This window comes from Nerophis lumbriciformis, linkage group LG09 (genome assembly GCF_033978685.3).
Source record: "Nerophis lumbriciformis linkage group LG09, RoL_Nlum_v2.1, whole genome shotgun sequence".
NCBI lineage: Eukaryota > Metazoa > Chordata > Actinopteri > Syngnathiformes > Syngnathidae > Nerophis > Nerophis lumbriciformis.
Window position 1 is genome coordinate 11,853,277 of NC_084556.2, and position 72,089 is coordinate 11,925,365.

Genomic DNA, 72,089 nt, shown 5'->3' on the forward strand with positions numbered 1-72,089 from the left:
TGGCTCAAAAAAGGTTGAAAAACACTGTTATAGAGGAATGTAATTAAACATAGAACCGGCATCCAATGTTATTTGAATTTTTTATTTATTTATTTTGAATCGAGAATCGATTCTGAATGGAATTGTTCACCCCAAGAATAGAATCTTATTGTGTAACTAATATTCTCTAACTACACTTTCACCTATAGTTACCTGCAAATAATGGGAACATATCCTATATTTTGTGTCCCTTTCTCAGACAACAGCTATAAATGGGACTGTGTTGTTGAAAAGTATGAGGGGCCGTTAAGGACATTATTCAAAATTACCTCTTACATACACTACTAAAATGTTTTTCTCTCACACATACTACTGAAACACTCATACACACTACTGAAGCGCTCTAATACACAGTACTGAAATGTTTTTTCTCTCACACACACTACTGAAACACTCTTACACACTACTGAAACACTCTTATACACAGTACTGAAATGTTTTTCTCTCACACACACTACTGAAAAACTCATACACACTACTGAAATGTTTTTCTCTCACACTACTGAAACACTCTCATACACACTACTGAAATGTTTTTCTCTCACACACACTACTGAAACACTCTCGTACACAACTACTGAAACACTCTCATACACACTACTGAAATGTTTTTCTCTCACGCACACTACTGAAACACTCTCGTACACACTACTGAAATGTTTTCCTCTCAAACACACTACTGAAACACTCTCATACACACTACTGAAATGTTTTCCTCTCACACATACTACTGAAACAATTTCATACACACTACTGAAATGTTTTCCTCTCACACACACTCCTGAAACACTCTCATACACACTACTGAAATGTTTTCCTCTCACACACACTACTGAAACACTCTCATACACACTACTGAAATGTTTTCCTCTCACACATACTATTGAAACAATCTCATACACACTACTGAAATGTTTTCCTCTCAAACACACTACTGAAACACGAACTGTGTGGTGCCCAAAGAGTCACAGCCCTACTATATATGTGCTATGTAGTGCTGTCAAACAGTGAATTGTCTCTGATGAGATTCATCACATTTTTTGATTTAGATTAATCACAGGGTATTAACCACGTGCATAATTTAAATTCAATTTAAAAAAGGCCCCAGTATTTTGACACAAATGCAATTTCCTTGTCAGAATGTCATACAGGAAAGTTTTTTATTTATTTATGTTTTACTTTAATGTGTGATGTATTTACTTGCACAACAAAAAGTTCTGTCAGGATTTATTTAAAATTTAAATTTGCCACCAGTTGGAGTTTGAGTCAAGGTGAGGGAGCACTGCGTGATTAATCTGCGTATACATGATTGACACGATCATTTTTTGGGATTAATTGCACCAGTGGATGCGTTAAATTTGACAGCTCTAATTATGTGTTTTGTATGCTTTACTTTTTAAAATCTATTTTCACCTAATGTCATGTTTTTTTTTTGTTATTTTGCGGCTTTTTCCTTGTTTTTATTTCATGTATTCGTATTATAGCCCGAAACTAACTCATTCATCTGTTTAGTTATAATGTATCTATTATCTATTATGTGACTTTGACTTAATCCTTTATTTTATTTGATATAACTAGATTCGGGTTTTTTTGTTTTACATTTTCATTTATTTTTGACTGTGTTTTTTTTTAACTTAATTTCCTTTTTTTATTTTTTATTTGTATTTCATTGTGGCTATAACATTTACCTGCTTCTTGATTATTTTCTTATATAAAACTATATGTTATTTTTATTATTTGAATGGCTTATATTTTTACTCTACTTTTTCATAATGTTTCTATTTAATCTCCGTTGTATGAGATGATTACATTTTTGTTCATTATTAGATTTGTATTAGTAAAGTTTTGGTTATCGCGTCTTTGTTTTTCTTGTTTCCGACTGCCTAAAATGACCTCATGATTTTGGGATATACTGTGGCGCCACCTGATGCGTTGGCTTTTACTTGACAGCTTATTGATGTGTTTCATGTGATTGGACATTTTACAAACAAATTAGGTGATGACAAAAATATTTTTGAACCATGTTTGCTTTTTTACACATGCACCAATCAGAAGCTCTGAATCTTTAACACTGTGTTCTTCTTCCTGGTCTTGGCTTCTTAATGTTGTAACTATACACACACACACTCACACACAAGGTGTTAAAAACATTTTCCTGTATCTAAATGATGATGTTCTTCTCTTGTATGCAGGCTGCTGCTTCTGCAAGATGATTGTGGTCCAGTAGCCTCAGGGCTGACTTGAGGGCCCGAGGGCCCCTGGGAGCAGACGGCGGGGCTGGTGGAAAGGGGGGTGCAACTGCCAGGGGGCGTCCTCCGGGGGTCTCTGTGTTTCATGTGTGTCTTCAAAGGGGAAGAAAGGAGTGCGAGTGAGTTCATCAACGCTGCCATTGTTGCTTCTACACGAGTCTGCCATCTTTTAAACAAGGACTCGCTTCTCTCTTTGTTTCTCATTTGTCCCTTTAGGCCACGTAATGAAGGACCATTTCATGAAGGACACGACTGAGCTCATCCTTTCCAAGCAAGTACACGTATGAGAATATAGTATGTTGGCACTGTCCAATGAAAAAGCTATATAAATAAAAGCAAATACAAAAATATTCCTAATCTACATTTTCAATGAAAACTAAAATTGATGTACATTTTTTGGCCCCCTTTTTATAAACATGAATTTATGGAAGTACTTGTTGAAAAGAATGTATCTCCAAAAACCACCCAAATATTTTTTTTATGGATAAAAGCAAATGTAAAAAAAACAAAATATTTCCATACTAAAAGTAAATATAAAGGTAAATTTTTCGCCCCTTTCCAAAGGAACCTGTTGCATTTACAATTTAAAGGAATAAGCTTGCATCTCCAAAAACTAGCGCAAATTATTTCTATGCATATGTGAATAATATTCCCAAGCTACACTTTCCATGAAACATAAGGTGTATTTTTCACCCATTTTTAAGAGAATGAACTGCAATGTATGGGGTTATAATGTAGAAAAGCATTCATATCTAAAAAACCACCAGAACTCATTTTTATTGATGGCAGCAAATGTCAAAAATAATCCGAATTTACACTTTTCAAAGAAAGTACAGTACATTTTCCATCCATTTCTAAAGAAATAAACTACAATTGAAGGTAATGTATTGTCAAAAACTTGTGACTCCAAAAGTGTTTAATGAATGAAAACAAATGCCCAAAATATTCTCCATCTACATTTTCATAAAATCTCAAAATACAATTTTTCGGCCCCTTTTTAAACACAGGAATTTATTTAAAAAAATACTTATTGAAAAGCATGTATCTCCAAAAACTACCCAAAACGATTTAATGGATTAAAGCAAATGTAAAAAATATATTTATAAACTACATTTCCAAATGAGTGTTGGAATAAGGTACATTTTCTGACCCTTTCCATCTGACTTTACTGTGATTTATGAGGGAAAAAATGTTGAAAAGCACGTACTGTATCTCTAAAAACTTCATGGATCAAACCAAATGTGAATAGTACACATTTTCTAAAGAAAGTAAGGTATAGTTTACACCCCTTTCCGGGGGAAATTAACTGCAATTTATGGGGAAATATGCTTGAAAAGCATGTTTCTACAAAAAAATGGGGAGAGGGAAGTCTGGGCTTCTCTGCTTAGGCTGCTGCCCCCGCGACCCGACCTCGGATAAGCGGGAGAAAACGGATGGATGGATGGAGGAATGTATTGTTGAAAAGCATGTATCTCTAAAACTGATGCCAATATATTCCCAATCTATATTTTCTATGGAATCTATGAATTACATACATTTTTGCTCACTTTTTGAAAACATGAAAATTATGAAAATTCGTATGTCCACAAACTACCCAAAATGTTTTTTAAGAATAAAAGCAAAAGTAAAAAGTACAATTTCTAAGCTGCAATTCCAAATAAGAGTAGATGAAAGTTACATTTTATTGTTGAAAAGCATGTGCCTCCAAAAACTACCAGAAACAATTGTTGGTGTTAATGGATAAAAGTAAATGTTGAAATTATTACCAAATGTGACAGATCGTCACATTCACTTCTTGGTATGTTTCCTTAGTATGTGCTTATTTCCTGTCAGCGCTCTTATTTTAGTTCCACTTCCTGCATGTGTCCCTGAGCGCTCGTTTCTCTCACCTGTCCCTGATTGGCAGCCTGGCTCACCTGGTTGCAGTTGCCAATCAGGCTGCTATTTGTGCGTGCCTCACCCTCCAGTCAGGGCTCGATGATTGTTTCCTCTTTTCCTGCTTCCTGTGTCAATGTTCCCTGCTTTTCCTTTTTGACATTAAAGCCATGTTTACCTGCGCCACGCCTGCCATCTCTGCGTCTTGGGGTTCAAGACCAACAGAACCTGACGGAATCATCGAGCCAAATACGAACCCCGCAGAGGAGAAGTGAAGTGAAGTGAATTATATTTATATAGCGCTTTTCTCTAGTGACTCAAAGCGCTTTACATAGTGAAACCCAATATCTAAGTTACATTTAAACCAGTGTGGGTGGCACTGGGAGCAGGTGGGTAAAGTGTCTTGCCCAAGGACACAACGGCCGTGACTAGGATGGCAGAAGGGGGGATCGAACCTGCAACCCTCAAGTTGCTGGCACGGCTGCTCAACCAACCGAGCTATACCGCCCGCTTGGTCTCCATAATGGACAAGCTCTGTGGCTTGAGTGCTGCACGGACTGGTTCCTCGGCTCCCTCCATGTCCATGTCGTCTATTCCAGGGGGGCGGCCAGAGTCGGTAAGACCCGAGATCCCCCAGGTCCCTCCCCGCTCCTTCAGCCTTTCTTGGGATGTCTGGAATCCGTCCCTTTAGGGGGGGTCTAAGGTCAGCTGTGCGACAGGGGAAGCACAGCTCTCACCTCTTCCAGTGAGGCCATCGCAGACGGCCGCTGTGGACACGCCGACAGCCCAGCCGCCTGCTGCTCCAGCTCTGGAAACACCATCCTTGTCTCCGGCGGGCCTTCCCACGGCGCCGCAATCTTCATCTCCGGCGGGCCGTCCCATATCGCCGCAATCTTCGTCTCCGGCGAGCCGTCCCACGGGCCCATCGTCTGTGTTTGTCCTAAAGTCGCCTCTGCGACCTCCAGCTTACCTGACATCAGACGCCCACACGCTTCCTCCTCATCGGCCAAGAGTGCGGCCGCTCCGTGGTCGCCCACCTCGCCAGATTCACCGGCGTTCAACGCGTCACCGCCACCTGCGTCTCCCTCGCCGGCTGCGGACGTTCAAGGCTTGGCGACTCGCCGCCAACTCCGCCCTCCTGTGACTTTGGAACCTTGTTTTTTTTGGGGGGGGGGGGATGTCTGGAATCCGTCCCTCTTACGTGCCTAAATTTTACAATTACGATGTGTTTTTTGTTTCAGTTGAAATGATATGGCATCAACACAAATGTCAACAATATTCCCAACTTTCCACGGAAGGTGATCATTACGCCACGTGAGTTGTGGGGGTGGCAGAGCTGAGGGTTCCTGGTTTCGAATCCAGCTCGTGCCATCCTCGCCAATGCCATTGTGTCCTTGGGCGAGACACCTCGCTCCTGGCGCCGCCCACACTGAACTGTAGAAAACGGGTTTCTCGATGTAAAAGCGCTTTTGAGTTACTGAAGAAAAAGCGCTATATAAATATAATTCACTTCACTTTAAGTCTTTGCATGACATCCACCCTCCTCCTCCTCACCCGCGGTGTCCTGTGGGTGCTCCCCACTTGTCGCGCCGCCTCACTGTCAGCCTGCTGGCAGAGACTCACCTTGACGTGACGCTCCGTGAAGAAACGAGTTGGGACAGTCGGGATGACACAATGTCAAACTTTTTATCACTCACTCTTCCTACTTCCTTTTCCTCCTTCGTTTCTTCCTTCTTGCTAGCCTTTTCCCACCCCCCCTCTTGGAGTCGATATTTAATGTTGTGCTGACTTCCGGTCTTTTTAAGTGCTGTTAGCAGGAAAGAAAGAAAAAAATATATATCACACCGCGGTGAATTTTTTTCTGGCTGGCTAATCTTATTCCTCAAGGCACTCTGATAATGGAGAGGACTTTGAATAATGAATGCGGAGTATCACACTGTTCTTCAGGCCCGCCTGCTGACTATATCTTGTCCCCTTGTCATCAAGAAAATGCGGTTTATTAGCGACCAGGGTGCTCCAAGTAGCACCATAAGCGTAGTAGGCCTAAGTATTCATTTTTAAAAAATGAGGCAGAGATTTTATTTAGCAAGTAGATTCAATATTTCTGGCCATTCTGTAACATTACACACATTTTGAACAGTACCACTATAAAACACTGTACTTTAATCAAGTGATTCTGGTGGTACCCGGACCAGAGTTGCACCGACAACATCCCTATTCTGGTCACAGCCACTAGGGGGAAAATTAAAAACATGTATGTCCATATTTTCATCTCAAAGTAGTTGCGACGTACAGACCAACTACGTAAGGGGCGGCGGGGCTCTTACGGTTCCAGGTTCGAATCCAGTCAGGACACTTGACCCACTTTTCCCCTTATGGGTTGCGGTTGCGCTATGGGTGTGTGAATGAGTGCGTGAACAGGGGGATGTGGCGTTCAATGTGAGGAGGATTGGTTATTGTGCCGCATAAGTACCGATCGTTTGCCATTTAAGTAGGTAAAAATGCCACAAAAAAAATTAGAGTAAAAATGAAGACAGTTTTTTTTTTTTTTCAATTTAGTGGCATCCATCCATCCATCCATCCATTTTCTACCGCTTGTCTCTTTCGGGGTAAACATAATTACTTTAATGTATTTCTCAAACTTTTTTAATGTATGCTGAGTAAATAAAGTTAAAGTTAAAGTACCACTGATAGTCACACACACTAGGTGTGGTGAAATTTGTCCTCTGCATTTGACCCATCCCCTTGTTCACCCCCTGGGAAGTGAGGGGAGCAGTGGGCAGCAGCGGTGCCGCGCCAGGGAATCATTTTTGGTGATTTAACCCCCAATTACAACCCTTGATGCTGAGTGCCAAGCAGGGAGGTAATGGGTCCCATTTTTATAGTCTTTGGTATGACTCGGCCGGGGTTTGAACTCACAACCTACCGATCTCAGGGCGGACACTCTAACCACTGAGTAGTGATATGACAACTCACGTAATACTTTTTATGCTACTATAATTGTTTCGATTAATCAACAATTGATAAACAACTAATTAAATTTTAATCTCAACCTTTAAAAAATCCTGAATTTAAAACTATGACAGCTATTTTTTTTAAATATTTTTTTATTAAAATAGTATTGTATTCATTTATTTATTTAGTTGTATTTGCTGTGGCGATACAATACACATAATTGCACCAGCATTTACAAACCCCGTTTCCATATGAGTTGGGAAATTGTGTTAGATGTAAATATAAACGGAATACAATGATTTGCAAATCCTTTTCAACCCATATTCAGTTGAATATGCTACAAAGACAACATATTTGATGTTCAAACTGATAAACATATTTTTTTGTTGCAAATAATCATTAACTTTAGAATTTGATGCCAGCAACACGTGACAAAGAAGTTGGGAAAGGTGGCAATAAATACTGATAAAGTTGAGGAATGCTCATCAAACACTTATTTGGAACATCCCACAGGTGTGCAGGCAAATTGGGAACAGGTGGGTGCCATGATTGGGTATAAAAGTAGATTCCATGAAATGCTCAGTCATTCGCAAACAAGGATGGGGCGAGGGTCACCACTTTGTCAACAAATGCATGAGCAAATTGTTGAACAGTTTAAGAAAAACCTTTTTCAACCAGCTATTGCAAGGAATTTAGGGATTTCACCATCTACGCTCCGTAATATCATCAAAGGTTTCCGAGAATCTGGAGAAATCACTGCACGAAAGCAGCTAAGCCCGTGACCTTCGATCCTTTAGGCTGTACTGCATCAACAAGCGACATCAGTATGTAAAGGATATCACCACATGGGCTCAGGAACACTTCAGAAACCCACTGTCAGTAACTACAGTTGGTCACTACATCTGTAAGTGCAAGTTAAAACTCTCCTATGCAAGGCGAAAACCGTTTATCAACAACACCCAGAAACGCCGTCGACTTCGCTGGGCCTGAGCTCATCTAAGATGGACTGAGACAAAGTGGAAAAGTGTTCTGTGGTCAGACGAGTCCACATTTCAAATTGTTTTTGGAAACTGTGGACGTCGTGTCCTCCGGACCAAAGAGGAAAAGAACCATCCGGATTGTTATACCGTAGGTGCAAAGTTGAAAAGCCAGCATCTGTGATGGTATGGGGGTGTATTAGTGCCCAAGGCAAGGGTAACTTACACATCTGTGAAGGCACCATTAATGCTGAAAGGTACATACAGGTTTTGGAGCAACATATGTTGCCATCCAAGCAACGTTACTATGGACGCCCCTGTTTATTTAGGCAAGACAATGCCAAGCCACGTGTTACATCAACGTGGCTTCATAGTAAAAGAGTGCGGGTACTAGACTGGCCTGCCTGTAGTCCAGATCTGTCTCCCATTGAAAATGTGTGGCGCATTATGAAGCCTAAAATACCACAACGGAGACCCCCGGACTGTTGAACAACTTAAGCTGTATATCAAGCAAGAATGGGAAAGAATTCCACCTGAGAAGCTTAAAAAATGTGTCACCTCAGTTCCCAAACGTTTACTGAGTGTTGTTAAAAGGAAAAGCCATGTAACACAGTGGTGAACATGCCCTTTCCCAACTGTATATATTGTATATATATATATATACATATACTGTGTTTATATTTACATCCAACACAATTTCCCAACTCATATGGAAACGGGGTTTGTACTTCAAATAACTCATTTAAATAAGCAACATAAACTGAATCAATCTATTTCAGCCATTTTAAGTATAAAATAAAACTGGCAATTAATTTAACTATTTTTAGACAAAACACATGTTGTTTTTATTGTTAAAAGTGCCAACTGTTGCCATTAGGATTACCCTATTTAGTGCCTTCATGGGGACACAATATTAGGAATACTAAATATCCATAATGTGGTGTTGTGTGAGTTCTATGTAATGATGATGTTTGTATGCATTGTGTTCTTTAGTGTACAACAAACCAATGGCGTGTGTTTCCTCTGTGGTTGTCCCTTCCAGCTGACGTGATGGACTCCTCTAGAGAAACACGCAAGACAGATGGACATCATCTCCATGAAGACGACATTCATTATCCCAGCCTGTAAGTCTGTGCGCGTGCGTTGTGATGCTGATAGAAGCTGACTAATAGAGAAGAGTCTTGTACATTCTCATTTGCCGCTACTGGCTATTGATAAATTATTGATTTTGGGCTGCATTCCCTTACCCTCCGCACCGCAACGACAACCTTGTCTGTGTTTTCGTATAAGAGGCTTCTTCTGGAGCAATATCCCCATTCTGTCACTAACAGACCTTTAAATGTGTTTGCACCCCTCCCAAAAGTCTTTTTTGAACTCCAATGTGAGATTGCTGCATGAGAATGTCAATTATTTAGAGTTGGCCACATGACGCTTTTCAGCTCCACTTACCAGCAAGACACAAAGCCCTGCTTCTCATATCAACATCTATTATGAATTAACACCACCCAGCAGACCCTGTTTAACCTGCTCCTTACATGTACACTTCATTAGGAACGCCTGATAATCACATCCTGTATGTTCATCAGTATTGAGGTGTGTTCCTAATATGTATTTTAGACAGCTGTATGGCCCCGTGCACAACCAGAATCAGAACAATGCTGGGAAATTGATTGCACGTGTACCTAAAGAAGTGTCCCATATATCCAACCTCTGTCTGTTTAGCATAATTTCCAGACCGATTGTGTATTAATATTAATACATTACTAAATATTGGACTGGACACAGTCCACAGTGATGGTCCCGCGAGAAAAGAACAATATTTAGGTTTTATTTTGTTAAGTAATTTTAAAAATGATGTATATTCAAAGTCAATGTAAAACAAAACAAAATTTAAAAAAATATATACAAATTCAATACAATATTTATTATTTTCTTGCTTTATATTATATGTTTAAGATATATTTGTAAACTAAAATAAAGTTAAAAAAAAAAAAAACTAAAACCTAAATTGCTCTATAAATCTTAAAGGGTAAATAATGAGAATAATACACCTATGATTAAAATAAATTAATAAAATGATATCTGTATATACTGTATGTTGTCTTTAAAATGCGGCACATTTTTTGGGGGGAAGAAGCATTTTATTTTTCCTTATAACGTAACGGTCGAAAAATCATAACACACACACACATATATATATATATATATATATATATATATATATATATATATATATATATATATATATATATATATATATATATATATATATACATATATATGTATATATTGTACATATACATATACGTGTGTGTGTATGTCTATATATATATATACGTGTGTGTGTGTATGTCTATATATATATATATATATATATATATATACCTGTATGTATATATATATATATATATATATGTATATATGTATGTATGTGTGTATATATATATGTATAATATATACATATGAGTATATATGTATGTGTGCATATATACAGTATATATATATATATATATATATGTGTGTGTATGTAAATATGTATATATATGTTAGGTCAGGAAAAAACACAAGAGGCTAGATCATCCTTACAAGCCTGTTTCGCAGGTTTCCCTGCTCGTCAGGGGATTTTATAAACAAATAAATATATAAATAAAATCCCCTGACGAGCAGGGAAACCTGCGAAACAGGCTTGTAAGGATGATATAGCCTCTTGTGTTTTTTCCTGACCTAACGTATATTCCGCTCTACCCCGGTATTGAGCGCTGTATAACGGATAAACCAAGAAAACCTCGACTATATATGTATGTGTGTATATATATATATATATATATATATATATATATATATATATATATATATATATATATATATATATATATATATATATATATATATATATATATATATATATATATATATTTGAGTTAGAGGTGAATACCATATTTTTCTCTACAATATTTTTAATAAAAGTACATAAATTGCATGATAAATTGTCCAAAATACAATCATTGAAAATAATATTGAAATAATATCATTGAGAAAACCTATTAGCTGCAGAAATACATTTGCTCTATAAATCCCTTGCTTCTACTTCATTTTTGCGCCAATGTATAATAAACATTACATTGTCATTACTGAATAACAATAATTGTAAAAGGATCCATTCATCATCCATAATTAAAAGTCCACCAAATAAAGAGGCTTTATGTATTAAAAAAACAAAAAAAACACTCATGGTGCATATTTAATTTAATCCCTGTATTTTGGGGGTGGGAGGACAGTTTATGTATAAAATATTCAATTAACAAAGCATGGATAAAATGATACTGAATAAAAGGATTGATGAATATTAACTCTTTCGAAAATAAACAGGTATTTATTAATTACATTTTAACAATTCAACATTTTTAAAAACGGTGAGGAAATATGATGTTCTCTCTAGCCACAACATTGCATACAACTACACAACCCAATAAGATACCGTATGCAAATATTTAAAATAAATGTAGCATGGATTAAATAATGATATAAACATTTTTAAATTGATCCCAATTTAGCCTTTTTTTTTTTTTTATTATTAAAAAAAGGTGTCAGACTGTGCAGGTGTTCCTAATAAAGTGACAAGTCAGTATAAATATAATATTAATAAAGGATAGCAGCATTTTTTCCTTCAACATGAACACAACTTTGTGAAATATGTGTGTGAGGAAAACAATCCACACAGTTGGAATTGTATCATTTCAACAACTAAGAATAATAATAATGAGCCTTTTAAAGCCACCATCAGTAACATTTGCACTTAGGAAAAACAACGTGTTTTTGTGTTGAAATGGTCCGTCCATCAAATGACGTAAAGTGACGTAATATCCCTGAACGTGACATCGAGTGTCGTTACAGCACAAGCGTGAGTCCCAACAATTCCTGATTAATGCTTTTAAAAAAAGTGCACTCAAACGAAAAAAAGAGAAGAGATGCTCCCAAAAAGCTGAGCGGTGACAAAGAAGAGCTGCCTCACAAATGTTTCGCCGGCGATGCGTTCAATGTCAGTGCACCGCCGAGTACTTCATGCGCTTCTGTTTCTGCCTCTGGTTGCAGAACCACACTCGGACCACGTTTTTTTTCAAGTCCAGTTTCTCCGCGATGGCGGCGATCTTCTCCGAGGAGGGCCTGGGCTGGATGGCGAAGTAGGCCTCCAGGGAGCGCTTCTCCGGCGCGGCGATAGAAGTGCGCCGCCGCCTCCTGGCGTCGTCCCCCGGGCCGCCGCCGAGGAGGTCGTGCTTGGCGCTCCTGTCCCGGTGCGCCGCCTCCGCCTCCTCCAGCCAGGCGTGGAGCACCGGCTTCAGCGCGATCATGTTGTTGTGCGACAGCGTCAGGGACTCGAACCGGCAAATGGTGCTCTGGCTCAGCGAGCCCACGCCGGGGATCTTGAGGTCGGCCAGGGCCGAGCCCACGTCCGCTTGCGTCACGCCGAGCTTGATGCGCCTCTGCTTGAAGCGCTCGGCGAAGGCTTCCAGCTCGCGCGGGTCCGACTCCACGTCGGCGTGAGCGGGCATGGCCGGGTGAGGGTGACCCATGGCGGCCATGGCCTGGTGGAGCTGCCCCATGGTCTGCAGGTGGTGGTGCGCCATGCCGGGCTCCGGGGCGCCCATCCCGCTCACCGCCAGGCTGCTGGACAGGTGCTCCAGGAGGTCCCCGGCCTCCAGCTGGTGGTGGTGGTGATGATGATGATGATGGTTCTGGGGCGTGAGGATGGCGGGCATGTGCAAGGAGACGGAGGAAGGAGATGAGCTGGAGGTGCTCATGGTATGGAAGGTGCAGGCGTCTCTCCTGATGCTGTCAGCCGCCGCCTGCAGAGCTTCTGCCCGCGCCAGCAGGCTCTCCTCCACGCCGCCCCCCAATATATTGGCCTGCAGCTGCAAGCCGGCATGCTGGGATTCAGTGGGGAATTGTGTCAGGAAAGAGGAGGAGGAGGCAGGTCATAAAAATTCATATGGAGGGAGGAGGAGGAGGAGGAACAGAAGAAAGTCACATTTCCACACAAAACCTACCTGGGATGGAGTCTGCACACACGCCCTGCGCATGCTCTCGTGCACGGCGGGGTGGCTCAAGTGCTGCTTGCCGTCCATGGTCATCATCATCATCTTCTTCTTCTTCTTCCCGCGTTAACTTTGATGGAGGAAGAAGAAGTCCGCACTGACAGCACGCAAGGACTGCACTCCTACACCTTCCTCCTCCTCCTCCTCCTCCTCAGCAGCTCCTCTTACAACAGGTGGACCTGCCTGCCCTGCACATGCGCAACAATCTTCCACCACTCTGCCAGTCATGCCTTCCTCACGTGTGTATGATTCTATCATAGAAGCATTGAGATACTGTATGGCTTATTAAACATAAATGTTTAACGCTAATAATTAGGGTGCAGAAAAAAATTAATTCACATCCGAATCGCAATTTTTATTCATCCTGATTCTACATCAATTTGTTTTCAAAAACTGACCGGTGCAATGGATGTCCAGTGGATACTTAGACTTAGACTTCCTTTTTATTGTCATTCAAATTTGAACTTTACAGCACAGATAAGAACAAAATTTCGTTACATAAGCTCATGGTAGTGCAGGATAAAAAAGCAATAAGGTGCATATATAAATAAATAAATATATATAAATAATATATATATATATATATATATATATATATATATATATATATAGTCGAACCTCGGATTCAGGAGGAACAGTGTGGTTTTCGTCCTGGTCGTGGAACTGTGGACCAGCTCTATACTCTCGGCAGGGTCCTTGAGGGTGCATGGGAGTTTGCCCAACCAGTCTACATGTGTTTTGTGGACTTGGAGAAGGCATTCGACCGTGTCCCTCGGGAAGTCCTGTGGGGAGTGCTCAGAGAGTACGGGGTATCGGACTGTCTGATTGTGGCAGTCCGCTCCCTGTATGATCAGTGCCAGAGCTTGGTCCGCATTGCCGGCAGTAAGTCGGACACGTTTCCAGTGAGGGTTGGACTCCGCCAAGGCTGCCCTTTGTCACCGATTCTGTTCATAACTTTTATGGACAGAATTTCTAGGCGCAGTTAAGGCGTTGAGGGGATCTGGTTTGGTGGCTGCAGGATTAGGTCTCTGCTTTTTGCAGATGATGTGGTCCTGATGGCTTCATCTGGCCAGGATCTTCAGCTCTCACTGGATCGGTTCGCAGCTGAGTGTGAAGCGACTGGGATGAGAATCAGCACCTCCGAGTCTGAGTCCATGGTTCTCGCCCGGAAAAGGGTGGAGTGCCATCTCCGGGTTGGGGAGGAGATCTTGCCCCAAGTGGAGGAGTTCAAGTACCTCGGAGTCTTGTTCACGAGTGAGGGAAGAGTGGATCGTGAGATCGACAGGCGGATCGGTGCGGCGTCTTCAGTAATGCGGATGCTGTATCGATCCGTTGTGGTGAAGAAGGAGCTGAGCCGGAAGGCAAAGCTCTCAATTTACCGGTCGATCTACGTTCCCATCCTCACCTATGGTCATGAGCTTTGGGTTATGACCGAAAGGACAAGATCACGGGTACAAGCGGCCGAAATGAGTTTCCTCCGCCGGGTGGCGGGGCTCTCCCTTAGAGATAGGGTGAGAAGCTCTGCCATCCGGGAGGAGCTCAAAGTAAAGCCGCTGCTCCTCCACATCGAGAGGAGCCAGATGAGGTGGTTCGGGCATCTGGTCAGGATGCCACCTGAACGCCTCCCTAGGGAGGTGTTTAGGGCACGTCCCACCGGTAGGAGGCCGCGGGGAAGACCCAGGACACGTTGGGAAGACTATGTCTCCCGGCTGGCCTGGGAACGCCTCGGGGTCCCACAGGAAGAGCTGGACGAAGTGGCTGGGGAGAGGGAAGTCTGGGCTTCCCTGCTTAAGCTGCTGCCCCCGCGACCCGACCTCGGATAAGCGGAGGAAGATGGATGGATGGATGGATGGATGGATATATATATATATATATATATATAAAATAAATAAATATATATAAATAAATAAATAGATTACTGTACAGATAAATATATTGCACTTTTCCACATGCGTTCACGGTTAATAATGTGAGAGTTAACTTAAAGTTAAAGTACCAATGATTGTCACACACACACTAGGTGTGGCGAAATTATTCTCTCCATTTGACCCATCACCCTTGATCACCCCCTGGGAGGTGAGGGGAGCAGTGGCCAGCAGAGGTGGCCGCACCCGGGAATAATTTTTGGTTATTCAACCCCCAATTCCAACCCTTGATGCTGAGTGCCAAGCAGGGAGGTAATGGGTCCCATTTTTACAGTCTTTGGTATGACTCGGCCGGGGTTTGAACTCACAACCTACCGATCTCAGGGCGGTCCAGTCCATAGTGGGGTCAGGAGGGGACCCTGCGTAAAGAGTGGTCCATCCTGGGTCCCGACTTTGAACAGCCAGCGCCTCATCTGTAGTCATCTGATAACCTCTCCACGCAGGAGAGGGGGGCAGAGCAGAAAAGAGAGACGGCAGATCAACTGGTCTAAAAAAGGGGGGTCTATTTAAAGGCTAGAGTATACAAATTAGTTTTAAGATGGGCCTAAATGCTTCTACTGAGGTAGCATCTCTAATTGCTACCGGGAGGGCATTCCATAGTACTGGAGCTCAAATAGAAAACGCTCTATAGCCCGCAGACTTTTTTTGGGCTCTGGAACTCACTATCAATCAATCAATCAATCAATGTTTATTTATGATTTTCTTGCTTTATACCATATGTTTAAGATATATTTTTAAACTAAAATAAAGTTGAAAAAAAAACAACTAAAACCTAAATTGCTCTATAAATCGTAAAGGGTAAATAATGACAATAATACACCTATGATTAAAATAAATTATTAAAATGATATCTGTATATACTGTATGTTGTCTTTAAAGTGCGGCACATTTTTTGGGGGGAAGAAGCATTTTATTTTTCCTTACAACATAACGGTCGAAAAATCATAATGCACACACATATACACACATACATATATATGTATGTATTGTACATATACGTGTGTGTGTGTGTGTGTGTGTGTGTGTGTGTGTGTGTGTGTGTGTGTCTATATATATATCTATATAAATATATATGTATAATATATACATATGAGTATATGTATGTGTGTATATATACAGTATATATGTGTATGTGTGTGTGTGTGTGTGTGTGTGTGTGTGTGTGTGTGTGTGTGTAAATATGTATATATATGTTAGGTCAGGAAAAAACACTATCATCCTTACAAGCCTGTTTCGCAGGTTTTATTTATATATTTATTTATTTATAAAATCCCCTGACGAGCAGGGAAACCTGCGAAACAGTCTTGTAGGGATGATATAGACTCTTGTGTTTTTTCCTGACCGAACTATATTATTTATATAGCCCTAAATCACAAGTGTCTCAAAGGGCTGCACAAGCCACAACGACATCCGCGGTACAGAGTCCACATAAGGGCAAGGAAAAACTCACAACCCCAATGAGACGTCGATGTGAATGACTATGAGAAACCTTGGAGAGGACCGCATATGTGGGTGACCCCCCCCCTCCCTCCACTAATAAGCCGGAGTTCTTTGAATGCAGATTTCCGGCCGGGACATATTGTACAATACAATCAGTTTAGCATCAAAGTGAAAAAGTTGTGTTGGGAGTCCCAGGGCAGGAATTTTCACGACGGCCATGGCTTCCCCCCCCCCCCCCCCATGCTATGTAAGACGGCAGTCTAACGTGAATGAAAGCCGCATGAAGTAAACCCTCCTGGCCGTGCTCCAAACAACATAAAGCCCCGACATGTTGTCCTCACTGTGGACAAAAAGAAAGAAATGATTCAGATAAAAAACAATTCTGTGAAATCAACAGCTTTGTTTATTTAATTGAAAGTAATGCACATTGAAAATGTCATCGTCCTTAACCCTTTAATATGCATTAAAGGGGAACATTATCACAATTTCAGAAGGGTTAAAACCATTAAAAATCAGTTCCCAGTGGCTTAATTTATTTTTCGAAGTTTTTTTCAAAATTTTACCCATCACGCAATATCCCTAAAAAAAGCTTCAAAGTGCCTGATTTTAACCATCGTTATATACACCCGTCCATTTTCCTGTGACGTCACACAGTGATGCCAATACAAACAAACATGGCGGATAGATAGATAGGCATGTATTGAAACGGATGGTTGTAGTGTGGAGGCAGGTAGCGAAAACGAAATTGAAGAAGAAACTGAAGCTATTGAGCCATATCGGTTTGAACCGTATGCAAGCGAAACCGACGAAAACGACACGACAGCCAGCGACACGGGAGAAAGCGAGGACGAATTCGGCGAGTGCCTTCTAACCAACGATTGGTATGTGTTTGTTTGGCATTAAAGGAAACTAACAACTATGAACTAGGTTTACAGCATATGAAATACATTTGGCAACAACATGCACTTTGAGAGTGCAGACAGCCCAGTTTTCATCAATTAATATATTCTGTAGACATACCCTCATCCGCTCTCTTTTCCTGAAAGCTGATCTGTCCAGTCCAGTTGGAAATGCATCTGCTTTGAGTGTCGCAGGATATCCACACATTCTTGCCATCTCTGTCGTAGCATAGCTTTCGTCGGTAAAGTGTGCGGAACAAACGTCCAATTTATTGCCACTTTCACATCTTTGGGCCACTGGTGCAACTTGAATCCGTCCCTGTTCGTGTTGTTACACCCTCCAACAACACACCGAGGAGGCATGATGTCTCCAAAGTACGGAAAACAGTCGAAAAAACGTAAAAAAAAACAGAGCTGATTTGACTCGGTGTTTGTAATGTGTTTGAGAAAATGGCGGATTGCTTCCCGGTGAGAAAATGGCGGATTGCTTCCCGTTGTGACGTCATCGGTGGCCTAGTGGTTAGAGTGTCCGTCCTGAGATCGGTAGGTTGGGAGTTCAAATCCCGGCCGAGTCATACCAAAGACTATAAAAATGGGACCCATTACCTCCCTGCTTGGCACTCAGCATCAAGGGTTGGAATTGGGGGTTAAATCACCAAAATGATTCCCGGGCGCAGCCACCGCTGCTGCCCACTGCTCCCCTCACCTCCCAGGGGGTGATCAAGGGTGATGGGTCAAATGCAGAGAATAATCTCGCCACACCTAGTGTGTGTGTGACAATCATTGGTACTTTAACTTTAACTTTAATCGCTCCGAGAGCGAATAATAGAAAGGCGTTTAATTTGCCAAAATTCACCCATTTAGAGTTCGGAAATCGGTTAAAAAAATATATGGTCTTTTTTCTGCAACATCAAGGTATATATTGACGCTTACATAGGTCTGGTGATAATGTTCCCCTTTAATGACCATGGACTCACCATCATTGTTTTATTTGATGGCCTTCCTGCCCTGACATTTGACCTTTGTGCCCTCAAAATGTTGACCGCCCCGAAAGCCAAGTGGCTTTGCCCCTAAAATGACAAAATTCCAGGCCTGGTTGGGACTCCCCTAATAATAATAATAATAATAATAATAATAGTAATAATAATAATAATGATGATGCTCAAATAGTACTTATTATGATTCAATAATGAAACCTATATTTAGAAAAAAAACCTGATAAACCCGATAAAATATCCATCCATCTATTTTCTTCCACCTGTCCGAGGTCGGGTGGCGGGGGCAGCAGCCTAAGCAGAGAAGCCCAGACTTCCCTCTCCCCGATAAAATGTGATTGTTTTATGTAAAGTAAATATTTATGCAAGTAGATGAAACAACAAAACTGTAATACATTATTATATTTTAATGATTTTGTTTTATTAAGTAGAATTACTTGCCACTCTATCGCGGATTTCATTTCATTTATTTTTCACATGCATATTCTACGTATTATTGTCAATAATGTTGGCGTACTTCAGCACCATGGCCAGCTCATGATTGTGACAAATGTCTTGTGTAGTTGAAGTTTTACAAGAGTGGACTTTGAGGGAGGGGGGGGTCAAAGACTGCTGACGCTGCAAGTTCATGTGATCGAGCCGCTCGCGTGTCGGCTTCCCTCAGCGTGTAAATAATGTAGCAGCATCCGTTACGATCTTCCTATTCATCACCACATAGAGACAAAGAAATCCATTCCATCCCCGGCTGCTGCTGCGCTACCTAGTGGTCACCTTGGTGAACTACAGTTACCTTCCACTTCCTACAAATAACAAAGAAGTTATACATGATTTGTCTAATATTAGCATAGACGTGATGCCATATACAATATTTGTCTGTTCCCGGGGTTAAGTTGTCACTTCACTGTGCAGTCAACAATGTGTCAAAAAGTTCCCGTCAAGACGTCAAAACAACAAAACACGACATTTCATCCTTCTTAGTTCCCGAAGTGGATAGAAAAACAAGGTTGATTAAAAAAATATGGATATAGGTAACTGATTCAAACATTCACTTTTGACTGTTGTGACGCCGCACATATGTATATATATATATATATATATATATATATATATATATACACATACATATATATATATATATATATATACATATATATATATACATATGTGTATATATATATATATATATATATATATATATACATATATATATATATATAGAATCAAGTAACAGAATATTTGATATTATTGAAAAGCGAAACAAAATCATATGAATGTATATAAATTATTAATTTGGTTTAAAATAAAAAAGATCAAGTTAAAATGTAAAATCAGTAAAATAATTTTAATAATAATGAAAGTGTCTGCATTATTTTACCTTTTTAGAATGTAAAGAAAAAAGTTAGATTTAATGCAAAACTAAAACAAATAATAAAAATATATTTAAACACTTAATATTATTTATAATAAAAAAATATTCAGTTTAAATGTAAAATAAATAATACAAATCATATACTGTAAATAAATATATTTACTTAATATAATTTAAAACATGGTCAAGTTAAAAACAATGTAAAATCCATGTTTTTTTTTTCCATTCTGGATTCATGAGAATTATATATATATATATATATATATATATATATATATATATATATATATATATATATATATATATATATATATATATAATACAAGGCTAAAACAAATTTTAGATATGTAAATGCGTAATATAATTAAAAAAAAAGATTAAGGTTAACAAAATGTAAAATCATTAAAAGCATCTCAATATAAATACCGGAAGTGTCATGTTTTTTTCTCTCCCCATTTTAGAATCAACATTTCCCAAAAATATGTACATTAGAACTAAATAATATGTTTAATACAAAGCTAATAAAATATATGTATTTATACAGAATTAGAGCAGGCATGGGCAGACTTTCTAACACAAAGTCAAGATGTTTAACCCACAAACGCTCCTAATATCCATCCATCCATTTTCTACCGCTTATTCCCTTTGGGGTCGCGGGGGGCGCTGGAGCCTATCTCAGCTACAATCGGGCGGAAGGCGGGGTACACCCTGGACAAGTCGCCACCTCATCGCAGACGCTCCTAATATTTACAAACTATATTTGCTTTCCTCTCTTCCCTTGGAAATGTCTGCCCTGGTGGAGGTCTCTCTCTCTCTCTCTCTCTCTCTCTCTCTCTCTCTCGCACGCACACACGAATCCTCCTCTGAATAAAGCATGAATTCCCTTTTCTCACTCTGACTTTTTCTTTTTTTCCTAATATGCTCTAAGTCGTTTATAATTCAGTACTCATTGTTTGGGAACTGTCATCAATGTGTGTTCTTGTAAAAAAGTACCTTCCATATGAGGACCGGTGCACAAGTTAGGACATAAATCATGGTCCCAATACGGAAAACTATTGCATCTAATAGAGAATGTCTCATTTGCACCCCTGGTGGTGAAATCTATCAAAATTAGGGTGGTCCCAAAAAGGAGGGATTTTTCAAATTGACTGTGTCAGTTTTAAAAGTGCTCGCCCTCTGGTCAACATATGAAATAACAAGTGTGTGTAAAAATGTGAAGTGCTCCCCCTCTGGCCAACATATGTAATAACAAGTGCGTGTAAGAAAGTGAAATGCGCGCCCTTTGGCCAAAATTAATACAAACATTTTAAATAAATATGTATATAGAGACATACGAACTAAATAATGAAGATTAAAAACCAATTACAAACAAAAAATTAAAAAACATTAAATAAAATTAAATAAGTGCAGTCTTTTTCCTCACAATGTGTCAACTTTTTTTCTTATAAAATTGGGAACAATTTCTCATATTCTTTGTTTCTGTAATATTGAAATATTTTCTCTTAAAATGATTACTTTTTAATGCAAAATGGTGACATTTGTCATACATAATTCCGAATGTTATCACAATATTGCCAATGTTTTTGTTCTTGTAAAATAGTGACATTTTTTGAGTAAAATTGTGACTTTTGTCATCATTTTGCCAAGCAAAATTCGGATTATATTGCCCAAATTTGAAAGTTTTCTTATAAAAGTGTGACTTTTGCTGAGTAAAATTACGACTCTTTTCATGAAATTGTCAAAATGTTAAGCTTTTCTTGTAAAATTGCGACTGTTATGGAGTAAAATTCCAACTTTTATCATAATATTGCACAAATGTTTTTCTTGTAAAATTTTGACTTGCGTCGGGTAAAATGACTTCTATTATAAGACTGCCAAAATTCAAAGTTTTTCTTGTGAAATTGTGACCTTTTTCTTGTGAAATTCCAACTAATTTTTCACAAGCTTTTTTATATTTGCATAGTATGTATGTATTATTAATGTTGTAAATACAAATCTTTACATATCTAGAAAGGGTGGTCCTAAAGAGGTTGGCATTTTTCAGAGGTCTCAAGAAGGTAAGAAATACATGAATGTGTGTTTCAGGTCAAGATTGTGTTGCATATGGGGCGCAATAATATTCCATGATGAAGTGTGCGTATCTGTTATGGTGTGATCACTTTCTCTGGCATCAACTAAAATGTCTGAGGTGCAAAAACAAAAGACAGCACAATCAGTTAAAGATGATATTTTCTTGGAATGCTTTTGCCTGCTTTTTTTTTTATATATATCTTTGCCAATATTTTTGTTTTGTTGTTATTGCCCAAATTCAATCTTTTTTTCCTTTTTTTTTTTTTTAAATCCCTTCTTTCTTTGATCTTTTCTCCCTCCCCGAGCAGCCCATTCCTTCATCTTTATTGGCAAAAGCAAACATGCTATATAGTAAATTAGAAATCCATCTTTTTACAAAGAAAAATAATACATGAAGAAAAATACATCCACATCCTTGCAATATAAACAGTAACAAATCGCAAAACTTTTATCAGATAAACATACATTTTTGTTTCTTTGCACTACGGCGTATAGCGTACAGTAGTAGTAGTAGTACAAAAGAAAAGTGGGACAGTTCACTCAGCCGTTCTTTTAAAACAAACCGTGATGACGTCATCGAAATTGTGAAATGGACTTAACATGCCGGAAAGCAAATAAATATTATTTTGGTTTTTCACTCCAAACTCAAAAACATGTGACTCTTCATCAGGGTGGGTGGGAACTGTTAGAATTAGGGGAAAAAAATAATTTCATTCCTTCTCCTGCAATTAAAAACAATTCATTTAAAGTCATTAACATATTCGGATGACTAAATGTCCTTTTCTTTTTTGCCAGATATGAAAATTCAAGGAATGTTTTTTTTCTACCATTTTTAAAAGGACTTTTAACAACAAATGAATTAAAAATGTGACTGGAATATGTTTTAAGTTGTTCTGCCCGACCAGACACAATTAAATATAATTAAAAGGAATACAGGGGCGAAAAAATTAGTTTTTGAGGAAAAATTTAGATGAATTAAATGGGACCAGAACTGGTTTACAAATGGTTTTTTTTCTCACTACATTCAATAAAAAGTAAAAAAAAAAAAAAATCTGTAGTGTTTTTGTTTTAAGGACAGATTGAATAAAATGTGACTGCTACCGTTTCAAAAGTTTTTTTCGTTCTTTTTTTGGCAAGCCAATTAAATGAAAATGGGAGCAAAATTAAAGGGGAAAAAAAGCAAAACAAATCTAGAGTTTTTGATGATATCCATCCATTTTCTAACGCTTGTCCCTTTTGGGGTGGCAGGGGGTGCTGGAGCCTATCCCAGCTGATATATTAAATTAAAATAAAATGCTAGTAAAAAATACAGAAGAAATGTATAGTGGGCCTTCTTTGACGGACATGTTTAAATGCTTCAAAAGTGTCATAATCAAATTAAAGTGACAGAAAAAAAAAGTGGAGCTTGGTTGTCCTTTTTGCTTAAAAAAAATGTTTTAAAATAAAAGGGAGCGGAAATGGTTCAAAATGTTTTGTTTTTGGACCACACAGATTAAAATGGAGGGGGGGGGGGAATCAACATTAATTCCTCTTAAGTACATTTAAAAAGTGTACAAAAAAAGTCATTTCCAAAAAAAAAAAGGGTTATCTTGCTGTTACATTCAAACACTTTGTGTCTAGTCGAGGACCGGAAGCATGGGTCATGCGTGAATATTTACGAGGTGTAAACTTTGTCATAACTGCAGGGTGGCTCAGGGGGGAAAAAAGGAGAGAAAAATAAATAAAGTGATGAAAGACTTGAGTGAGGGTCACAATTATCATTTAGTTTTAGTGAATTAAATACAGTATGTATAAAAATACCTTTTCACAGTAGACACAAATGTTGTGCATTACTGACAGCCCTCACTCCAATTTCACCTCCAGGTATTTACTTTTTCTACGTCCAACAACACCTTTCTCAGCAGCAGGGAGATGCTGTGGAGTGGAGGAAACTCCCCAAGAAAGAAAACGCTCGGAAAGGAAAGAAGACTTCTGCTTCGTCGTCAAAATGACTCGTTTGAAAATACTGAGGAAGAGACAAAAAAAGGTCCTCGGGTCGCCGCTTCATCGTCTCCAAGATCGGCTCTCGTACTTGTCGTCTTCGTCCTCGTCCTCTTCCTCCTCTTCTTCCTCGCCGGGTAAATAAGAGCCGCCTTCCTTTTGCTGGCGAATGACAACAAAGCACAGTTTGACATGGGCTAACAGAAGCACCCGTGACTAAAAACAATGCAGGAGGAGGTTTTTTTTATCCAAGAGGAGACTGAGGGGCTGCTGCAGCAAAGTGGAGACTTTGGGACAAGATAACCTGAGAGTTGATTTTGCTCTACTTTCTTTCAAAGTTATCAACTAATTCTCAGACCCGCTAAATCAGGTGTCAAACTCATGACCAAATCTTATTTTATCTGGCCCGCAAATACTTGGAAATGTGTCGATGAAGTACTTAATATTTTCTCACTAATTGTAATAGATTTTTTTCATTTTGACAGAAAAAATATATGTTCTGCTTAAAATTGCATGCCTTTTAAACTGTAATAGTATTCATTATTGCAGCAAATATTACTAAGAACCACTAAGGCCTTTAGAGGACATCCTCTAAAGGCCTTAGTGGCCACATGCGTGGACAGCACTTTTTAGCTCTTATTTCCAAAATTGTGTACACTACTGAATTGGGGTCTTATGGCCGCTTATGTGGACACTTATACTGCCCTCTGGTGGTTTCGGAAGAGTATAACATACAATGGAATTTGGAAAAAAAAAGTGTAAAAATAAGAATTAGTATGTCACTAAACATGAAGTACACGTTTGTTACTGATGGACTAATAAGTACATCATATCAAAATATGATTCTTAGTTTTTATTCTAATTAGGGTCCAATAAGCCCAAATAGCAAAGAGTAATAAAAAAAAGCATGTAAAAAAAAAACAGTTTGGGCCTTAAGAGGGTATATTATACTTTCCAAACATGTTTTTGTCTAAATAAAAATACTTAAGTTTACAGCACAATATTCATCAAATTAATAAAAATTACAATACATTTTACGTTGTTCTTTACAGCATATTACTGTAAATTAAAAAAAAAAAACTACCGGTACTACTGTTTTTGCGTAAAAATTCTTTTGGCTGAGATGCCAGTTTTTGACTGTAAAATCTACGGCTGTTGTTTTCAACGGTGTATTACTGTAACTGGAAAAACGGTACATTTGTTTTTACGGTAGAAAAACTGGCAGCTAAGTTGCCAGAATAAAAAAAAAGAACTTGTACTGTTTTTCCATTAACAATATAATATAATGTTGTAAAAACCAATGTAAATTTAATAGTAAAATTCTGGCAACTAAACTGCCAGCTTTTTCCGTAACCCCCTCCCGCCACTGTTTTTCCATTTACCGTAAAATGTTGTAAAAAAGTTTTAAAAAAAGTTTAGAAAAACACTATTTTACAGTAACACAGTTAAGTTTTTACTGTAAAATCGAGTCTATTTAAAAAAAAAATATATATATATATACATATATATATATATATATATATATATATATATATATACATATATACATATATATATATATAATTAAAATTGAAATCCAGAGGTAAATTCATATCATACAAGCGGCCCTCTGATGGCGGCCATAACTGTGATGTGGCCCTCAATGAAAAGGAGTTTGACATCCCTGCTCTAAATGGTCTTCGCCAAAAGTTTGGTTTTTGCGTGAATACTCCGACACATTTGACTATTACGTCAATTTAGCACACAGTCAGTGTGTGTGTGTGTGTGTGTGTGTGTGTGTGTGTGTGCTAACACTGTAACAACATCTTAACCCGAGCCCAAAAATCTGTAAAGAGCAAGAAAAAAGAAACACTAAAGCGATTCCTCCAGACGGTCGTCCCGGGGAGGCCAAAGATGCTCTTTGCTTTCTACGAGCTCGCCCTGATTTTCCACGGAGGATGTCGCTCGGTGAAAGATTTAGGAGGGAGAAACTTACGAGGAGAACATCCCAAACTTTCACACAGCGATCAGATAATTTGATGACATCAGCACTTTAGCACAGTGGTCCCCAACCTTTTTGTAGCTGCGGAACGGTCAACGCTAGAAAATTTGTCCCACGGACCGGGGGGGGGTTGGTATTTGTATTTTTTTTTTGTCATAAAGAAATACAATGATGTGTGCTTACGGACTGTATCCCTGCAGACTGTATTGATATATATTGATATATAATGTAGGAACCAGAATATTAATAACAGAAAGAAACAACCCTTTTGTGTGAATGAGTGTGAATGGGGGAGGGAGGTTTTTTGGGTTGTTGCACTAATTGTAAGTGTATCTTTTGTTTTTTATGTTGATTTAATAAATTATTTTTTAAATATTTTTTATTTATTTCTTGTGCGGCCCAGTACCAATCGATCCACGGACCAGGACCAGGCCACGGCCCGGTGGTTGGGGACCACTGCTTTAGCACATTAAATACTTGTTGGAAGCACAGGTGTCAAACCTGCATGACTCATTTCAGCAAATAAGAACACTAGCCTACTATAGTACAGTCAATTCCAGACTATAAGCCGCAACTTTTTTCCTACGCTTTGAATCCTGCGGCTTAAAAAAACGGAGCGACTGTGAGTAACAGGTGACGAAAGGCGGCCACAACAGATAAAACAATGTTTGTCATGTAGCGTCTGTTGAGACACTTTAAGGAGGACAGGAATTCCATCGGTACCTTTATTTAGCGAAATTGTTTGTCGGCCATAACCACACCAAAACAATGTGTAAAATACTTTTATCTAGCAAAACTAGTCGTTGTCTACCGTACAAACCCAGCCAAAAGCAACTCTTTGTCATCTGTTATATCAACAGCAGCCGCTTGCTCTCTCTCACCTGCACCAACACATACACTATGGCAATTAGCCACTGGTGCGTTTATGGCCACACACAAAGTTAGACAACTCCAACACCTAAACAAAGTGTAAATTCCAGGTCGTTATACTATGACTCCTCAATCAGATGTATGCTTATTCTACTGTCATTTATTAAGAATGTACATTTTTGGATATTAATCATGAAATGATGTCTAGTAGATTACAAAATTGCTAATAAAAATATTTATTTTACAGACAGAAAGTTAATGAACACTTCATCTCATGCATGAATGTTTTAGGGGAACTAAATGTGATCTCTGAAAGGGGTACACAATCTTTCCAAAGCAGGACCCCTACCCAGGCATAAAATACTATAGTGCATAGCTGATTAAAAAAAAAACAATATCTAAGTGGGACAAATCACATCTATTAGAAAATAATCTCTTGAAATTGACTAGTCACTTGATTATAATAATAAGACATTTGAATTGTTATGTCAGGTTTGAGACAAATGTGCTGCTGGTATGGCCACAGTGTGCACGTCTGTATTCCACTGAATGCTCAGAGTGTTTGTGTGTTTGCTCACACACATGAAAAATTAGAGGGAACATTGCCTGCAGTGTCCTTCCATTTACTGGCAGTGCTTTCTTTTTTTTCAACTGAAGTGTCGTTAGTTTTCTAGCCGTCCATAGCAGTTCTACTCGGATGGATTCTTCATTCATCACTCCAAGCAACACTTGTAAGTTCACGCGTTTTAAACTTACTAAACCGTCCCATGTGTCATGTCTATAGGAGTGTTTTCATGCATATTTGTACATGCTATCGTCATGTTATGACGCTAGCTTCGTTGGCATTAGCTAGTATGCTAACACATTTACGAGTGCATATGTTAGTATTATTAACTTACAGTGGCTTCTTTTTGTTTCGTGTTGGTTTTGTAAACTCACCAAGACGTCACCGTGAGGTTATTGAGTCTGTTTAGCTGATTGGAGAGCGAGCTTGCGCAGCTGGTGGGTCCATGACGATGACTTATGTTTTGTTTGATCGACCATTTTACTGCCGTGTTACAGACACCGTTTGGAAACAATTAAGGTATGTAAATAAACATTTACAGAATCTTACAATGTGAATAACTAAATTCGCAACGCATATATCTGCGGCTTACAGTCTGGTGCGTCTAATATGTGGAAACATTTTTCTTCATTTAGTGGGTGTAGCTTTTACACAGGTGCACGCTATAGTCTGGAAAATAGGGTAATATCAGCCAGCAGTCATCTGAGATAATATATAAACGTCAATAGAGGCCATGCTGGTAGAGCGCGCCGTTTTCTTTTTTGATATCTCTTGGTGATCGATGTTGGAGTGGGAGGTGGGCTGGAAGTCATCTGTGACCCCCGGGCAAGGCAGCGCGTATCGGACCGGGTTGAAAATGGACCACCTGACGACCAGCCATTAGCCACCTTTCATTTGTAAATGCAGCCATTCCGTCAGAATGTGGTGGAGCACTTGAAGGGTGTGCTTGAATAGAAAGAAGCTTCAGATAGCGACTGTGAGTAATGTGGGTCTTACTGGAGGTAACATTAGCTGTAAATATCTCTGATCTGATTACAAATTCTGTTTCTTAGGTAGTCCATTTTCAAGTGGCCTTGTGCTAAACTCCCATTGACTTGTGAGTTTAGGTTTTTATTTGATAGTTTTTATTTTTGAATATGGTTTTATTTGATTTATTTTGAAGAGCTTTATTGCCATAGTCTTTTATGAACATTTTAAGTTTTTTGGTGAGTTTTTTTCTTGTCCTGATGTGAGATCTGAGCCGAGGATGTTGTTGTGGCTTGTGCAGCCCTTTGAGACACTTGTGATATATAAATAAACTTTGATTGACTGATAGGTGGTTTATGGTTCTATACTAGGAACCCGAGGTGAATCACTACAAATTCTCCCTCTTTCCCCTTCTTCCTAACCCCTCCCCTTTGGCACCTAGTTCAGGGGCTATCAAGCTCTGCGCTCAATTTAATATTAAATATCTGACAATCTGAACTCCAGCACCCCCCGCAACCCCAAAAGGGACACGCGGTAGAAAATGGAGGATGGATCATTTTTAGTGGTTTTTGTCTTTTCATAATTAAGATCAAAATGGACTCAATGATCTTGAAAATTTGACACGCCCAATACTGCTGTATTTGATAAAATACCCAAATTTGTAGTGTCTCCGGAATCTAATGTAAAGTATGCAAACAACAGGAGAATAAGTGCTTATTACATTTTAACAGATGTGTAGATAGAACCATGTTACAACAGAAAGTAACCCGATATTAACAGTAAATCATCAAGTAGATTAATAATGTTAAGACAATAATATAACTCGAAATAATACAATATGTTACCACATATTCCATCCATCCATCCATTTTCTACCGCTTATTCCCTTTTTTGGGGTCGCGGGGGGCGCTGTAGCCTATCTCAGCTACAATGGGGCGGAAGGCGGGGTACACCCTGGACAAGTCGCCACCTCATCGCAGGGCCAACACAGATAGACAGACAACATTCACACTCACATCCACACACTAGGGCCAATTTAGTGTTGCCAATCAACTTATCCCCAGGTGCATGTCTTTGGAGGTGGGAGGAAGCCGGAGTACCCGGAGGGAACCCACGCAGTCACGGGGAGAACATGCAAACTCCACACAGAAAGATCCCGAGCCCGGGATTGAACCCAAGACTACTCAGGACCTTCGTATTGTGAGGCAGATGCACTTGCGGGGGTGTATATTGTAGCGTCCCGGAAGAGTTAGTGGTGCAAGGGGTTCTGGGTATTTGTTCTGTTGTGTTTATGTTGTGTTACGGTGCGGATGTTCTCCCGAAATGTGTTTGTCATTCTTGTTTGGTGTGGGTTCACAGTGTGGCGCATATTTGTATCAGTGTTAAAGTTGTTTATACGGCAACCCTCAGTGTGACCTGTATGGCTGTTGACCAAGTTTGCCTTGCATTTGCGTGTGTGTGTGAAGAGCCGTAGATATTATGTGACTAGGGCTGCAACAACTAATCGATTAAAATCGATTATAAAAATAGTTTGCGATTAATTTAGTCATCTATTCGTTGGATCTATGCTATGCGCAAAGGCTATATTTTTATTTTTTTATTTGTTTATTTATTTTTTATAAACCTTTATTTATCAACTGCAACATGTACAAACAGCTGAGAAACAATAATCAAAACAAGTATGGTGCCAGTATGCTGTTTTTTCCCCCCCAATAAAATACTGGAAAGGATAGAAATGTAGTTTGTCTCTTTGTGCCTTTAAGGTTTAATGGCACTCTGTACTTCTCCCTACGTCCGTGTACACAGCGGCGTTTTAAAATGTCATAAATTTTACTTTTTGAAACCGATAGATAACTTTGAAACCGATACAGATAATTTCCGATATTACATTTTAAAGCATTTATCGGCCGATAATATCAGTAGCCCGATATTATCGGACATCTCTAGTAATGACAATGCTGGGAATGCTAGGAAATTGACTTAGTGACTAGGTCCCAGTCACTACGGCCTCGTCTTCTCTGACTGAAGTGACAAAATGGTACTTTTGTCTGATCATAAAATATTGTAGCTTTTGTTAAAAATGATCTATAATTTTTATTAATTTTTTTTAAAATATCAACCGCAGTCATGTCAGTTTGCACACAATGCGGTTCTATCCCATAATAGTCTGTCTGTGCTCCTCAAGCTCATTGAATTGGGGGTTAAATCACCAAAAATTAATCCCGAGCGCAGCGCCGCTGCTGCCTACTGCTCCCCTCACCTCCCAGGGGATGATCAGGGGGATGGGTCAAATGCAGAGGACAAATTTCGCCACACCTAGTGTGTGTGTGTGACAATCATAGGTACTTTAACTTAACTTAACTTTTACCAGTCACGACGCATTTACGGACGCATTTACGGACTTTCAAAGTAGTAAAGCTGTTTATGAAAAAAGTTTATGGCAACATACAATTAGTATGTTGTGATGTGTGGGCGGAGCTTCGAGCGCTGTTCGATATGCGACGTGACAAACCAACCAATAACAGAGTAAATGTGTTACCGTGTTGTCGTCGCCTTTCGACTCCTCCTCCTCTGGCTCTGTGGTGACAGACGGCGTCTTGGGCTTGTGCCAGGAAATCTGCAACATGCGACCTTTGAACTTGGCTCCCTGGTTGGCAGCCTAGACGACACAAAGGGCAAAGTTATTGAGGGTCTGAAAGCGCTCATGTCAAGTACCGTAAAGGCAGGCATCAATTCGGCGAACCGCTGCGTCTCTTATAGTTGCCAAGTATGTTGTTGACAAAAGCAACAACAAAAAAAATCAGGTGTGGCTGGAGGCAACCTACTTAAGTAGTGTTGAATACCTCTAAAAGTTGACAGTACATGCGTGATGAATGGTCAACATCCAGCAGCTTTTTCTACTCACATATGCTCTTGTAAGGCTATTGTGTACAATTAACTCATCATGCTGACTGAGCAATTTGCTCCTTGCTGCTATTACATCATTGGTTCTGTTAATATATCAAAATGTGGTCAAAAAGAGCTACTTTTCCACTTTCCACAATTTACTCCAAATCATTATCTAATTTATTAACTAGGAGTATCCCGCCTAATATTGATCCAATATGGTGGTAGCGGGGGTGTATAATGTAGCCCGGAAGAGTTAGGGATGCATGGGATTCCGGGCATTTGTTCTGTTGTGTGTATGTTGTGTTACAGTGCGGATGTTCTCCCAAAATGTGTTTGTCATTCTTGTTTGATGTGGGTTCACAGTGTGGCACATATTAGTAAGAGTGTTAAAGTTGTTCAAACGGCCACCCCTCAGTGTGACCTGTATGGCTGTTGAACAAGTATGCCTTGCAGTCACTTATGTGTGTCTGCAGAAGCCACATACAACATGTGACTGGGCTGGCAAGCTGTTTGTTCAGGTTGTAGAGGGCGCTAAAGACAGTGCCATCACGGCACGCCCTTATTATTGTTGTTAGGGTGAAAATCATCAGACATTCGAGAGAATAGTTGCTCTGAAATTCGGGAGTCTCCCGGAAAAATTGGGAGGGTTGGTAAGTGTGATGCTGTCAAGCGGCATTCATATAAAACTTGCGGGCCGCACTAACATTAAATTTTCATATTAAGGTGCGGGCCACGTGTCTGAGACCCCTGGTTTAAACATAGCACAAAGCAAAAAAAAACTTAGTATGCAGTGTTATTTCATTTTAAATTTCAAAAGAGTTTTGTGGCTCCCATTGTTTTCTTTATTTTGTGAAACGGGTCAAAATGGCTCTTTGAGTGGTAAAGGTTGCCGACCCCTGACCAAGGCTATATTTAAAAATCATGTGACTTACATTCTCGGCTTCGCTCCGAGTCTTAAAGGTCATAACGACACCGGTGGCGTCCTGGTCACGGAGATCCTCGATCTCACCATAATTCTATAAATCAAACATATTGAAGTGAAAAACGTGTGGGCGGGGCTTATTACGTGTCCTTTAAGCGTGCCTCACCACAAAGTGCTGCATGAGCTCCTCCTTCTCCTCCTGGGTGACCCCTACGATAGAGAGGGCTCTGGGTCGGTGGTCTACCACCATGCGGTTGACGATTCCACCACCTCCGCGGCTGCGTCCCCTGGCGCGGCCGAAGTGCGTGGCGCCGGCTTCTGGTGGCGTCTTCCCTCTGCCTCGGCCGCGACACATCGGGGATCGTAGGATGCCCAGTTGCGTTGCCTATGAAGTTAAAATTAAAGTACCAATGATTGTCACACACACACACAAATTTGTCCTCTGCATTTGACCCATCCCCTTGATCACCCCCTGGGAGGTGAGGGGAGCAGTGAGCAGCAGCAGTGGCCGCGCCCGGGAATCATTTTTGGTGATTTAACCCCCAATTCCAACCCTTGATGCTGAGTGCCAAGCAGGGAGGTAATGGGTCCCATTTTTATAGTCTTTGGTATGACTCGGCCGGGGTTTGAACTCACAACCTACCGATCTCAGGGCGGACACTCTAACCACAAGGCCACTGAGTAGGAAAAGGCGCGGCGCCATTGTCACTATGCTATCGTCATGGATACCAGTCACAAATCAAGTGAATAGAAGTACAATTAAGTCAATCTACTCACCCTTTGAGACACGAAAACATGGTTGGGTTTTATTTAGTATGCTATTATTCATGTTAGCATCCGATTTGTGTTGTATTGCTTGGGTCACATGAAGTTCTACGGTTGTCATCACACTTCAACTTGCCGTCTCCTACTTTTAAATTAGATGTCCCACCTTGCTCCCTCACCTCTCTCGCTGACTTGACTTCCATTTGGTCCTCTGCTCACTTCTCCCTCACATCGCCCGCCCGTGATTTGCTTCAAACTTTAATGAGATGGCCTCCATAAGCGCGCGCAAAGAGGCTGGCGTCTGATTGGGCTTCGTTAGCATTTAGCACTTCCTCAGGGCTCGCTAAAAGTGTCTGCGCTTTTAATGTGCACGAGGAGGACTGTCTTGGGATTGGATGGGGGCAGGCTGCGGGGTGATGCATTTTTAACAGCTAGCTGATTTAGAAAGCACGAGGGAAGGAGCGGGAAGGGAAAAAAACATGTTAGGACGGGTGTTACTATCAAAAGATGTGTTCTTATTCGGCCGATGTTGTGACACAACAAGCCCTCGCTTGTGCTGTGTTTCAGTGGAACGGCACCAAGCGACTCTGAAGTGCTTCGCTAAGAGGCTGCTTACAGCTTTTATGGAAAAAAAAAAGAAAAGATGACTTCAACAGAACATTTTGGTTTTAGATAGTGTCCATTTTTAGGGATAGACTTCCAAAATAATTGTATTGATTGTGTGGAACCAATTTATTAAATCTTGAAGCGATTATGGCAAAATAAAGCGCACTACTTATATGATGATTCAAATTCAAAAGCACAGCAAGTATAATGTCAGATATGAGATGCTGACCATGTCTGCATCATTTACTCAATAAGACATTGGCATGGAAATAGGAGTTAAGAAAAATCATCCCATTAAGTTTTTATACATTAATAAAACACTTATAATTATATAACAAAGTATCAGCATTTTATAAAACAATTAAAATGCAATATTCTATTTTGTATTTATAATATTATTATAGTATTAACTTTGTACAGTGGTACCTCAACTTAAAAATATGTTGAGATAAGAGCGGTGTCTTGGCTTTTTGATGTGCTTTAAGTAGTGAGAATTACAAGCATCCCTACCGCTTGTTGGCGGAGCAAATGTCACAGTGATCCCCATAAGACCTGCCCAAAAACATCCGCTTTTACTACTCATAGCTAAATATGGAAATAACCATTGGAACCACTCTTCTTCCCCACTACTCTGATTGTGGGGGAAAATAAAATATACCGGTATTACAAATAAAGAGATATATATATTTGAGACGATACCGCCATACCAATATCTTTTGATGTGTCACTGATTCCCCGCCACATTTGCCTTCGCCCACAGCTAACGTACACACACCCGAGCTCCGGCAACTGGCGGGGGGCAGCTCCTCTTTATTAACAAGAGGTAACACAAGCCGGTGAAAAGATTCAACAAAACAGCCGCCAGAGCCGACAAACTGCCACTGCTAACTGCTAAAGCTAACAACAACAGTTCAGCTGAAACCCTCGCTGAAGTCACACGTCACTTGGCAACAGACACCACCTTTTAAAGGCGCACACACACACACACGCGCTGCCCTCATAAAGTTGACTCAACTGCATATATGGTAACATGCTAAAAAAAGTTGTTTTTTTAAGAAACACATTAATTACTTTACCGAGTAATTAATTACATGTATTAAAGAGTAATTCATTAGTGTTTAATATGACTTTAAAAAAAAAAAAAGTTTCACTCATAGTAACAGTAATGTGGTGTTGAGTTGAAACTAAACACTTTGCACGTTTTGTTTAAAATACCGATACATATTGTGTATCGCGATTAGTCCTAAAAATATTGTGATATCAGTTTTGGTCCATATTGCACAGCAATATTGTGGAAGACACCATAACTAAGAATATTCAATTTTTTCACGCAATTCCTCGCTGCTACATGGGAGCCAAAGTTATGGTCATTGTTAATGCTCTCTCCTGTTGGATCTAATGAGACTGCAAGACACCAATCAGAACAGACTAAAGAGGATTTCGAAGTCCTCTTCCGTCTGCTGGAAGAGGTAAACGATGTAAATTATTCTTACAATATTTAATAAAATTACTGTAGTTGTTTGAATTACATTTTATTGTGTTTTTCAAACTTTTTTTCCCTCATTTTAACGTTTGTTTTTCTTTTTTAAAAGCATGCTACATGTTAAAATTGTGCTGTTTTGGGGGCGGAAAGGACAGATTAAAGGGGTCATATCAAGTCTTTTCTACATTCAAAACACTTCCTTGTGGTCTACATAGATTATGTTGTAAAGATCATAAATCATGCGCCATTTTGTGGGCGGTCTTATTTACGTGGTTCCACTTTGACTGCATCTTCTCCTGTCATCTCCCTGTCATAATGGATTAGATTTTTATAGCGCTTTTCTAGACACTCAAAGCGCGTCACAGAGAAGTGAGAACCCATCATTCATTTTTACAACTCATTCATTCATCATTCATTCTCCGGTGTGAGCGGCACCGGGGGCAAGGGTGAAGTATCCTGCCCAAGGACACAACGGCAGCGATTTTTTTGGATGGTAAGAGGCGGGGAGCGAACCGGCAACATCAAGTATATTGTATTTATTTATTTAATACATTTCACCATGGTCAATCAAGAATATACAGGTGGATGTTCATTAATTAGAATATATTTAAAAGCTCACTTATATCAATAGTTTAACTTTAATAGTAGAACTCTCCCATTCTTCAAATATTTCACTGTGTAGTAAAAAAAAAAAGATATATTAGGGATTTTCATAGTCGAATATCTGATTCATTAGATTTTGCACACAGTCGACAAAACTTTTTTGTGTTTGTTAGCAAGAGCACAGCTAATGGGGATCATTACAAATAAACAGATCTCACTGGCGACTTTTTACACCTCAAAAAGTGCGTTGCGTGCTGTGACGCCTCCTGAAAAACTGAAATTAAATAACTGTTGCAATATTTTCTACTTTCTTTTTTAGATGCACCTATATTCAAATATCTATGTAATCAATTTCCGTTTAATAAATTTTTGTGTATGAATGAAAAATGTGAACATATGTTATTATCACAACACAGTGAATTTGCAAACAGCTAAAATTATACACAAAGCAAACTATAATCTGCTACCCAAGAATATACAACAATTCTTCTCAACAAGAGGAAAAATATAATCTTAGAGAAAAATGTAATTTAAAACATTTGTAACCCCGTACAACACTTAAAACCTTCATTATATCAGTATGTGGAATTAAATTATGCAATGGATTAAGCAAATAAATCAAACAATGTACTAATATGATCCACTTCAAGAAACTTGTCAAACTTAAAAGTGTTTACAAAGTACAAAGAAGAAGAACCATGATAAACATTCTGAATTTATCTCATCCATCCATTAATTTTCAAGATAATCTTACTCATCTCACCATTCCGTTCTTTGCCATTCTTCCACTGCGCCACGGCGTGGCGCAGTGGAAGAATGGCCGTGCGCGACCCGAGGGTCCCTGGTTCAATCCCCACCTAGTACCAACCTCGTCATGTCCGTTGTGTCCTGAGCAAGACACTTCACCCTTGCTCCTGATGGGTGCTGGTTAGCGCCTTGCATGGCAGCTCCCTCCATCAGTGTGTGAATGTGTGTGTGAATGGGTAAATGTGGAAGTAGTGTCAAAGCGCTTTGAGTACCTTGAAGGTAGAAAAGCGCTATACAAGTACAACCCATTTATCATTTATTTATTTACCATATGAAATATAATTTACTTCACCAATTATTGTTTATTTGTTTTTATTGTTATTACTTATGGAGTATATTGTGAATAAATTGAGAACAGGAAGTGAACAAAAGCTTTTGCAACTGATATGTAAAGGAAAAGGGGTAGGATTAAATAAGCTCTGCTTCTTCCTACTCCCTTTAGAACACGTTCAATAGAGAAACTGGAAATTGTGATGTATCATGTTGTATGCATGCATGTTCCAAATAAACTCAAACTCAACTGTGACATTTGATTTGATTAGGTTTTCATTAGTTATATTCCCTTGGTTCTAGAAGACAATGTGGATTATGGATGGAACATGATGGTGTTCAAGTGACTTTACCTCCTTCTGCAACAGCCCCAGCTTTCTCTTCAGGTCAGTGGTGTCTTCTCCAGAGCTCATCTTCTTGTGGAAGTCCAACTCAGCATCGAGCAGCTCCTTCTGGGCCTGCACAAGAGAAATTAACCAAAAATTAATTATTCTGCCTCGTCCGTCAGAATAAGCATACGGAGTCGCCGTCTCACGTCGGTCTTGGTCTTGGGCTGGTTGTGGTTGGCTTTGGACACCTGGGCGGATGGATTAATTTCGTTCTGCAGCTGGTCGATCTTTTCGGTCAGCTCCTTAAAGGTCTTCATGGTGTTGGCTCTTTCCTCAGGTTTCATGCCTCGGTTTTTCTCCAGACGGTTAATCAGCGCCTAGTGCGACAAATCCAAATTGGGTATCTAGCCTAAATTACCGACACGATCGTTTTTATTTTAGCCATTGCATCATTATACAATGATATACTGACAAAATAAGTGCCATATAGCTTTCATTGTGGCCTTTAATTTGAGGTATGATTTAACTGACCTGATTATTCATTTTCAGGCCATCCCATTATGGTTAAGTTAATAACCACCACAAACTAATCAGCTGAAGAGCAATCTTATCTATGCTCGTTCTGATTCCGATGTCTGGGGTAACAATTTGATTTAGAATTGATTAAAACCGATTCTCACAGTGTATTATTTGGTATGACAATTACAAAAGAAAAGCTCCTTCTGGTTGCATTGAAATGGTCTAAAAAAAAGAATTTTTGAGAATATATATTTTTTTTTAATTAGAAAACTTTTTCCTTTTAATTGATTTTTTGCAAACTATGAATCGTTCAGAATTGGCATGAATAAGAATGGCGATTTTGATGTGAATACATTTTTTTGTGCACCCCTACTATGCATCTAGCTTGGACATAAATACTTACCTTCTGACATTCAATCTGCGTCTTTAACATTTCTTGCTTCTTCTTCCGCAAGTCATGCTGGAGTTTTAACGCCTCCTGAATGAGAAGAAATGACATATGGCACATTCAATCACAAAAAGTCAAATAGCACAGTGTGTTGCAGCAGCGTAATGCGTATTAAAAAATTGAGCGACGTGCCTGTTTCTTCTTAAGGGCTTCCTGCGCTTCCAGTGCTTTGGCTGTTTTCCCCAGGCACTTGGAGGACAACTTGAGCGGGTTAGAAGTGAAAGAGGGGCTCTTCTGGGGGTTTGTCAGCGCCGGCGTCACCTAAGTGCCGTACATAGTCAGGCAGGCGAGAGAAGGAGAACGTTAGCAACACATTGAGGTCATTGTAGCGAGCTGAGACACGAACAAAGTAAACAAACAAGACTTCACTTTTAAACGTGATCATTTACAATACAGTATGACATGTCTCACTAGCGCGTGTTCAGATTTTGTGGATTATTTGTAGTCATTCTAGCTATTATTTTTGTGCATGGGGACTGTAATCATCCATAACTGGTGTGAGGGAAAATGTATTATTATACAACATTTCTATGTCGCTCTGTTCATACATGTGCTAGTGCATAGTCAAGTGTATAGAGTGTTCTGATGTTGTGGATTATTTTTAGCCATATTTATCAGTCATAACTGGTGGGAGGAAAAAATAACATGAATTATACAACATTCCTCTGTTGCCCTGCCAATGCATGTGCTTATGCACAAGGAAGTGTACCACATGTTCTGATTTTGTGAATTATTTTTAGTCATTCTGGCTATTTATCATCTATAACTGGTGGCAGCAAAATTAGCATTATTCATATAACATTTATATGTTGCTCTGCCTATACATGATGGGCTAATACATTGGCAAAAATACCGCATGTTCTGACTTTGTGGATTATTTTTAGACATTCCAGCTATTTGTCATTCATAACAGGTGGGAAGAAACTTTTCATTAATTATCAAACATTTCTACGTTGCTCTGCTCATACATATGCTAGTGCATTGTCAAGTGTACGGAATGTTCTGATTTTGTGGATTATCATTCATAACTGGTGGGAGGAACATTTGCATGTCTCACTACCGCGTGTTCTGATTTTGGTGGATTATTTGTAGTCATTGTAGCTATTATTTATGTGCATGGGGACTGTTATCATCCATAACTGGTGTGAGGGAAAATGTATCATTATACAACATTTTTACGTTGCCCGCCCATATATGTGTTAGTGCATGGGCAAGTGTACCTAGTGTTCTGAATTGGTGGATTATTTTTAGCCATAATTATCAACCATAACTGGTGGGAAGAAACTTTGACATTAATTTTACAGCATTCCTCTGTTGCCCTGTTAATGTATGCGCTTGAGCACAAGGAAGTGTACCACTTTAGTCATTCTGGCTATTTATCATCTATAACTGGTAGAAGGAAAATTTGCATTTATTCTAGCTATTATTTTTGTACATTGGGACTGCTATCATCCATAACTGGTGTGAGGGAAAATGCATCATTTCTATGTTGCTCTGCCCATACATGCGCTAGTGCATAGGCAAGTGTAACAAATGTTCTGATTTGGTGGATTATTTTTAGACATTCTAGGTATTTACCATTCATAACTGGTGGGAGGAAAGTTTGCTTTATTATACAACATTTTTATGTTGCCCCACCCATACATGTGCTAGTGCATAGGCAAGTGTACTGAGTGTTCTGATTTTGTAGATTATTTTTAGTCATCCTTGTTATCATCCATAACTGGTGGGAAGAAAACTTGCATTAATTATACAACATTTCTATGTTGCCCTGCCAATGCATGTGCCAGTGCACAAGCAAGTGTAACATATGTTCTGATTTTGTGGATTATTTGTAGTCATTCTCGCTATTTATCATCCATAACTGGTGGCAGTAACATTTGCATTATTTATATAACATTTATATGTTGCTCGGCCTATACATGGGCTAATACATTGGCAAGTGTACCGCATGTTCTACCTTTGTGGATTATCTTTAGATATTTCGGCTATTTGTCATTCATAACAGGTGGGAGGAAAAAGTGCAATAATATACAACATTTCTATGTTGCCCTGCCAATGTATGTGCTAGTGCATAGGCAAGTGTAACAAATGCTCTGATTTTGTGGATTATTTTAGACAGTCTGGCTATTTATCATCTATGACTGGTGGCAGCAAAATTTGCATTAATTATACAACATGTATATGTTGCTCCGCTCATACATGGGCTAGTCCATAGGCAAGTGTACGCCATGTTCTGATTTTGTGGATTATTTTTGAGCATTCTGTCTATTTGTCATTCATAACATATGAGAAGAAAAAGTGCAATAGTATACAACATTTCTATGTTGCCCTGCCAATGCATGTGCTAGTGCATAGGCAAGTGTAACAAATACTCTGATTTTAGGCAGTCTGGCTATTTATCATTCATAACTGGTGGAAGGAAAATTGCATTCATTATACAGCATTCCTATGTTGCCCTGCCAATGCATGTGCCCATGCATAAGCAAGTGTACCGCATGTTCTGATCTTGTGGATTATTTTTAGTCATTGTTCCGATTTTGTGGATTATTTTTATACATTCTGGCTATTTATATATATAATTATTATATATATATATATATATATATATATATATATATATATATATATATATATATATATATATATATATATACATATACATACATAATATATATATATTATAATTAGAGATGTCCGATAATATCGGCCTGCCGATATTATCGGCCGATAAATGCGTTAAAATGTAATATCGGAAATGATCGGTATCGTTTTTTTTATTATCGGTTTCGTTTTTTTTTTTAATTATTAAATCAACATAAAAAACACAAGATACACTTACAATTAGTGCACCAACCCAAAAAACCTTCCTCCCCACTCATTCACACAAAAGGGTTGTTTCTTTCTGTTATTAATATTCTGGTTCCTACATTATATATCAATATATATCAATACAGTCTGCAAGGGATACAATCCGTAAGCACACATGATTGTGCGTGCTGCTGGTCCACTAATAGTACTAACCTTTAACAGTTAATTTTACTAATTTTCATTAATTACTAGTTTCAATGTAACTGTTTTTATATTGTTTTACTTTCTTTTTTATTCAAGAAAATGTTTTTAATTTATTTATCTTATTTTATTTTTTTTATTTTTTTTAAAGTACCTTATCTTCACCATACCTGGTTGTCCAAATTAGGCATAATAATGTGTTAATTCCACGACTGTATATATCGGTTGATATCGGTATCGGTTGATATCGGTATCGGTAATTAAAGAGTTGAACAATAGCGGAAAATCGGATATCGGCAAAAAGCCATTATCGGACATCCCTAATTATAATATATAATTATAATTATATATAACTGGTGGGAGGAAAAACAAATGCAATATTATATAACATTTCTGTTTACCCGTCCATACATGTGCTAGGGCATAGGCGAGTTTAACGCATGTTCTGATTTTTGTGGATTATTTTTAGTCATTCTGGTTAGAATGACTAAGATTATTTTACCCAGCCCTATTGATTATGCAACATGTTTACGTTGTGTGGCCGCGCAAGGTAAAAACTATTTTCTGTAGCTCCATCATACCGGTCATTTGTTTTTGTGTTCTCTTGTAAGGTTATACACACATAAAAACGTACGTTAGCAGCTTCCATGCCAGGGTTCTGGTTGTCCGGCGTGCTGGTGGTTGTAGTGCCAACTGCTACTGCCGGCCGATGCTTGTTCAGCACATACGCGGCAGGATTGTGCTGCGGAATCTTAGGTAAAAGTACAATTATGATAAGAAAAAGTAGAGGCGTTAACTAATTTTCTTTCCTTTCCAGTGACCTTACCTGAGAGCAGGCCACCTGGCTCCCCGAGATCTGCTCCATCGGGCGAATCCCCAGCATGCTGGCCTTACGGTGCCAGCGCATGTGGATGAAGCGGTTATTGAGCACAGCCTCCACAGAGTACATGGCTCGTCTGGCTTCCTCGTTGGTCGTAAACTGGATCAACGCCGCCTCGGGGTCGCCACCGAACACCACCTGAAACGAAGAAAAAAGTAAGAGCTAAAGCTTCTTCATGAAGTGTGAAATAGATGTTTTTTCCTTGCTGACTTTCTTTACCTGAATGTTGACGATGGTCCCGAACTTGCTGAAGTGCTCGTTGAGTTTAGTGATGGTGTTGAGGTCAGGCGGGATACTGCGCACCTCTAACTTAGTGTTGACATAGAAATTCTTCTTTGGAAAGCCGCCTTTGTGCTGGTTGTTAAAATTTGGCCTGAAGCAAAAAAATCCCTGGTAATAAGTGACGTGTAACACATATTCTGCCCATTTTTTATCAGTGCTGACGTATTTGGACACTTGCAGTGATTGCATGATTATTTCTGTGATATATCGCAGCAGCTGATAATTAATAATAAACAATGAATAGAGTCAGGCTATATAATAATGAAAAAATTAAAAAACTATGAAAAAGTGACTGAAGCAAAGATTTTCAGCTTTAATTAAGAGATTTGACATAAATATGCCACAGGAACAGCCGGCATTTATTCAGAGGCTCAACACCATGTGAATACAAAGACGTACCGTATGAACCAAATGTAAGACCCCCGCGAATATACTGTAAGACAACTACCCCTTTTCCAAAAGCCGTTTTAAAAAAATGTATCAAAGAACAAAATTGCGGCAAATCTAACCATGATTTGAAATAATAGCATGTAAACCACCTGCTATTTAGGCAAGGGTACCTTTCACATCTGAAACGATACAGTACCAATTCCAGGTATCTGAGAATTCATACCGGTACGGTACCCAACGGCAACAATTTTTCAGTTGTTACATCTTGTTTTCTTACACTTCTGAGTCCCATTTTTAAGTATGCATTCATTCCAGTTTGTCAATAGGGGTGTTGCCATAGTCAGGAAGTAGTCTTTTCCCATCAAGTTAAATGTGCCAGCCTTGTCTTTTGTTGAGCCCTACAAAGTGTTTATACTGCAAGTATTGTTTTGATTAAACACCAGCTGTTTGATTGTAACATCAGTAGCAACCTGACTTTTGATCAGGCATGCTTGCATTGTTGGCATGGAAAATCACAACATTACCTAAAAGCAGTCCACTATGAATACAACGGTTTGCCCGCCAAGTGATTAAGCCTGTGCCGAGTCCACAACTGGACGTGGCGTCACGTGCAACAAAAGGTATCGAATTATGGTACCGTTTGATTTTACGTGAATCGATAACCATCTCATTCCCAACAATAAAAAAGCTCTTCAATTCTTACTTTTGCATCCAGGGTTTTTTAATCGTTGGCCCCTCGGCTATCGCACAGCCCAGGGTTCTCTTCCTATTGTACTGCTCTGTGTTAAAACCTCCTGCTGGACTAGGAGTCGTGGCAGGCTCTGTTTGGATCACTATGTTGGCAGCTGAAAAAGTTATATAAAATGATGATTTTTTGTATTAGTTTTAAGACTTTTTGATGTATTGTGTGACAAGACTAAGAACTTGCTACCTCTGCAGCCTTGCCCTTCATTGGAGGTGAGGCCGATGAGGTTGGAGCGCTGCGTCTGCACTCGGGGAATGAACTGCCGATACTGGTTCCGACCCGCTCCGGTCAGTCCTGGAGATTCTGGGTTATAGCCCTCTGGGTCGTAGTTATCTGTTGTATAGATACATAACAATATATGCTTTATGTTAAAAAAGGGTGCATGATGCAAAGAAGCATACTGCATGTATACTGTATTTTGTAATACTCATCATTTTAAATGGAAATAGGAACTGCATGCACGCATGACAAAAAACTATTGAATTGAATAAAGACTTTAAAAGCAGCACTGTCACCCTCTGGTCAACAGAAGATACTGCAACTTTAAGACCGTAACAACAAAAAAATCAAGAAAATAAAGAATTAAAGAAACAAAAAATTATAATAAAAATAACAAATATGTGTACATATATACATACATATATATATATATATATACGTGTGTATATATATATATAATGTATATGTATATATATATACGTATATATATATATATATATACAAATATATATATATATATAAATACATATACATTTTATATATATATGTATGTATATATATACACATTTTATATATATATATATATATATACACATTATATATATATATATACACACACATATATATATATATATATATATATATACACACACATATATATATCCATATATATACACACACACACACACACACATACATATATATATATATATATATATATATATATATATATATATACACACACACACACATACATACATATACATATATATATATATATATATATATATACATATATATATAAATACATATATACACATATATATATATATACACATATATATGTATATATATACATACATATACATATATATATATATATATATATATATATATATATACATATATATATATATATATATATATATATATATATGTATATATTCACACACACATTTTTTTTAAGTCTTCATTATATATGACAAGTGAAATATGATGGAGACTTTAACATATAATCCTCCCTCCCAAGCAGGTCGCCTACAAAACAAACAGTTCCAATCTTCTTACATTCGGACTGGGCATATCTTGGGCGGAGCGACACCGATGATGAGGAAGGAAGCGGTAGAGGAGGCAGAGGAAGATTTGGCGGCAACCCCACGCCAGGTGGTCCGATAGGGGGCGACGACGTGATTGCCGATTGGTGGTTGGGGGTTTCGATTCCACTGGTTGTTATTAGTGGAGGTCCTGAGGGAGACACAAGCCCAAACTAATGTCTCTTCATAGCGAGTTCTTCACTCACTGACTCTCAATTATTGTTTCATTGGACATTAAGACAGTTATTGAGCTGCATAAACAAACATTAATTTGTCTAATGAAAAACATTCAATTGGTAAAAATAAAATAAAAAGTACCATAGAATTGACCACAATGAAATAATTTAAGCACAATTTACAACAGGGGTGTGCAACCTATGAATCATAGGCCAAATGTAGTCTGCGAGACAATTTGATCTGACCTGATTTATAATTCTAAAAACAAGATAAAACCAAAATCATTTTAACCACAAATACTCAAAATATAGAACAATAAACATGAAACTTGAATATAACGTTAACTAGTCTGTGTACAGCACAGGACATGACAAAAATACAGTCAATATTGTGTTTGAGAACCAATTCATATTTCCCTTAAGGAACCACAACTTCCCAGTGCTGACAGCAGTCATGCAGCCCCCGAACAATGATGCCACTACAACCCTGATTAACTGTAAGCAAGACATGTATTTTTCTATAGCTATTTTAGACAATAACGACGATATGTTGATAGTAAATGTAGAGTTCTATACCAGCTCTACACTGACCGATCTACATCTAAGTTTATAATAGTTTTTGGGGATGTCCAGATGCAACTTGTTCACTTCAGATACAATACCAATATTGGAGCCTTGGGTATTGGCAGATGTCGACATTATTCCGATTCGATATCAGCACAAGTCATTCATACTTTTATTATTTTATAGTGTGTAATGTTAGAATGTGAGGCACTTTATTAATTCCTGGGTGAGTGTTCATGGAGCCCCATGTATACGTATACATAGAAGAAAGTTGTCGTCATTGAATTATCAAGAACACACTTGATCAAGTGAAATTAATCAGCAACAATAATAGGTATGTCAAAACAGTAACCTTATTACAAATTTATGCTTTTAAAGTGGCATGTAAATCAGTTTTTGGCGACACTTATTGTTCACAATACTTCATTAAATTAAGCAAATGACGCAGTAAATGGAAGGACGCGGACATGTTTGTTACTGGATAATCTATAATACGCTTCTCTCTGGAGGCGTTGTATCTGTAAGTAATATGTGACTATAAATATTTGATACTTGCTTTTATTGGCAAATATGTTTAAATTGCAATATTGTTCATTTAAGGACACTCATTACGTATGTCTAGTTTCTGTGTAATTGTGTGTTTAGCTGTTAGCTCCTACTAGCCTACAATATAGCCTTCCATGTTTACCTTTTGTAAATTACTTCACTAAAATACAAGAAAAGATCATATTTGTGTACGTATTGGAGGATATTTAGATGTTAATTGGTTGTAGGGCTTTTCACAAGTAAACACACTGCAGAACTGCTTGTATCGGAGATTTTAGATGCAATCATCCGATACTTGATAAATGGTCGTGTCCATGCACTAAATTAGTCCGATTTCTCAAAAAGTTTGGTTCTAAATAAGCCTCCAAAACCCATGGAAACACCTTAATCCAATCGTGTTCTATTTTTTGAAAAGTCGGACTAGCACACCTGGATTATGCGATTAAGAACCAGATATCTCGAGGGGGTTTGTGTGGCCGTAGAAGACCATTCGTATCGCGCATGCACCATTCTCAACGCATGTGGTACAACCCTGAAGCAGATACCATTCAATAAAAACATAGCAACAATTGTCTTGAAAAGGCAACTTTCTATTTGCTTTATGAATAAAAAGAACAAAACATTTTGAGTGCATCGATGGTCGAAAACAAGAAGAATAGATTAATTTAAGAAGGTAGCTAAGAAAATGTAAAATGTCGGTTTAATTCGGACTCCTGAAGGAAATACGGATGAGATGCAAGAAAATGAAACAGGTATACTAAAGGCGAATAATAAAGCATACACAAACCTCTTCATGCTGAATTTGTGCAAGCCAAACTGATTAAGAATAAGTCTGTATTCCAAACAACTGGCAAGATAGTCAAGAACAGTGCAAACTTCATCTGGAACAGTATCGACCGTGGCATGAACGGTCTTTGCCTCCAGATTTAAAACTCCTTCCATTAATCCACAGAGCCTTATGAATGAACTCTGAGACAATCAAAAGTTTTGTTTCCATGATTCTTTGTCCGAAAATTCCTTCGAAAAATCTCTTCCGCCGGTCTGTCTTTGCTTTGGTCCTGCATCCGTCCTGATGTATTCTTGGTAGTAGCGTCATGTTTGTAGCGCAATCCAGTATCATTTATTGATGCTGTCTGCGATTTAACATCAGCATAGCCATTAGAGACATAATATTTGTAATTACAGCAGACATCACTTAAAACTAGTTGTAAGGATCCTCAAATGGCTAGTGTGATGTCAAAGGTCAACCGGAAAAGGAATTCATTTAACCGCGCTAAAATGAAATAAGCGCCCCTCGGTGTACGGAGGCACATGGCGTATGACCAATCGTTGCAGATTAGAGAAAGTGCATGGACACTTTGATTTCTCAAATCATTCAGTTTTTTTGTATTTTGTGAAGTCTGACTAGTTTAGTGCATGGAAAAGTAGTGAATATCGGATCGGGACTCTCCTAATATTATTGTCCCTTGAAAAGGTACACTGCAATAAATATGGTTGTGAGACACTATATCCACACTACTCACGAGTCATTGAGAAGACACCAGGTGGCGGCGGCTGACCATACGGTGGCATCGGAGGCGGCGGTATCCTCAGGGTGGGGGGTGGCTCAGTGATGAGCGGCAGCCGGGGCAGGCCACCAGGTGGCATCACGGGTGGTGGCGGGAAGGGGATTATGTTGGGGAGGCTGACGTCGTCTACGATGAGGGGGTCGTTGCCGTGATCAAACGGGCAAAGGTCGCCACGGACGCAGAATCCCTTTTCTGCGTTAGAAGATGTTGTCAGTACAGTACTCATTCATGTATAACACTAAAAGTAATCCCAACAGACAAAGTGAGCTACAGTTGATAGACATATTGCAGACTTGTTGAGATTCTGTGTGGCTAAAACATACAGTATGTACTGCGGTGTCTCATTATGGGAACAGATCCTTCGGGGATGAGTGTTGCTACTGTGATAGCGCCAGCAGCCTCAGGGGGCGCAGGATATCTTTGAGTCTTGGCTACCTCTGGAGAGTTGTGCTTGAGCCCGCTTGCTTTCCCCACCTCCCACTAGGGATGAGAGCTTGAGCGCTGAACATTAGTGGTCATTAGTGATGACACTAAACAGGTTCATCAATAACCCCGATAGGGAGAAACAACACTAGACGGCTGATACAGCACACTTACTGCATTCTACAAAACAACACTCAGTAGTTCCCCAAATCGTGGCAGATAGTACGGTACTCAACTGAAGTGAGTAGCAGGCCTCTGTTCTTATTTGCGCAAAATAAATACATTGTCATAATATCTGATATGGTCTAAAATCTATATCGTGATATATATTGCAGCATGGGCAATATAACAAATTTGGGTATCGATCAAATACTAAGTAGTTACAGGGGCAGTATCGGCCATACCAATGCTGATACTGATACCGGTACTTAAAATGTTCAAGATAATTGAATTATAATCAGAAAAATACAGGATAGCGGTATAACAACATCAATTCAATATCAAAATAATTTTCCACTATTAGCTCTGATTTAAATCCTTTGTTTTTTGGGATTTTTCTTCTGAATTTCTAAACATTAACAAAAACAAATACAACAAAAGCTCTAGCTTGCAGTTAGCATATCCTATCACCGTGTGTAGCGTAGCATGTTTAGCTATTCCTAGTCCTTCAGGGATGACACCTAATTTGCCATCATGGAGACGAGGATTAGTGACGTTGCTTTGCACTGTGGAGGGACTATAGCCGCTAGCGAGGATGCTACATTGCGTTGACACGTTCCTTTGCTTCTCGCTGTCAAATTTGCAGGTAGAATCAACATGCATTATCACGATATGACAATAGTTTTAAAAGCTCTATCGTCGTCCAAATGTATATATTTTTATTGTCTATATTGCGCAACTCTAGAGCACCTATTTGAGGCGCGTAATTGTTTAGATTAATTAGGGGGTCTATTACAAAACATGATTCCTTACCATCGTAGTCTCTGCACCGCTGTTTGCGAGGAAGGCTCTTGTTGCCGAACGGCTTGCCGACGCCGTCTTGCCTTTTTGCGCCGAAGTAGCCGGACCAGCTGTCGGTGGTGCCATCGGGCATGTGCGCCGGTGTTGCCGCGGGAAGGCCGCCGAGCCCCGGCAGCCCGCCTGCATTAGATAAGAAGGGGTGCGGCGGCGTGGGCAGGAGAGACGACGTGTGCTGCTGAGGCTGCTGGGAGCCGCCTGTGTTGGATGAGTTGTAGCCGTCGACGTCCTTCCGCTCCGCCTCAAACTTTGACTTGAAGTCTGTGAGAGAAACAACAAGTAAGAGAAAAGAACATCAACACATCAGAGCGCACATAAAAAAATAACCGTGAACCTGGATAATAACTCCATCCTGTGTTACTAAATCGCCTCTGAGGTACATGCAAAGCGCTCCACATTTTATCTTGACTGAAGGAGCGTCCAACAGGTTGAAAATATTCCTGAATAATGTTGAACCTCTCTCTCTCTCTGCTTGTTGTTGTTTCTCACCTCGTCCCCTGCTCTTCCCCCGGCTGCCACTCCTGCTCCGGCTTCGGCTCCTGCTGTAGCTCCTCCCGCGGGAACACCCCCTGCGCCGATCGTGTCGCTCTCGGTGAGAATCGCCGCCGCCACTGCTATTTTTCCCATGCCTATCAAAGTCCCGCCTCTTGCGCTCGTCCCGCCTCCTGTCTTCGCGACTCCTGTGAGGTTGAAAACATTAAATGGATTAAGCGCAACCAAAATAAGAAGGCAAAAGTTTAAATTACAACTATTATTATGCCTCTTTTTATGTCTAAATAGCAGTAATTCAAGGTTTTATGGTTGCACGATACAGACAGAATGAATGATATGAATTTGGCATACAATAGAGCAGTAACTCTCAAACTGTGGTACGCAGGCTTTATCTAGTGGTACGCCAAATAATCAATTATATATTCAAACACAGTGTTACTGTTCAAACTGTATGTGATGTTACAGCAGCCAAAAATATCAAATATACTTGTTAAATAAAACCTCTGCCTTGTTTGAAATGAATCTTTAGGCCTACTATGCCTACATTTATTTTAATGTTGGTCAATATGGTGGTACTAGAAAAAAACAAGTGTTTTGTGAGGTGGTTATTGATGAAAACAGTTTGAAAACAACTGCAATAGAGCTTTTTAATATTATCGTCATATTGTGACGATAATATTGCAAATTTGACAGCAGTAAGCGAACGCTAAATGTTAGCGAATGTCAGTCTACGGTGCGAAGCTGCTTCTAAGTCACTCATCCTCGCCTCCATGGCAGCAAATAAACTACAGACAGGGACTAGCTAAACATGCTACACTGCACACCTTAAGAGGATACAAGCCTTGAAGCCGTGCTAAGCTAGAACTGTTGAATGTAAACTGGGGGTGGACAAATTGATATAAATATCAACAATAACGATACCAAGTAAAGTAGCAGTATATAGTCGATACTGTAGTGATTAGATAAATGTTTTTTATTATTATAAAATCGTTATAGTTTACATACTCGGGAAATTAGTCATTGGACACAGGAGGGCTTCAAGGGCAAAAACCAAAGGATATCAATCAGAGCCAATAATAATAATAATAATAATAACAATAATAATAATAATGGATTAGATTAGAACCCATCATTCATTCACACCTGGTGGTGGTAAGCTACTTTCATAGCCAGAGCTGCCCTGGGGTAGACTGACGGAAGCGTGGCTGCCAGTTTGCGCCTACGGCCCCTCCGGCCACCACCTATCATTCATTCACCAGTGTGAGCGGCACTGGGGGCAAGGGTCAAGTGTCCTGCCCAAGAACACAACGGCAGCAATTTGGATGGCAAGAGGCGGGGAGCGAACCTGCAACCGCTCTACCCACTATGCCATTCTGCCCCAATAATAGTTTTTGCTTTTGTTTAGTAATTTTTCACTACAGTCGTCCCTCGCCGCATTGTGTTTCAAATATTGCGGTTTCACCACATTTTTTTGCTTTGTTTGTAAGCATATTCTACAAAAAGTTTTCACTAAATTAAACATTTTCAAGTATAACCATGGCTAAATGACCTAAAAGTATCAATAATACAGTAGTATTGGCCACTAGATGAGACCAAAACAATTAGATCACGCAGTTCAGTATTGTGGCCACTGTTTGGCTCAGCCTCGGAAAGCATTACTATACTGGATTAAAAGAGTTTAAAGGTGACTAAAGGGTGTTATTTCATGTCTAATTTATTTAGAGGGTAGTAAATAGATCTTTTAGGCTCCAGCTATAAAAATATTTTATTCCTACCTTGTGGATATAAATTAATCGCGGTCATGTCCGAAACTAATAGCAGCGATAAACGAGGGATTTGCAGGGGAGTGTAACTGGCTTTTATTGAGGGCCACATCGCAATTATAACTGCCATCAGAGGGCCACCGTGAACGATGTGGCGGACAACACTAGATGATATGGCTGACCACATTAAAAGAAATTGCGGACAACATTAAATAATGTGTAAGACCACGTTAAATGATGTGAAAGACCACATTGAATGATGTAACGAGCATCTTTAAATGACATGACGGGCCACTTAAATGATGTGGCAGACCACATTGAATGACGTGGACGACCACATTGAATGACGTAGAAGACCACATTAAATGATGTAGAAGACCACATTAGATGATGTGGATGACCACATTTAATTATGTGGATGACCACATTTAATTATGTGGATGACCACATTAAATGACATGGAAGACTAAATTGAATGATGTGGAAGACCACATAAAATGACGTCGTGGACCACGTTAAATTATGTGGAAGACCACTTAAAATGACATGGAAACCCACATTGAATGACGTGGAAGACCACATTGAATGACCACATTGAATGATGTAACGAGCCTCTTTAAATGACATGGCGGGCCACTTAAATGATGTGGCAGACCACATTGAATGACGTGGAAGACCACATTGAATGACGTAGAAGACCACATTAAATGATATAGAAGACCAGATAAAATGATATGGATGACCACATTTAATTACGTGGATGACCACATTTAATTATGTGGATGACCAAATTTAATTATGTGGATGACCACATTAAATGACATGGAAGACTAAATTGAATGATGTGGAAGACCACATAAAATGACGTCGTGGACCACGTTAAATTATGTGGAAGACCACTTAAAATGACATGGAAACCCACATTGAATGACGTGGAAGACCACATTGAATGACGTGGAAGACCACATAAAATGATGTCGCAGACCATGTTAATTGATGTGGAAGACCACATTAAATAACGTGACGAGCCTCATTAAATGACGTGGAAGACCACATTGAAAGATGTGGAAGACCACATTGAAAGATGTGGAAGACCACATTGAAAGATGTGGAAGACCACATTGAAAGATGTGGAAGACCACATTGAATGACGTGGAAGACCACATAAATTTACGTCGCAGGACACTTAAGCGATGTGGCAGACCACATTGAATGCAGTGGGAATAAGTATATGATTGTTCTCATTCATCCAGGTCACTGTAATCTGGGGGCATTCAATCGATCACAACTGGATTGTTTGGTTTGTCGGAATAAGGCAACAATATTTATTTGACATTGTTATACCACCATCCTGTGTTTTCATTTGTGTTTAATTATAATTGTGATCAAAAATGTAATCATTTACGGATCTTAAAAATGAAAAAAAAGTATCGGTATCAGCATTGGTATGGCCAGTACTGCCCCTGTAACTGCTTGGTATTGGCTTAATACCACATTTGCTGTATCGCCCAAAACTACTGAACTAAACTAAAAACAGAAGAACAAGTGTTGATTACATTTTAACAGACATGTAGAAAGAATCATGTTACAAAAGAATCTAATATATTAACAGTAAATGAACAAGTAGACAGATTTGATACCGCATGTGTCAGACGCCAACCCTTTTTAAATGTCTTTATTTCCATTTATATGCCAAATAATATATTGTGGTGTATATTGTTATCACATGATGTTTCATTATATATTACAATATAGATTTCAGGCCCTATCGCCCATCACTAATGTATAGGCGTAATTAGGTCAAACCTGGACTCGTTGAAGTCGGAGCGGTTCCTCAGAGGACTTCTCTTCCGCCTGTTTTCCCGCTCGTCCTCTGGAGCCTCCACCTTTTTTGTGTAATAAAAAGAGAGATAAAAGAATGTCGTGAAAAAGCAAAAGTCTTTCTTGGAATGTTAGGAAAGTAGAAATCCAGAAAATGATTATACATTTCTTACTTCCACAGCATCCAATTTGGCTGCAGGGAGGTTGACTTCTCTCAGAGCTTCCTTAGCAACAGGGTTGCCCTGGTAGTTCTTGGTTGCCAGGCTTTCAAATAGTTTATCCACAAAGCCTACAGTCTCTGGAATTAAATAATAAACAAGGGATAAGATGGTCAAATAATGCAATTATTTGTCAGTGAAATCCTACCCATTCAAAGTACTGTAAACCCATAGAATCTAGCCACTAAATACCATCTAGTCATATTTGTCATATTACCCTCTGGTGGCGGCCTTGAGGATCTACAGTAAACAAAATGCAATTGGTGAACGGTGCCGATGTTCCACTCTGTCTCTCTATTGGACTTTAAACTCTTAAAAAGAGACACAGCATAAATATGATACGAACAAGGCCGCTAATAAATCAAATGATTAGATATTTAACAGTAAAATGTTTTAATTATCCATCCATCCGTGGCACATGCACTAACCCCTGTTCCACAGTGCCGCCCATGTTTTAATTATGATCTGTTTATATGGGATTAAATCCTTCCAAATTTAGATATGTTATGCCTGTAATGACTAGGGATGAACGGATCGATTGGCCACCGATTGGTATCAGCTGATTTTTGTGAAAAAGCATATAATCGGCATACACAGTGTGGGGCCACACCCCTACACTAATAATAATCACCTCCATTATAACAAATAAACTGCATTTCTTAGTATTTTAAGTATCATTATCAAGTATTATTATCATTAGAGGATGAGGTTAAACATGTTCCACACCGTGAGCAAGCCAGGATCAGGCATACTAATAACTAAGCTAAGTTAAACAACACCAACAAATAAGCGCTTAGTAAAGTTTAAGAAGTGTAAATGGAAGCATGTTACAGCAGAAAATAAGCTGTTATCAACAAGAAAATAATAATTATATTATTAAGAGTTAGAGAGAGGAATGCTGACACGCTGTTGGTGTGTCAGCATTGCCACAGTCAGTACACGACACGTAAAAGGAGGATCGGATTGATCCATAAACTGGTGGTGTTGATTTTAACGGTCGTATCAGTATATGATCGATACTAGAAGGATCTGATCAATATTTCCATTTTCTCAAAACAATTTTTTTTTTGTTCTGTTAATGATTACACACTCTGGAAATAATTCCCTGGACAAAGGAGGACTTTGAGGGCAAAACCCAAATGATGTAGTAGCAGAGAGTAGTTTAGCTTGTGTTTAGTTAGTGTGTACTATTGACTTTGTTTTGCTCAAACAATTGTATGCAATAAAATAAAGAACTAGTTTAAATATTGTGTTGCTGTTGTTAAACTGTCAAAAACTAGAGGTGGGTGAAATAATCTATTTTAGATGCATTTCAATTCAGACATGGGCGAATGTAAAAGTCAATTAGTAAACGTCAATAATCGATTATTTATTGTAAATATAGTAATGCAGACAGTTCTAGAATTTGGCTGACCACAGCAAGCCACCTCACAGAGAGATCCGACCAGCCTCTTTATTTTACGGCACTTATGTTCCAGTTTTGCACACATTTCCATTCATTTAATAAATGTAATGGGAATTAATTTAACTGTTTTTTATTACAAATGCACCGTTTGAAAAAAAGTTGCAAGTGGTGAATGCTTATTTAGTGAAACTAAAAGAAACGTAATACTGCATCAATATACACCAATTAAAGATGTGTCAATACATTTTTAATCGAATCGTAGCTCCTGAATAGTAATCGTAAGCAAATCGTGTGGTGCCCTAAGATTCCTTCCTCTATCAATACCACGCCACCCTAAATAAATTGAAAAATGTACAGTTCATGCATGTGCTCGGTATCTGAATCGGCAGCACAAAACTTAAATTGGAACCTCCCTCGTAATGACATTAACTGTTTGAAGGGCATGCCCCCCGTCACTCCCTCACTTTCTAATTTAATTAGTGCCACAAACGTGACATATATATATATATATATATATATATATATATATATATATGTCTGGTGTGTGCTATGTACAGTATACCTTTTTGTAGGAAGACATCGAGCTGATCGGCACAGAGCGCTCTGAGCTCCTTCTCCGGTTTGTCCTTCTTCACCAGAGCCACGACATAATTGGCTAAAGCAGAGGGATCGGCATCGCATCTGCATACAAGATATAAAACATTTAAATGCAAAAACCATAAAGCCAATATCAGTACCCCCCTTCCCACACCGAGCCTGCATTTATTCACCTGTGCTGTTTACAGGCTGTGTGAATGTTATGAAAGGGGGGGTCAACTTTGTTTCCCTATTCCTTGTCGGAGCTGTTCAAACAGAACACACGGAAAAAAGACCGCTTTTACGGACCACTGTGAAAGGGGCTTGGGGTGCTACCTCAAAAGGTGGAATATTGCCAGGTCATCTTTGTACATCTAAAACAGGGCTTAAAGGGGAACTGCACTTTTTTTATTTTGCCTATCATTCACAATCCTTATGTAAGACAAGAACACATACCTTCTTTTTTTTATCTATATTCCTTAATCGTAAATAAACGCCAGCAAAGTCAGCTAACAATTGAGCTAATGAGATTCATGACTTGATTGGGTCTATTGCGCCCTTAAAGCCCAGTAAAAAAAAACATCCAAAAACCGCTAAATTTACTCCATTTACATTTTGTGACATGAATTATAACCAAGTATTAGCGCTATTGTTATTATAAGCACCAACATTAAGGACCTTCTTTTAGCGGCTCATTGATCACAGAGAGCTTATGGTTATATTGACTACATGGGTTGGTGAGCTGGTGCATCGACTCTGAGTTGGGGAAGGTTAATTCTAGATTATAAATCATGCCCTCTCACCTGAATAGAAGAAGGATGTGGCCATAAACCAATAAGTTGGTTCACTTTGACAGCCATCTTAGACCAGCAGATGGCGAGAAAGACACGAAAAGAAGTGTTTGCTTCACCTTTTTTGAACCCTTTGCCAGGATTATGATTAATTTATCATCTAAATGGGAAGATATGAACATCCTATCAGACGTCCTGCCAGTGAGGGCAGACATTGTACAGTGTATGTTTTATGTTTGTTGTCTCTCACAAAGTCTGTCGTGAGTTGTGGTCAGTGTTGTTGTTGAAGGAAAAAGCAAAAGCTCTGATGTGTCTATGAAATTAATACGCTGTCATATGTTTGAAATTAGCAAAACGCGTGAATATTACATGTTATTATGAATGTGCATGTTACTACATTACATATATACTTACAGCATGCATATAAAACCTTGATGTAGGTTTTTGAATATGCTTTATAGGCGGAATAGAGCCACTCCCATTGGGTACATGGTTGGTTGATTTTTGCTAAAATTTGTTTACAAATTAGAGCGCATAAAAAAAGAAAAACATGTTTGTTTTGTCTTACATAAGGATTGTTAATGATTGCTAGAAAAGTGCAGTTCCAAGTGTTCACAATCATTATGAAAGACATGACGACGGATTGTTGTTTTTTTTAACGCATTTTAAATAATAAACGTGAATTAAAATAAAATGAAAACTATCTTTTACCCACACACTCAAATATGCTTCAAATGGCAGTAAATTGCCGGTTTATGTAAGACTTCTTCAAAATTTTTCGTGTTTGTGAAAACAATAACTAAAATGTACACAACTTCTGGTAAAGACATTCTAACACCCTAAATCTGGGGGTGTTCTACATTTTTCTACCAAAGGCCGCATACAAAAAAAAAATGTAAGTATTCGAGGGTCCCTTTAGTATATTTTTTTATTCTTAAAAACAATGCTGAAGCCAGTTATTATATAGATTTAAAGACAAAACGTTGTGTCACCTTTGTATTATAATTGACTAAATATATTATTATTATCAACTATCAGAACATTTGATCTTTTTCTCATTACATTCTGATTTGTTGACTCTTATTTCTTACATTTTACTGTTGCTTTTTCCCCAGTAAGTATACATAATAGTAATACAATTGTGTAACTGCATAACCAAGCTTGTCAAAAATTATGCCTGTACAAAAATATTAATGTTCAGTTACATATTTAATTGTTTTTTATGTAGTCGTACATTTTCAAATTTATTAATTCATAAGTTAGTATTATTTTAATTGTTCAATTAATTAACCAACTAAACTTTCTTTATGTTTTTATTTTATTTAAATTCTATTTTATTTCAAGAATGTCCAGTATACTGAAATGTCAAGTATGTAGAGCTATTCTGATTTTTTTTTAATGCTTAAAAAATACATAAATATTTCAAGACAACATAGGTCATAGGTGACCTATATATAATAATATTAATTAAATGTTTGATTTTTCTCATTCTGATATTTTGCTGGGGTTTTTTTTACATTTTCATTGGGTTTTTTCCAACAATATGCCAACAAAACTCAGTCTGCGGCTCGCAAATGGCCCATCCAGACCCACACCTCCCGCCACCTGAACAGTTTTTACCCCTCGGCCATCAGACACTTGAACAATAACAAGATCTTAAAGCTCATTTACAGCTCATTTTATTACCTATTCTGTGTTATATGTGTTTTATGTTCCACGATTGCACTAAAAAAATTTCCCAGTTTGTGAACCCGTTCTCAAACAATGGCAATAAAAACTATTCTGATTCTGGACACTTAATATAAAAATATTGGACATACCTGCAAAATACAATGTGATCCAATGCAAGACAGAGAAAATTAAATACAACGGTGTGTGTTATGTCGCTAGAATACTTAAATGATCTTTTTACGCAGGATGACCAGCGTCAATGAAAAATGTGTAATATTATCTTTGTAAAAGGAAAACAATATGTGATACTGCAGTGTTAGATGTGATTAGAATGTGTTCCCAAGTGAGTGTAAATCAGAAAGTTTATGTTTTTATTTTATTTTATTTCGAGAGTGTCTATCCATCCATCCATTTTCTACCGCTTATTCCCTTTTGGGGTCGCGGGGGGCGCTGGAGCCTATCTCAGCTACAATCGGGCGGAAGGCGGGGTACACCATGGACAAGTCGCCACCTCATCGCAGGGCCAACACAGATAGACAGACAACATTCACACTCACATTCACACACTAGGGCCAATTTAGTGTTGCCAATCAACCTATCCCCAAGGTGCATGTCTTTGGAGGTGGGAGGAAGCCGGAGTACCCGGAGGGAACCCACGCAGTCACGGGGAGAACATGCAAACTCCACACAGAAAGATCCCGAGCCCGGGATTGAACCCAAGACTACTCAGGACCTTCGTATTGTGAGGCGGATGCACTAACCCCTGTACCACCGTGCTGCCCTCGAGAGTGTCTAGTATACTGAAAAGTCAAGAATGCAGGGCTATTTTTATATTCTTTCTATTTAAAAAATGCTAAAATTATATATATATATATATATATATATATATATATATATATATATATATATTTCAAAACAACACTGTGTTATAGGTGAGTAAGTATATAATAATATTAATTAAATGTAAGATTTTTCTCATTCCGATATTTTGCTGGGTTTCTGCTTTTTTTCCGACAAAATGCTACGGGCCAACAAAACTCAGTCTGCGGTTCGCAAATGGCCCCTGGACACTTAATATAAAAAATATTGGACATACCTGCAAAATACAATGTGATCCAATGCAAGACAGAGAACATAAAGTAAAACGGTGTGTGTTGTTATAACGCTAGAATACTTGGATTATCTTTTTTACACAGGATGACCAGTGTCAATGAAAAATGTGTAATATTATCTTTGTAAAAGGAAAACAATATTTGATACTGCAATGTTGGATGTGATTAGAATGTGTTCCCAAGTGAGTGTAAATCAGAAAGTTTATCGGTTTTTTGGTTTTTTTTTCGAGAGTGTCTAGTGTACTGAAAAGTCAAGAATGCAGGGCTATTTTGATATTATTTCTATTTAAAAAATGCGAAAATTATATATTTCAAAACAACACTGTGTGTTATAGGTGACTAAATTTATAATAATATTAATTAAATGTATGATTTTTCTCATTTCGATATTTTGCTGGGTTTCTGCTTTTTTCCCGACAATATGCTGCGGGCCAACAAAACTCAGTCTGCGGCTCGCAAATGGCCCCGGGACACCCAATATAAAAAATATTGGACATACCTGCAAAATACAATGTGATCCAATGCAAGACAGAGAACATAAAGTAAAACGGTGTGTGTTATTATGACCCTAGAATACTTAGATTATCTTTTTTTACACAGGATGACCAGTGTCAATGAAAAATGTGTAATATTATCTTTCTCGAAGGAAAACAATATGTGATACTGCAGTGTTGGATGTGATTAGAATGTGTTCCCAAGTGAGTGTAAATCAGAAAGTTTATCGGGTTTTTTTTCGAGAGTGTCTAGTGTACTGAAAAGTCAAGAATGCAGGGCTTTTTTGATATTATTTATATTTAAAAAAACGCTAAAATTGTATATATATATATATATATATATATTTTTTTTTTTTAAACAACACTGTGTTATAGGTGACTAAATATATAATAATATTAATTCAATGTATGATTTTTCTCATTCCGATATTTTGCTGGGTTTCTGCTTTTTTTCCGACAATCAATCAATGTTTACTTATATAGCCCTAAATCACGAGTGTCTCAAAGGGCTGCACAAGCCAAACGACATCCTCGGCTCAGATCCCACATCAGGGCAAGAAAAAACTCAACCCAATGGGATAACAAGAAGGAAAACAATATGTAATACTGCAGTGTTGGATGTGATTAGAATGTGTTCCCAAGTGAGTGTAAATCAGAAAGTTTATGTTTTTTTTTACATTTTATTTCGAAAGTGTCTAGTATACTGAAAAGTCAAGAATGCAGGGCTATTTTGATATTATTTCTATTTAAAAAAATGCTAAAAATATATATATATTTCTAAACAACACTTTGTGTTGGATGTGATTAGAATGTGTTCCCAATTGAGTGTAAATCAGAATAGACTTCCATCCATCCATTTCCTACCGCTTGTCCCTGAATACACTATCATGTTGCTATAAATAGTCGTAAAATTCGTGGAAAGCTTATATATGTATTACATTTAGCTGACGATCTCAGAACATGCATAAAGATTCATGCATGCTGTGTTGTAGTTAGGAGGCGTGCTACAGAGCTCGGATAAAGTTACGTGACTGGGAGCTAACTAAGTTGCATTGATTACTATTGCAACTAGTACTAGTATCACGGGAAGCACGTGTTATCGTACAGTAAATGGAAAGTCCAACTGTTTTACTCGAATAAGCAAGTAAGCGAGCGGCCATGGTGCTTCGCTAACTCCTGCAGGAATTGGCCATCAGTTTCAAGCAAGCACCCCCCCCCCTCCATTGATGCTAGCCGCTAGCTAGCTACGTAGGATGCATGCTAAAAATGTCATTACATCTCAACACTCACATTGGCTCCAGTAGTTTCGACAGCCACGACTTCAGGGCGTCCACATTCTCTATAATCATCGTGAAAGAGACGATAGGAGTGCCTATAAAATGAAACGGAGATCCAAAACGCCTGCTTTCATCGTCTATAAATGTATAAGCTTACAGGGCCTGCTGTCTGTCTCTCTCCACTGGCAGGTCGCACAAAGCGCTTTACGGCATGACAACACACTCGAGGTGTCGCAACGCCGAGTGCGCGCGCAGACGTTATTCGTAGGGTGCCTTTAAACAACCATAACACTTTAAATTGACCCAAATGTTTGTAAAGGTAATAGTTATGAAACAACAATTAAATAAAACTAACTAACATAGAGTATATTCTTTCAGGCCCGTTTCAAGGTATTTGGTGACCCCAGGCAAAGAGGGGACCTAGCTGGGCCACCCTTCAAAAAACTCAATATCTTTAACCGATTAAAACTAATCACACACTCATTTTTTCAGTCTTAAACATTTTTTATGAGTTTTGATCAGTACAGTACATATTCCGTACATCCATCCATCCATTTTCTACCGCTTATTCCCTTTTTTGGGGTCGCGGGGGGCGCTGGAGCCTATCTCAGCTACAATCGGGCGGAAGGCGGGGTACACCCTGGACAAGTCGCCACCTCATCGCAGGGCCAACACAGATAGACAGACAACATTCACACTCACATCCACACACTAGGGCCAATTTAATTGACCACTAAATGGTAACACCCGAATAAGTTTTTCAACTTGTTTAAGTCGGGGTCCACTTAAATTGATTCATGATACAGATATATACTATATATCAGTGCAGGGCCGGCCCGTGGCATAGGCCGCATAGGCAAATGCTAAGGGCGCCGTCCATCAGGGGGCGCCACGCCAGTGCCACAAATGTTGGAGAAAAAAAAAAGAGAAAAAAAAGTTGGTACTATTATTTCTAAATACAAAAAATAATCCCACGTTAATTAAAATGCAAAGTAAAGCCTATTTAATAGAAATATTATTTGTTACAACATTACGCCCCCCCCCCTATGATGTGGCATAGAAGGAGAATGAGTTTAGAGTGCTGGAGCCTATCTCACCTATCGGGCGGAAGGCTGGGGGTACACCCTGGACAAGTCGCCACCTCATCGCAGGGCCAACGCAGATAGACAGACAACATTCACACTCACATTCACACACTAGGGACCATTTAGTGTTGCCAATCAATCTATCCCCAGGTGCATGTTTTTGGCGGTGGGAGGAAGCTGCAGTACCCAGAGGGAACCCACGCAGTCACGGGGAGAACATGCAAACTCCACACAGAAAGATCCCGAGCCCGGGATTGAACTCAGGACTTCTCAGGACCTTCGTATTGTGAGGCACATGCACTAACCCCTGTTCCACCGTGCTGCCCCATATGTATATTAACAATGATTGATCGAGATTTTTATTAGTAGATTGCACAGTACAGTACATATTCCGTACAATTGACCACTAAATGGTAACACCCGAATAAGTATTTCAACCTGTTTAAGTCGGGGTCCACGTTAATCAATTCATGGTAAACATGTATAAATTCTATCAAATGTGTAATTAACACTAATAATTTTCAAATTGGTGCAGTAGATAGCAAGTTATGTATGAAGTGTCGGGCAGCTAAATAAATGATAAATGGGTTGTACTTGTATAGCGCTTTTCTACCTTTAAGGTACTCAAAGCGCTTTGACACTACTTCCACATTTACCCATTCACACACACATTCACACACACTGATGGAGGGAGCTGCCATGCAAGGCGCTACCAGCACCCATCAGGAGCAAGGGTGAAGTGTCTTGCTCAGGACACAACGGACATGACGAGGTTGGTACTAGGTGGGGATTGAACCAGGGACCCTCGGGTCGCGCACGGCCATTCTTCCACTGCGCCACGCCGTGGGAACTATTATCCATTTATTGTGGGAATGTCAGAGAATAAAAGTAGTTATGGTATAAAACAACAAAAGAATCAATCACATTCCTAAAAGATAAACATCCCAATGACACTGCAAACTTGTATTCTAGGTGTTCTGCATCAATTTAATAACGTGTCATTGAAGAATAAAAGTGTATTTCTTTCAATATGCATTACAACAAAAATGTAATATTAAAAAAAAAATGGATATATGCTGATAGTCCAAGTCATACTGACTGGTATACACAAGCTATGGAGAGGATATCAGCAGAAAAAAAAACTGCATTTAGTTTAAGTAACAATGAGTCATATATTGGAATATGTGATCCTTTATTTACATTTGTTTTGACCATGGGATGTCATTACATTCAATCAGCAATGGTAACTCCCCCATTTGCTGCTTCAATCTGCTGCCCTTCTGCCTGTGCTATTGATGTGTATTTCTGGTCTTGTCGCCCTCTCCCGGGCAGAAGGGCAACTTGGCAGTGCGGCTGCATCAAAAGAAACGTTGCATATGCTGCACTGAACCAAAAGTTGCTTTATTACAAGCGAGCATCATTATACAGGACTGCAGTGGCCTACTCAGTGGCCTAGTGGTTAGAGTGTCCGCCCTAAGATCGGTAGTTCAAACCCCGGCCGAGTCATACCAAAGACTATAAAAATGGGACCCATTACCTCCCTGCTTGGCACTCAGCATCAAGGGTTGGAATTGGGGGTTAAATCACCAAAAATGATTCCCGGGCGCAGCCACCGCTGCTGCTCACTGCTCCCCTCACCTCCCAGGGGGTCAACAAGGGGATGGGTCAAATGCAGAGGACAAATTTCACCACATGTAGTGCATTTGTGACAATCATTGGTACTTTAACTTTAACTTTAACAGTTCCTCAAGGAGGTCAGGTCAAAAATGAAGGACTCTTAACTTGGAGAAGCCAAACCATCAGTTTTATATTACTACCTCCTGTCTCTGTGTGTGTGCTAAGTCAGGAGAGCACATCCTGGCCTTAAAGGGGATGTTTGTGTGTAAGTGACTGAAAAGAAAACAGATGCTGTCATTGGGCTAAACATGTAGTCTCTTCTCACGGATAGGGCCATCACCTTTGCATAGGTCCAATTTTATTGCCTTTTCTTCCGCGAGAACTAATCCAATTCACACACAAATGTCAGTACTAAACTTATGTGCCCAAACTGAAATGCTACTATTTACTTAAACCTGGTGGTTCGCTTTCTCCAAGATGAAAATAAACATTCACCATATGCCAAAACATAATATGAGTTAATTATTAGTGCATGTGCCTCATGTTACGAAGGTCCTGAGTTCTATCCTGGGCTCGGGATCTTTCTGTGTGGAGTTTGCATGTTCTCCCCGTGACTGCGTGGTTTCCCTCCGGGTACTCCAGTTTCCTCCCATCTCGAAAAACATGCACCTGGGGATAGGTTGATTGGCCACACTAAATTGGCCCTTGTGTGTGAATGTGAGTGTGAATGTTGTCTGTCTATCTGTGTTGGCCCTGCGATGAGGTGGCGACTTGTCCAGGGTGTACCCCGCCTTCCGCCCAAATGCAGCTGAGATAGACTCCAGCACCCCCCGCGACCCCGAAAGGGACAAGCGGTAGAAAATGGATGGATGGAATTCACTTCACTATCTTTTGTGCCTGCACAGGTCTCCAGGGAATATTGGGACTTGGTCCATTGAATATTGAAGAGTTAAAAAAAACTATGATCTAGCCCAGGAGTCGGCAACCCAAAATGTTGACAGAGCCATATTGGACCAAAAATACAAAAAAAAATCTGTCTGGAGCCGCAAAAAATTAAAAGCCATATTACATACAGATAGTGTGTCATGAGATATAAATTGAATTAAGAGGACTTAAAGGAAACTAAATGACCTCAAATATAGCTACAAATGAGGCACTATGATGCAATATGTACATATAGCTAGCCTAAATAGCATGTTAGCATCGATTAGCTTGCAGTCATGCAGTGACCAAATATGTCTGATTAGCACTCCAACAAGTCAATAACATCAACAAAACTCACCTTTAATGCACAACCTTAAAAGTTTGGTGGACAAAATGAGACAGAAAAAGAAGTGGCATAAAACACGTCCTAGATAGTTATACATGTAAACAAACTACGGTGAGTTCAAGGACCGCCAAAATTAGGAGGACAAAACGGCGCTCGCCAAATACTCGAATCAGTGAAGCATGTTTATTATAAACAGTGTGCTTTATAACAATTAGGGAGGGTTGTGTCATGTTTGTCCTCCTACAGAAACCATATTAAAACAAAAAATAGATTGTTTTTCCCTCATCTTTTTCCATTTTTCATACATTTCTGAAAAAGCTCCAGAGAGCCACTAGGGCGGCGCTAAAGAGCCACATGCGGCTCTAGAGCCGCGGGTTGCCGACCCCTGATCTAGCCGGTGATCTGCTACTTACTTTTAGAAAATAAAGGGCAGAACAAAAGCACATTGAAGAAAGAAGGGGCATGGTGAGCTAGTTTATAATTATTTGTTTATTTCTAAATATGAGGAGGCGACTTGTCCAGGGTGTACTCTGCCTTCCGGGATATAGGCTCCAGCCCCCATGTTCCCTATTTTGCTTGATTGACTGTAACTTTTATTAGTAGATTGCACAGTACAGTACATATTTCGTGCAATTGACCACTAAATGGTAACACCCGAATAAGTTTTTCAACTTGTTTAAGTCGGGGTCAATTAATGGTACAAGCTTCTGGCTTCCTGGTGTCGTGTTTTTTTTAAAATCATAGTTAAAAAAAAGTTCAGGTTAAGTCAAGAAGAGTGGCCGTGTCGTGGCCGTCACCGCCACTCGTCGTGGCGTACAGTTCTTAGCCGGATCGCGAACGTTATCACACAGGACAATGCCTTTGGACTTCATTTCCCAGAAAGCATTGCGAAGAGGCTGACTTCCGGATGTCATCAGCCGCGCACTGGTGAGCGGTGGCGTGGGTTTCCCTTCTCTTGTCATACTGTCAATTTAATTCTGCGAAGCAACCGACTAAAACAGTTACATTATCGCCTGTGCCAAGATGACGGTAAGTCAGCGGTTTGAAGAGGAATTCTTGGGTGGATAATGCCAGTGTAGGAGTAGCACACGTGGACATGTTTAACCACATACTTTCTGTAGCTGCTAGCTAAGTCGGCTAACAGCTTGTGTTTAGTAGTACTAAAACACATCCGACAGACTTTGAAATATGTGACTAAGACATTCTGCTATATTCTTTGTTGTAAGTGTATATTAATTTGTATTGAAATCACGCCTTTATCTTCCTTTACGATTGCATTTGCATTGGCGAATGTCAGACCTGCAACTGCTTTGATGCAACACTTTGTTTCTTGTCATGGCTTTTGCAGGAGCGCAAGGGAACAGCAAAGTTGGACTTTTTGAGAAAAATCGAGCTGGAAATCCAAGCTAAATGGGAAAAGGAGAAAGCCTTTGAGAATGATGTGCCGGCAACCCTTGGGGAAAGTGCACAGTGAGTAGATTTTAGGAAAATAAATGGTCAGAGGCTTTGAATGCCAAGAAAACAAATGTTGTGCAGATCATACATGCCCATCCATCCATTTCCTACCGCTTGTCCCTTTCGGGGTAGCTGGAGCCTATCTTAGCTGCATTCGGGCGGAAGGCGGGGTGGGGTACACCCTGGACAAGTCACCACCTCATCGCAGGGCCAACACAGATAGACAGACAACATTCACACTCACATTCACACACTAAGGCCAATTTAGTGTTGCCAATCAACCTATCCACAGGTGCATGTCTTTGGAGGTGGTAGGAAGCCGGAGTACCCGGAGGGAACCCACGCAGTCACGGAGAGTACATGCAAACTCCACACAGTAGCGATGGGTTGATGAGGCGTCATGAAGCGTTTTGACACATTGCAAAACTGTATTGATACTGTGTCACTAAATACTGACATCTGCTGGACATTAAAAATCCCTACAGGCAACCTATGGACCGACTCAACTGACACTGATTTTATGACCTAGTATATACAATAATATAAACCAAGTCATTGTATTTCATTTAGGATTATTTCATATCTTCATTTAAATAAAAATATATTTTTTATCTTTTTTAGATACAGTCAATAAATGTGAACATGTATCATAACATGGAAATCTAAGATATTGTGTTGTGAATGAGGATGCTTGTGGACTGGGAATGTTTTTATTTATTTTTTTACACATTTTTATTAAAAAAAGAAACAGTTTTTCTAACGTATTACATTTTAGACGATTTCTCTTCTTTCTCCGGCTGTAGAAAAGACCCGCTCACAGGGCACAGAGGAGGCGTCAGTGCGACACAGTTCGCGTATCGGTCACGTGACCGATACAGCTCATGATCGGTCACGTGACTTTCTAAAAGCGGTACGCGCACCGACACAGGGTTTTGCTCTATGAGCTTGACGCATGCGCCGATGCATCGGTGTTACCGGACCCATCAATACCACACAGAAAGATCTCGAGTTCAGGATCAAACCCAGGACCTTCGTAATGTGAGGCACACTACTATTGGTGGCTTTTTAATATAAGCCTTCTCTCTACCCTCCAGGACGTTACATTTCCTCTTTTTTGATGTAGATACCTTATGATTTATTTCCCACATTAAATTGTTGAGTCAGTGCACCGTTTGTCAATTTAGATAATATAACACGTCTTATTTAGCCTTAGCAGAGATGGAAACGAGATGTAAACATTCACTTAGAGTCGGACGATTATGGCAAAAATAATCACTGTTATTTTGATTGCTCTTGTAATAACCATTAATAACACGATCAAATGTTAATTTGAAAACATGAGTATTTATTGTACCAACAAAACTCAACTGTAAATATAGTTTCAACGAACAAACCACAACAAGTATGATAGTAATAATAACAAAGTCAAATAACAAAAGCAATATAGAAAACAATACAATTCTGTTTTTTCGTTTAAACTTTTTTGAATTCTGTTTATCTTTACACTCATTTTACCCCAATAAAGTGTGTGCTTTTTGTGTCATATATTCAATTTGATAAAATGGTTGTTAATTTTGGCGACTTGTCCAGGGTGTACTCCGCCTTCCGCCTTCCGCCCATGTGCAGCTGAGATAGGCTCTTGCGACCCCAAAAGGGACAAGCGATAGAAAAATAAATGGATGGATGGGTTGTTAATTAAATGCAAAAATCCTCACATTTATTGGTGCAATACATCTTGGGAACATTTTTACCATTATTTTAAAACAAAGCATAATACGTTTGCAATGTTTATTAATACGTGTTAATGTTTATTAATACAATAGTAAGTGTTTTAAGTATGCAAGGTACTTTTTGAAACTTTTATTTTGTCAGCGCAGTCAGACCGGATTTGGCGCAGAGTTCTGGTATTGTGAAGGGGGGAAGTGTGCTGCTGTTCTGAGTTGACGAGTTTTGAGACGACTTGAAGCTGCAAAAAAAGAGAGAAAGCTTGTTTGTACGTTGATCTTACATCGATGATGCTGTTCACAACACAAGCAGATGAGATGTGTTGTATGGATTTTTTTCTTGATAGCTTCGTAGTTGAGTCGTTGTTTCAAGTGGTTATTTCGACGTTAAGTTCAAGACGGAGCAATTGAGTGTTTCGGGGATGAATGAGCGGTCCCGGACACATTATGTTCCCTAACAAATGTTCCTTCTCACAATGACAGTATTTCACTTACATGTATGTCCATTTCTGTGATACTCTGTGTTTAACAGCAGATTCTGTTTTTATTGGCCAATTAAGTGACTGTCCGCGGTTACGTGAACACGGAAATCATATGACCTTACTTTTTTTGGTGAGTTTAGTGATTATTGATTAGGCAAAAAGTAGCGACCATGGTGAGATCCCAAACGTGCTCTTTTTTCACTAAAAGTAGCGACCATGGTGAGATCCCAAACGTGCTCTTTTTTTCACTCATGCACTCCATCTGTTTCACCTTTTACGAACCTCTGAATTTGGCATGCACATATTTTGATGATCGTGACAAGCCATAATTGAAATCAAAATTCTATTAATTGTCCTTCCCTACATTCGCTATTGCTCACACTTGCCCTAAAACGCTTCTTTCCACAGCAAAAACAAGTATTTTGTCACCTTCCCCTACCCATACATGAATGGGAGGTTGCATCTCGGTCACACATTCAGCTTGTCAAAGTGTGAGGTAAGCTGGATATATTTTAAAAAGAAAATGTAAAAATGATGTCTCAAATGTGTATGTATTTTCCTTGTCAGTTTGCAGTTGGCTACCAGGCCTTAAAAGGGAAAAAATGCCTTTTCCCATTTGGCCTCCATTGCACAGGAATGCCAATCAAAGTAAGTGATTATTTTTCCCCAAAGACAGGTCTCAAACCTGCTCTGTGAATGAACAAATCTAACTGCAAATGCATGTTGTCTTTGCCAAGGCCTGCGCAGACAAGCTAAAGAGAGAGATGGAGCTGTACGGAAACCCACCACAGTTTCCTGATGAGGAGGAAGAGAAGGAGAAGGAAAAGCCAATGGTGTCTGATGAAATCATCATTAAGGACAAAGCAAAGAGCAAAAAGGTCTGAAAGCATATTTCTTTGTTTACTTTGAATTGTAATGTTGCATTCTATAGGTTTTCAAAAATGATTGGATTATTGCCAACATTTTAGTCAACAAAACAGCTGGGTAAACTGTTATGGTATTTTGAAGAAGAACTGCACTTTTTTGGAATTTTGCCTGTCATTCGCAATCCCTATGTAAGACTAGAAGACATTATGTCTTTCTTTTTTGTGCATTCTAATTTGTAATATACGGAAAGCATGAGGTAGCTAATAATGCAGATAATGGGAGTACACTATTGTGCCAATAAAGCCCTCTAAGAAACACATCAAAACCGCCAACAATACTCCATTTAGATCCTGTACAATCTAAATGATCGCAGACAAGCTGTTTTTAGCGGCGCTGTGAACACAGAGAGCTAACGAGGTTATGCAGCTATATTGACATACAGTCCTGAGCTGCTGCTGCTGCATTGCCCCTAAATTAGCAAAAGTTAATTCTAGATAACAAATCATGCCCCTCACCTGGGTAGTAGAAGCATGTGGTCATAAACTGAGAAGTTGGTAAACTTTGACAGCCAACTTGGACCCGGAGATGGCGAGAAAGACACAAAAAAGACGGCAGCATTCTTGATTTTTTATTTATTTATTTGTTTTGTCTCCGGGTGGATTATGATTCCAGTTTCATTGAAACGGAAATATTTGAACATCCCATCAGTCTGCATCCTAGTAAGAGCAGACAGTGTACAGTAAGACATTGTTTTTTTATGTTTGTAGTTTGTATTTCTTGTTTAGCACTTGTCCATACTGCTACTTGATGCTTGGTGTTTTACTGAAACTGCATCTGTTAGCACAACGCTTCTAAAACTTGTAGATCATCCTCCTTATATTCAGGCGCAATAAAATAAAGTTCTGGATCATCATTTGTCCCAAGTTATTTAATGATGGTTCTCATGAAGTTTGTCATGATTGGTAGAAGTTGTTGTTGTTGTTGTTGTTAAAGGCAAAAGTAAACATGAAGCGTCTGCAAAAATACGCCGCTATATGTTTTTAAAATGACCAAAATGCGTAAATATTATATGTTGTTATAAATGTGATTGTGACTACAATTAATATATACTTGTATATAAAATGTTTATGTTGGTTTTGGATGTTTTTTTAGAGCGCCTTATAGATGGACTAGAGCGACTCCAATTGGCTCTATTGTTAGCTGACTTTTTGCTAACGTTTATTTATAAATTACAATACATAAAAAGTCTTACATAGGGATTGTAAATTATAGGCGACATTCCAAAAAAATGCAGTTATCCTTTGAATACCCAAATAGAACATAAAACTCGTCATTACACATATCATTGTCCTTCATTGAAATCATTTATCACGCCATTTTACCTGTGTCGTTTTTTTGTTTGTCCCTTTAGAGTAAAGTTGTGGCCAAATCCGGTTGCTCGGCCTTTCAGTGGAACATCATGAGGTCCCTAGGCCTGGATGACAGCGACATTGAAAAGTTTGCCAATGCTGAACACTGGCTGGAGTTTTTCCCTCCTCTGGCTGTCAAAGACCTCAAACTGATGGGCGTGAAGGTGACGAAGACATGATCTGTGTGTGACGCTCCTGATGAAATGCATTTACATGGCACTCTGTGGCCACACAGGTGGACTGGCGGCGGTCATTCATCACCACAGACGTCAACCCTTTCTATGACTCCTTTGTCCGGTGGCAGTTTGTCACCCTAAAGGAGAGGAAAAAGATCAAGTTTGGGAAACGGTGGAATGGCTCTTTTAGAAATATTGAAGAATGGGTATCCATAGTTATTTGTATTAATCAATATCATATTGTGCTTGTGCAGGTATACCATCTATTCACCGAGGGATGGGCAACCATGCATGGACCATGACAGGCAGACAGGAGAGGTATGTGTATATTTTTCTTACATCAAAATACCATGTACAGTACAAGCACAGGCTCCCAACTTGGATGTGACTTTGCAAAAAGAGAAACTTATTTACAATCACCATTTTGGCTGCCACAGATGAATGAAGGTGATTGTCCACGATATTAACGTTTAAAAAGCAGGCTCCGAGGCTTTTTGTGGCCCGAAACAAGATTTTGTTTGTGGCCCCATTTCAGTCTTTAATATTACTTGTGTAACTCTAGGGGCTATGGGTCTGACTGCAGCCATGTGAGTATTGTGGTTTCATGCTCTAGATATGGAAAAAAAGGTGTAATATTTCTTAATTTGCGGTAGGGCTGGGTGATATGGCTGAAAACTGTATCACTAATTGTTTTATATCGGTCGACATCGATAATTATTGATATTTTTTAATGACCTACCGAACATAAGGACCAGGAGAAAAATATAATAAATGTAAACCTTTTTATTTCAAATGTAACCTTCCTCTGATTTTAATCCCCTCAGATATCAAAGCAGAAAAGAAAGGAAATGTGAACACAACCATGAAAAACACTGAATTAATGTAAACTAAATGTTAAAATCACAATAAACACTTTCACAACGTGCAAAAATAAAGAATAGGTAAAAAAAGGCTTAATAAAGTGTCACAAAATAGTGCAAAGATTAAATATGTAAGCATAACAGAAACATGAGAATAACTATTTTAAGGGTGAGTGCAACTAAAGAGGTGTGGGATTACTGATTATGAGCGCTTTGGTCTGACTTTGGTCAGTTTAAAAAAAATCGTCAAAATTGCCATACTGTAGAGGTGACTTTTCCTGTTTTATCAACAATTTCTTTGCTCTCTGCAGCACTCATTTTTAGTTTTCTCTTCTAACTCCATGCAAATAATCAACCGCAAGACATCCAGATGGCGCTACTAAACTTGATAGTAAGTAAGTCCATTTTATTTATAAAGCGCTTCTCACAGATAAAATCACAAAGCACCGTTCATTAACTAAAAGCTTTACTGAAAAGAGGAGTCTTCAAATGTTTTTTTTTTAAAGTGTCAAAACAGTCGAGCTCACGGAGGGACTGGTGCAAGTTATTCCAGGGTCTGATGGCTTTTTTTAAATTAAATGTTTTATTGATATTTGTTACATGTCTATCGCGGTGTATATTAATATTGTTTTATCACACAGCCCTAGTTTTCCGAAATGAATTTAATATGGCCAGGCCTTGAACCAATTGACAGCAATAAACGAGGGTCTACTGTATTA

General features: G+C 39.0%; 3 protein-coding genes across 5 annotated transcripts in view; 1 reads left to right on the forward strand and 2 right to left on the reverse strand.

The window, feature by feature from the left end:
- Positions 1-11,448: 11,448 nt before the first annotated feature.
- Positions 11,449-15,510, reverse strand: LOC133607147 (POU domain, class 4, transcription factor 3-like). Its single transcript, XM_061961612.1, has 3 exons — positions 15,429-15,510; positions 13,141-13,376; positions 11,449-13,020 (listed from the first exon to the last, which is right to left on the reverse strand). The coding sequence occupies exons 2-3, from the start codon at positions 13,231-13,233 to the stop codon at positions 12,136-12,138; spliced, it is 978 nt and encodes a 325-aa protein (XP_061817596.1). The 5' UTR covers positions 13,234-13,376; positions 15,429-15,510; the 3' UTR covers positions 11,449-12,135.
- An 8,065-nt stretch (positions 15,511-23,575) lies between these two features.
- Positions 23,576-60,647, reverse strand: rbm27 (RNA binding motif protein 27). Of its 2 annotated transcripts, none has more exons than XM_061962569.1 (21): positions 60,439-60,647; positions 55,067-55,185; positions 53,055-53,179; positions 52,867-52,946; positions 49,295-49,485; positions 48,761-49,066; positions 47,321-47,557; positions 44,486-44,662; positions 43,385-43,531; positions 43,157-43,298; positions 42,001-42,154; positions 41,728-41,919; positions 41,536-41,652; positions 38,022-38,150; positions 37,845-37,919; positions 37,129-37,299; positions 36,947-37,051; positions 32,226-32,444; positions 32,070-32,153; positions 30,788-30,907; positions 23,576-24,028 (listed from the first exon to the last, which is right to left on the reverse strand). In XM_061962569.1, the coding sequence occupies exons 1-21, from the start codon at positions 60,495-60,497 to the stop codon at positions 23,930-23,932; spliced, it is 3,048 nt and encodes a 1,015-aa protein (XP_061818553.1). In that variant the 5' UTR covers positions 60,498-60,647; the 3' UTR covers positions 23,576-23,929. The 2 variants fall into 2 exon arrangements, with proteins under 2 accessions (XP_061818553.1, XP_061818552.1); XM_061962568.1 differs by having other exon boundaries at positions 53,046-53,179.
- A 4,542-nt stretch (positions 60,648-65,189) lies between these two features.
- Positions 65,190-72,089, forward strand: part of LOC133607694 (leucine--tRNA ligase, cytoplasmic-like) — a 44,270-nt gene continuing 37,370 nt past the window's right edge. Inside the window, exons 1-8 of one of the 2 annotated variants that reach the window (XM_061962567.1) lie at positions 65,190-65,324; positions 65,746-65,867; positions 68,467-68,554; positions 68,626-68,706; positions 68,796-68,936; positions 70,337-70,498; positions 70,570-70,682; positions 70,765-70,828. In XM_061962567.1, the coding sequence (XP_061818551.1) occupies positions 68,504-68,554; positions 68,626-68,706; positions 68,796-68,936; positions 70,337-70,498; positions 70,570-70,682; positions 70,765-70,828 (612 nt within the window). In that variant the 5' untranslated portion in view covers positions 65,190-65,324; positions 65,746-65,867; positions 68,467-68,503. Of the gene's footprint in view, positions 65,427-65,745; positions 65,868-68,466; positions 68,555-68,625; positions 68,707-68,795; positions 68,937-70,336; positions 70,499-70,569; positions 70,683-70,764; positions 70,829-72,089 lie in introns of both variants that reach the window. The other variant, XM_061962566.1, reaches the window with a different exon arrangement.

Bases quoted from the DNA above. Each gene is read 5' to 3' on its own strand.
- LOC133607147 (XM_061961612.1), bottom strand. From the start codon at position 13,233: ATGATGATGATGACCATGGACGGCAAGCAGCACTTGAGCCACCCCGCC. The intron at 13,021-13,140 runs GTAGGTTTTGTG...ACTGAATCCCAG, and splicing joins GTGTGCAGACTCCATCCCAG to CATGCCGGCTTGCAGCTGCA.
- rbm27 (XM_061962568.1), bottom strand. From the start codon at position 60,497: ATGATTATAGAGAATGTGGACGCCCTGAAGTCGTGGCTGTCGAAACTA. The intron at 55,186-60,438 runs GTGAGTGTTGAG...TCTTGTATGCAG, and splicing joins TCGAAACTACTGGAGCCAAT to ATGCGATGCCGATCCCTCTG. The intron at 37,052-37,128 runs GTGAGACGGCGA...TCTCTTGTGCAG, and splicing joins AGCCCAAGACCAAGACCGAC to GCCCAGAAGGAGCTGCTCGA.